Here is a 72,089-nt window from a genome sequence, read left to right on the forward strand (position 1 = left end):
TAGAGTAATTTTCTCAGCTTCCGGTGTGCCAAATTTGCTGGAAATAGGTTCAAAACCGATAGTTTTTTTTTCGTTTTTTTTTCTTCGGGTCACTCATGCTACCAAAACAGTAAATTTTAAAAGCGCGGTTGTAAGATCTTAAAGATCTTCTTGTTGATTGTCTATCGATGTAAGATATTTCAGTAACAGTAAAACGAGGCATTTGCACGGAATTGCATCATTCCTCAGGCATTGTAAATCTCGAAAGGATAAATTTGTTACCTCGGAGGCTGAGAAAAAAAATGAAATACTTTTCCATATGTTCCTTCAAACAGTGAAAACGACAATGATATTAGTAAATTTTGCTTTGCGTTTGGAATAGCTCAAGAACGTTAGTTATATACCTTGACGTAGACTGTATCTGCGAGAACTTCAAGCTCGATATAGTTGGGCCGCTCCTGTTCATCTTGGAAGTTTACACCGTGCTTTGTTCTAAGATTCTCTTCTATGAAGTCCATGTGAGCAACCCGGCCCACCACTCGGTAACGTTCTGTTGGCAAATTACATAACGTGGCGAATTAGTGATTAGTCATGTGGAGGCGAAAAATATCTCTGCATTTCGGAAAGTAACAACAACAACAGAAAACAGAAACTTTAGAGAGCAGCATATGTCTGTCTGTCCTCGCTCAGTGCTAATCGAAGAACTACTCTTTCTAATCTGGAGGACTTCCAAAAGCTAGGTACACTTTTTGGGTTTGAAGTTTCATACATGTTGTTGAATAATTTATGTTCAAAGTGAAGTTATGACCACGTGTGAGCTAATGTTCAAACTTATTTATGTATTCTTGTATGCCATGTCGCCTGCGTTAAGACTATTGCTTTATTTAGAATCTACACAACCAGCAATTTCTATCCTGAAGAGGCAATATATTTATAATTACAATAAACTATGGAAAAAAAAAAAATGAAATGTTAGAATTCAATACAACATAATTTTGAAGGAAGTAAAGTAGGTAAATAACTTTATTAAAGTGTCAGGCTAAAATAGCAGTAATAAAACCATTAAATGGGGACACTTTAGCATAAAAGATTGATATAACAAGATCTAATATTATGTTTAAAAAGCTAATCAAAGATAAGGTTGAAGTTAGTTCCAAATTTAAAATATCCAGGGTTAAGTTTATTCAAAACCTTGTTCGTCTATATAAGTGTATAATAGAGTGCTGGAACCTGTCGAAAAATACTCCAATGAGTGTCTGTTACAAATACATGAGAGATTTCCGGTCCGTACTGCGCAGTCTCAGCACTCTAACGTTTTTATACAAGTCTCACTTGATGGAATGCGAATTGATGTTACTCGTTAAGGGCCGCATACCTATCTTTTAGGCCTTTCAAACTCTTTTTCCAGCAGCTTCAATGATTTTTACAGTTGCGAAGTTGTTTTATCAAGTGACAAAGAACGAAGCGCGAAGCCTCGCATCCATAATGGAAGTTGACATGAAACTTTGAATTTACCTCATTTAAGTGGTTGCGAAATGTTTACATTTTGTGATGTCTTACATGTACATGAAGCGAAATAAAAAACGTAAACAAACTCTCGTGAGTGCGCAGTACGGCCTGAAAATCATCTTTAAGGCTGTTGTGAACTAAACCAAACTTGAGATTATTTCTTACCTGATAGAACGCAACCGTAAAACTCAGCTCTCATGGAGATATGGTCATTCCAAGTCTTCGGTATTATTTTCACATATCGAGCTGTAATTGGCTGTAAAAGGCTGTGGGTTACTTTGCCATTCTGATCAATATTTCCAGTAAAAACCTGCGATGCACAGACATTTCATGAGATAACTTGTTTTAATTATAGACAAGTTTGTTGAGGAGGGAGGGTGCTTAACGGCAACGGTTTCATTTTTTTCTTTTTGTTTGTTGTTTGCTTGTTTTATTGATTTAATAGGCGCCTACTAATTCAATGAGCGGCCCCTTCCAAAAAGCATAGAAAGAGTGAATCGTGTGGTCCACTCAATCTCTCATCAAAACATAACATTCACCATCTTCACTTAGAATAATTATAGAAAACAGTGGTGTGGTGGTGACGAAGAGATCCCCAGTTCCGATATTTCCTTACTTACGCATCTTTCGTTTTTCATGAAATTGCTCTATCGCATTCTGATGTTTATGCCAAAAAAAAAAACAACAAACAAACAAAAACAAAAACAAAAACAAAACAAAATAAAACAAATAAGCGCCCTAAAAAGCGCAGGCAATCCTCAACCTTCACTGTTGTGGCTCCACAGGCTCACACCTCAGTGTTCTAATTGCTCTCACTGTTGAGTTTCAGTGCTTCAACTCCAGTTACCACCGATAGTTAGCGCTTTAATAGTGTTTTATTAACTGCCAGAAGGCATTTGACCTCGATGTAGGCCCCAGGTACGATGCTGCATGACTTAAAAGTCATGGGACGAAAATTGGAGCTAATTAATGAATAGAAACGCTGCATCTGAATTTTGTGGTGCACAAGCTGCCCGTCTCAACGGGATGTTACCCTAAAGGTACCATAAGGAACGTGCCCTTAAAAAGTAGAGCCCTGCAAGATATATTTTCATTTTTCATTGATGAAGCCTAAAACTAATAGTCTAGTTTCGCTAAACATAACGATAAAAGTGCATTGAATCTAATAAAGAAGTGTTAGAATAAGTTACAAGCAATAGTTTTGGTTTGAAAATTGAAAAAAAGTCTGATCAAACGTACGCTTTTCAAGTTCTGTCATCGCGTCCTCGAAAAATCGCTAAGTACTCATTAACATTTGTTCTTCTGTCAACTTTTCATTTAATATGTTATGTTTGTGTACGACTAAAGACAACTCATTCGTGATTTTTGCCCTGTTTTGACCAAAAGTCCAGACAAATTGCCGTGATCGCATGCAACCACATCAAACATGTCCATTTGATACTCCCGAATTTTTAGCTGTGACAAAACTTGTGTTGTGAGGAACCGAACTCCTTTTAACTAAAAACGGTACGATGAAATGCCCGATTTTTCTCGTTTGTGACCCATTTCAGAGAAGGTTTAATTGCAGTGGCCTTCAAGGAGCTACGTCACGGGTTGCGCATTTTGAAAAGTTCAGCCCAAATTTTTCAAGTTCTTCGTCTGTAATCTGTGTCAATCTACTTTGTGTTACCTTATCTTGACCGTTCTCTTGATATGTCTGAAAAACCGGTTCCTTTTCGGTACTGAAGGAAAGAGTGTAGCTTTTGACCCATTGCTTATAGTCTTGCCTTCCTTGGGTGACAAACTTTGTGATCTTAACATCTCGTCCAAAATCCACTTGAAGCCATTGGTTAAGATCATTCGTCTTCGCTGACCAGGCGCCCATTTTCCTTCCATCAGCAACACGGTTTAGCCTGGCATTTTCTGGACCATGATTTTCACTGTATTGTGAATATGCTGTTATCTGTTGGTTTTTTACAGCACCACTTTCCATGCCCAATGCCTCTTCTCCGGTGCACTCTAGTTTTAAATACAAATTTCGAGTTAAAAGTTAACAAGAAGCCTAAACAGTAGGGTTTACGTTATCGCGATACGTTTTAATTATAACACGGCCGCTATGATGCTTAGGGGAGAACAACAACAACAACAACAATAACAATAACAACAACAACAACAGTAGGGGACTTAGGATTTGAGTACGAGTACGACTTTTCAATTATACTTTGCAGGCTTCACATCATCAAATCACGTACCCATCGCATACCATGAGCTACTCTCTCTACCTAAAGCCAACATGAAGAGCGACGGCTCTGGAAACGTTGCTGGTTTGAAATTCTAAAATCTTACTCGTACTCAATCTCGCACTCGTGGTCCAATCTAAAGTTCCCTAACAACAACAACAACAACAACGACTACAACGACAACAACAACATCGAGGCTGATTGATGAATAAATAATTTTTTCACTAAGTGAGAATTTTGACCTCTAGCTCGAAATTGCCCTATTATACCATGCAGGAGTGTGTAACGATCACTTCATATGGGGGTGGTTCTAAATCTTAGTTGTGGTCCCGAATTGAACATCTCGAGGTGTTACAAATAAAAAACTGGCCCGTTTTCAAACAGGTTAAATTTTTAACAAATTTTCGGTTTTATTTGCAATATTTGTTTCTAGAATGATATTGTCCCGAAATGGACAGCAGTGCTATCACGTAAATACCATGGCACTTGAATGAGGTGATTTATTCTTCTTTTATGTAATCGTTACAGTCTCTGAGCGCTTTCCATTCGACCAAAAATTTTGGTTTGGATTTCTGGAAATTTCTCGTGGCAAATGGAAACAGCATTTTTCAGAATTGTGGGAAAAGATTCAAAAAAACCTCACGAGGTAAACCCAATTTTCCACTATTTCTCAAATTAACCGGAATAATGCATTTTGGTACGGCTCGGTATTGGACTGGAACTAGCTCGAAACTGAGGACAACGCGGGGAGTTATTAATGGCACTAATAGACCCTTTGCACGATCCGGTTACATGGTTCGGAATTAATTATGCTGGGACGCAAGTTACGCAGTGGGACTTCCAAAACAAAGGAACTCGTACCAGTCCAGCCCGACTTTCCTTTGTTTTGGAAGTCCCACTGCGTAACTTGCGTCCCAGCATAATTAATTCCGTACCATGTGACCGGATCCTGCAAAGGGTCTATTAATCTCTTTGTAATGATTTTCCTCCGAATGAGCCTCCATTGCAAGCTAGTCCAATACCGAGAATACGAAAATGTCCCATTTCTTTTACAATTGATTTTTCTCCAGGAGTTTCTTTTGATATTCATTCGAATGGTTCGCACTTCTGAAATCAACAATTTTTGAAATTTCTGGAACCTTTCTGTGGACATTCCTTTATGATGGAAAGCGCCCTCCTACAGCACCTTTGGAGAATTACCTGCCCCATATCGAACAACCGAAGGCGTTTCGAACCACTTCATGGCACGGATAGGGATATTCTTGTTGTACGAAGGGTCTGTATCTGTCCAAGTCTCACAATTGTCTAGAAGAAAAACAAAGATCTGTGTTATGGATTGGGGCATGATATATTGAAGTGATTTTGGAGGGAAATTTTCCGCCGTAGCGAGTTTGCGAAACCAATGTTTCAGGGCAGACCCTTCTCTCTGACGGAGGGATAACACTCAAAACATCAGCTTCACTAACTGGCCACGGCGGATAACGTCAAGATGATAAATAGGTTGTTGCTACATTTGCTCGCCGACACCGAGTCCAAAACTCTAACTAGCTTGAACTAGCCCTCTAACAAGGGCATCTAATTAGCTTGCTATATTTTTGCCCTTTTCCATTTCTCCTCTTACTTGTCTACTTTATATTTATCTTTGTAATTTTAGAATGGAATAAAAAAAAAAAAAGTCTCTTCCCAAACTAATACCCTTGTTTAAGTACTGAAGTGATTTTCCTTCTTTCTCTTCGTAGCAAACCCTCAGTTTTTAACCGTGGATGTGACGCATTTAAAATCAAGCCTTTTTGTAATCTGAAACATGATCGTGTGAGATGAACAGTCTCATCAACAACAGGCTAGGCACTGGTAAGCTTATGTCAATTCGCAATTTTGCTTGTCAGATCAGTGGGACCGAAATATTAGTCCTTAAACCTCCGGGAAATTTTTTGTTTCATGTTATGTCATATAATTAGCCTGAAATAACGTCTTCACGGCTAAACCACAAATTCCGGTGGGGGGAGACACTTCCATATGAAATAGTCGGGGATGCTCGTCAGAAAATTTAAATTAAATCTTTTAAGCAGTGCAGAACATTTTTGACGAAATTCTTGGTATTTATAAATGCATTTACTATGAAATCGAACATATTCGGTGGCGATAAGAGTGAGCACTTGCTGTTTCGTCCATGCATTCTTTGAAGAATTTTAATGATGCACAGTAGCCTTTTGTTTCCCTCGTGAAGTTTGACAAAATAATAGACAGAGGATTAAATTGACTTTCAGTGCACAATACTACACAGATAATAGTGTCCATTGCCGGTAGATTTTGTTTTTTAAGGTGGCCCAAATCTATCAATTTTTTACGTTAGTCTTACTTTTGAGAGGCGCCGTTTTTGGCATGAAAGATCACTCAAGCCATTTCAACCAGCATCGTGATGTGATCTGTGCCATACAGATCCTGATTTTTATACACATCCCGACATTTCTTTCAACGTATCGCTGAACATAGATATTCTGTTTAACACCTGAAAGATAACTACAAGCCGCATGCAACTAATTTAAAAGGGCAGTTTGCAGTTGTAGCGAAACGTTGCAGATAGCTGGACTGTTTGAAGTTTTTGACCCGAGAGATGCTGTTCACCAGGAACAGGAGACGAACGCTCAAATGCAGGGACTGCATTGTCAGATTCTGTTCACGCCAAACTCCTCACATAACAATCAAGAAAACTTAGACACCTTCGAATAGTTTCATGCTGTTCTTTCCTGTAGTAAATAAATAATGAGTTCTATTATGCACTGACATGGAGTCCTCGAAACGTTGTTCAGTTGTACTATCGCTGATTTTTATCCTCGGGGCGTTAGTAACGTTTGATAAATCAGCATAGTTTTGACAAGAAGTGACCATAATTTTGAAAAACCACGACAGATGTTCCCTTACCCCGTCAAACAAGTGTCAGACCTCTCATATTTTGCTTTAGGAAGTCCAATGTCAATCATGGCTAGATTGTAGAATGCCAAGCAATTCACTTCCATCTCATTGAATTTGAATGGTTGCTTTTGTTTCTATGTGCGTCGTTCTTGGAAGCTTTGTAAAATTGCTTTTCAATCATGACAATACAGCTCGCAAAACAAAATGCTGGTTAAATTTAGTCAGGAAATGGTGTACTGATGTGTTTGACTAATGGAAATCATAGTGCTTGATGACATATTCAAGATCTCTGGCTTTCTGCCAGATTTCTGTCAACTTCTATTTGCCACATGGGAATAACTTGTTTTTAAATATCAAGGCTTGTTGTCCCCAAGGGGCAAACTGTCCGCGAGGAATGACAGAAAGGCCAGAGATCTTGAAGTAATAGGTCAAAAACGAGTGCGAGTTTTTCATCAGGGGTTCCAAACACGGCACGAAAAATTGGATTTACTCTAAATTTGATCCTGATCAAAGTCGAAGTCAAATATGATCATAGCTTTGATCCAAACTTTGACGCGCGTCAAATGTGTGTCAAAAGTGTCATGGCTTTGCCGATACATTTGATCCATGACAAAGAGGAGGGCAAATGTGATTTTAACTTCGACTCCACCTTTGACCCACGTGAAAGGGGGAATCAAATATCTTATGGATTTGCCATACATTTGATCCCTGCCAAAGGCGAGGTCAAACATGTCAATAACTTTGACTACAGTTTTGACGTGCGTTAAAGGCGTTCAAAGACACCACGGCTTTGCATACCTTTGATCTCTTATGTCAAAGGCGTTCAAAGGCGGCATGGCTTTGTACAACTTTGATCCTACGTCATGTCATGTCAAAGGCGAGGTCAAATATGGCCATATCTTGCGACTCCGCTTTTAACGCCCTAATAACCTGCGTTTTCGTATTTTTTTTTCTGTTTTAACGATAAAATGAAAGCTTGCTTTTTTGCCAATGTGTATTCTTTTAATAAAAAAGTTTTCACTTGACCTGGAGGTGGCACAACGAAACAACTCGAAAACAGCGGGAAAACGCGGCTGCCAGCGGCTTCCCGCATTTTCTGGCCAATCAGAATAAAGGGAATAAAGGTCAACGAAGTCGGCTGTGAGGAAAGCAGACATTTTTCTTCATTTGGCTTCATTATGGCGGCTTTGGTGAAATTTTCGTTATGTTTTGGAACAGGAAAAGGTAAGTCTTTGAATTTCGTTCATTTTTTTTCAATGTTCAGAGAATAACGGAGTTTAAAAAGAAAAGTAAAGGCAGCAATGGCTACATAAAGAGCTGTGAATTGCGTATATTTATGGCAAGACAGATCCTCGGCAGTGAAAACAATTTGGTCGAAGATTAATTGCACTTGACTGAATCACAGTTGATCGGCAAAGCTCTTCGTTAAGAAAGACCAAACTTTATTTTCAATTCACATATACTTATTTACAAAAGTTGACAAAGATAATTTTTTTTCCTCACTCAGTCAAGTCTTGTGCATTAAATTGAAGTGTCTGTCATAGCATAGATTTTAGCATGATCAGTGCTTGAAATAAACGTAACTTAAGAATTAAGCTTAAACTTAACTCTATTTACGTATAAATTGTTGTGCATAATGCCTCTGGTAATTTCTGAGCTTAAACAATTCCCTTGAAAGAAAGCTCATGTCAATATAAAGGAAATTTGTATTGAAGGAAAAACTCAGTCAGCCATGCATGACAGTCCATCACTACCTGACTTAATTATCATATTCATTATACCATTAAAAGAGTTGTTGACTCTGAAAATTTAATCTATGGATAAGTTTCTGCTTTTGTCTCTAGTTACCATTCTATTGAAAAAAAGCTCTGTTTGTTGCCACAGTTGAAATTATGATGATATTTGTTCATTAATGTTGATAAATGACTTCACTGCGTTGAATTTAACAAATTACATGTGGTTTAGTGTGGTCTGTACTCTTATCGACAATGATATGCATCATCACAGTGGTCAAAATGTTGTGGAGTAAAAATATGTTTTGATATTTGTTGTATCAGGCTTATGGATCAATCATTTGGAACTCCACTATCTCCTGCCCAACCACCCCCCCCCCCCCCCCACCCCAAACCTGCCAGGCATTTGACATTTTGAACTGTCTCCAGGGCTAAGAATGGTGTCATACCAGGTGATCAAGCGCACCTACCCTGTGTTATTTGCAAAACTGAGTAATAGATATGTAGATTGAGTGTCAACCGAGGTGTTGATGGAGTGTTGATTGAATATCGATCGGGTGTTGATAGAGTGTCAATTTAGAGGATCGATCAAGGGTATCGATTGACACTCGACCACTGATGCCTTTAGTACATGTAGTCCAGCTTATCTTTAGTAGGTGAAATTGTTACAATGTTTGATAAAAAATCAAACTTGCCATTAGTTGCAAATTAAAAAGCTGACCCCATAATAATATTATTATGTGACCTCTCTGGACAATACCAGTAGTTTTAGAGTTTCATGTCTTGGTCTTTTGAGCAGTAGACAATTAAATGCCAATAAATATGTGACTAGTGGAAATTTGCTAATGAATGTTGTTTTTATCCTTCAGCTAGCCACTCTAGAAGAACTGAAGAAATTAACAATAAATTCTGGGAGAGGATACAATATACAACTCTGTAGTTCATAGTCAACTCAGATGCAGTTAAATCATGCAATGCTCCAAAGTGTGCAAACATCAGAACATTTTGGTAAGTAAAAGGCTGGAATATTCATTTGTTATTTCTATAGACCATCTTATAATTTCTTCAGCCACAACTTTTAATATCTTTTTCCAGCAAAGAAAGGATATAAATAGATTTTAAAAACCTGGCTATAGCTTATTAACATTATTTTAATTGATCATTTTTATTACAGTCTCACTCTGTGAAAAAAAAAGTTGTTTCTTTTTGGTTCATTTAAGGACAAGTGAGGAAATGCTGTCTTTCTTAAGGGACAAATATATCAACTGGCTCACCTGGATGAAAATTAAGTAATTAAAATGTTATTGAAAACATGCAAGGGGTGGGAATCTTTTTGGTAAATGAATCAAAGTTGCAGAATGTTGCAAACCAGTCTCAGGAAATGTTGGTTTTTGACTGGTAAAAGCTGAGTTTTGAATCTAAATTTTGAGTGGTTGTCTGCAATATTGACTGTTTTGGTTTGGCCATCAGGTTTCCAAACCAAATTTTTCCAAGCAAAATTAATAATATGGTTAATTCATAACTATTGATGGGATCAGTAGAGAATTTAAGGTGTAGAGGGTTTGATAATAACTTAGTAAAAGTAAATTGACAAAGACATTTATTTGCTTTTACTCAATTAAAAATTTTGTTGGCAAATTTGACTGGATAATAGCCATTTCTCTCTATGAGATGCGGCTGAATTGGGAATCATAGTGGTTGTATTCATCATCTTGGACTGGATTTTTGTTTCAATGAATGAGCCATGCGATTCCATGCAGGCATGTCTCATGTTAAATTATTTAATTTCAGGAATTTTTTTCATTGGAAAAATGTGTACAAGTAGTTGCTAACTGTTTACTAATCAAATGTGCAATTATTTTGATATGTTTATATGCTCCTTTTCACATATGATCTACAATGAAAATAAGGAAAAAGATTACACTACTGAACATGAAGAGATCTGTGGAAATTACACAGGAACAGCAATATTCCCAAAGGTGTGTGTATTCCTCATTTCTTGTCACAGTTTATGTCAGATTTGTTGATTTTTAGATTGCTATTCTGCAACCATAAAAGATCTTTGTTGTAAGAGGTCTGTAAGATGTCTTTAAGAGACAGGCAGACAGATGGACTGGTAAACTGGCTCTAGGCTTTTTGTTTATTTGTGCCAAGCTGTACACTTTTAAAATGACCCCAAGTCTTTGTTCTCTTATGAAATTCTAGCTGGGGATAACCCTTGTTCAGCTGGTGAAATTAGCTTGTTAAACTGGCTCTTAATGACATACCTGTGTGACCAAATCTCTGAGTAGAGTGGAGAGAAATACAAAAAAAAGGCTACTATTGACAGAAGCACAAACTATTCGGAGGAGGAGTAATGATCTGATTGGTCACGTTTTATTAATGTGATATTAGCAAAAACTATAGGCAAACTTTAAGGGATAGAATGCCAAGATTCACCCTTAATATTCATTTCCAACGTTTTTGTCTGTTTACTTCTGTTTAGACAAATGCGGACAAGCCGTGGTCGACAGGATGGACTTATCCAGTGAAGATGCATTGATTAATTTCGTCAACGCCTTAGACTTTGTCAAAATGTGTCTTCCCTAGAAATCATGGGTATTTAGTTGGCATTGACCCCCAACAAGGCAGTTTAACCACTTTGATGAGAAAGAAGTGGAAAACACTGTGTTCCATTCCACTTATAATGCAAGAATGAGCAAGTGCAAGAAGCAGAAAAGGAGAACTGCCAAAACATAAGGAGTTCCATGCAACGGACTGTACGTGCCATCTGGAAAGGACGCTTATACACTAGTTGACTTTTGTGCGAAGTTTGCTATATCTTTCCCGAAATTTTGCGGTTGTCTTCCCTATTGTCTAGTCTGGTCTAGTAAATTTAAGGAACTGAGAATTTAGCCATAGTACTTCAATGTTAGATAAATGCAGTTTGTACCATGGAAGATTTGTTGACTGTTGTTTTCACGATAGACAGAACAATGTTTTCCTTATGATCAGTCTCATTACGTGTAGTTTGAAACCAAGCCTGTAACGTGGCTTTTTGAAACCTGAAGCCCAAAACATTTATGTAAGGTACTTGAAGGTATTTACTCTTGATAAAAACGGGGAAAAAAATTGAAACTGAGATGAAATTGAACATATTTATTTTCTTAAAATTAGGCGCAATGATCTTTCCGGGCCGCTTTTCCGTTAACATTTGTCAATAGTTTGGTACAAAATAACCTTATTAAAGCTGATATATTCTTCAAAACTTGTCAGACATAAATCAAGAGTACGGATCTAATTGCATCTTTCGTATGCGGAGCTACAAAGTTAGTGTAGCAAGCAGAAAAAAGCGTATACGATGTGGATCGCGCGAAACGTGATCAACGGTCGCGCAGCGCGAAAGAGGAGCGCGAGCGAGAAGTTCGGGCGAGACGCGCGAGCGCGGAACGCGCAGAGTACCTTTGACAAACCTTTGGCCTGCGTCACAGGCATCTTCGACCACGTCTTTAGCAAACCTTTGACTCGAATCGCAGACAAATTTGATTACACTTTTGACCCGCCTTTGACAGTGCGCAAAGGCGTATCAAAGGATCACCTTTAACCCTAAAAACACAGGCGTTCAAAGGTGAGTAAAAACGGCCTTTCACGCCTTTGATTTGGTGGTAAAGGTTTATTCACAGATGATCTTTGATTCGCGTCACAGATCGTCAAAAGCGTGCAAAGGCGACCTTTACAAAACCTTTAACAACACATTTGACGCGCGGTAAAGGCGATTTTTCGTTAAACACCGAGAAATTGATATGAAAGCACGACGCCGATGGCGGAGTGCTTTTATTGTTTCGAGGTGTTTGGAACCCCTGATGAAAAACGAAGCACGAGTTTTTGAGCTGGCTTCTCAAGCTAGTGTGAAAATTTAGTAGAATTATTTCCAAAGAATAGGTAATTAGAACGCGTGTTCGTTAAGCTATTGTTTGTTTCTTATTCGTGGTAAATGAAATGAATATTTAATATGCGGCGATGCGGGCGGGTTTTTTGGTAGATTAACATTACGCCGCGTGATGGAGGTCGAGTCCGGATCAGAACGATTTCGCGTTCCTAAAACGTCTTCTCAAGAAAATGTTCTGGTGAATGACGCCGTTCCAACTTCAACTAAGTATAAAAACAAGTGGGCTGTGAGCATTTTTGCCGAATGGCAGAGGTTAAGAGAGGTTAAAATTCCGGTATTAGATTGTGGTGGTCTCTTCAAGGACTACGATTTACACGAGGTTACCGCTCTGAGCGCAGATATTGCCGGAATGGACGCTCTGTCGCTGAACTATTGGTTGTCAAAAGTCGTGATGGAGGTAGCTAAAAAGTCCGGTGGAAGATACCCTCCAAGACTGTTTATTGTATCATTTGTACCCTCAAGCGTTATTTGGAGGAGAAAGATGGATCCGAAGCTTTGAATCCTCTGGACGCTAGTGACAAAAGGTAATTGTTGAGGGGAGGGGTATCAGAAAATTGACGCTAGATGCAAATAAAATTGAATAAGAGGCTGAATATCGAAAAGTGTCATTTTCTAAGTGTCTCAATTACCTTTGTCGCTCATTGTAGTTCCAATCCAATACGGAGAATACGAATATGGTGTATTTGCAATTGCTTAAATTGCGATTTCATGGGTTACACTTTATAAGTTTCGTGTTTATCTCTGCTGTCTAACTACACAAGCCAAGCAAAGTTCGATCATAAACTTAGTTGATTAGTGACAATACAGCACTCGTCAATTTAGGTTAATAAGTTCCACATTTGTCGGAGAACAACAACCTCGCAAATCCAAAAGCTTTCGTCGCGGCTGTTGGGCGAGTAAATATTTAGATTAGTGTTCTTGGTTCCAAATAGACGCACAGAATTATGCGTCTAATTACAAACCTTCTCATGTTACTCACATGTCAGAAGCAAGGGCTTTGATCCCAGATACTACAGACGTTACTACTTAACCCATTAAGTCATTTTAAAACCAGAATGCCCTTTGCAGTCTTCCTTTCACCTCCAAAACAACAAGGAGTGTAACAACATTGAAACACGCATTTGCTTGTTGAACTATCATAACAAAAATCATGTTTAGGGCGTACGAAGACGCTGTGTTTCACTCGAAAATTTAAGGGGTGAGCTGATACATGTACATGTATGTTGTTTGATGCCCCATACTTAAAAAAGGTCTGACTTGACTTTCGATAAAATTAAAAGAGCTGACTGATCATCTCGTATCTTGGTTCAACTGAGACTTGAACAGGCAGGTCCTCTTTGAGCTTAAAACAACTAAGTCATTTTTTTCAAGAAACTGAAATTTTAAAAGATAAAAAGTACATGGCCAAGAAAAGTACATAGTCAAAAGCCATTGTAACCTGGAGTGTACATAATGTTTGAAATTTAGGCACGTGGTCAAAAGCTTGTATATTCGTTGTAATTTTGTAAGGCGACTGACAGGTGAACTTGCCAAACAACATCAATTGTAAGTGGCTCTTTCAGTTTCAGTGAAATAATGCTTAGACTGATGAAGCTGTATCTAAAATGTTATTTACGTGCAATGTGTTACTTGTGCTAGTTTCAAAAGTTGCCTTTAGCCAAACTACACTAGTATGAAAGAGACAAAGGAAAACTTGGTAAACTACCTGAAAAAAAAACCTACCTTGTGCGGATACCAAAACCATCATTGCCAAGAAAAGAAACGCTGATAAAGTTAGGCAAAGATTCATTGTCTACCTTCAAGCAGAGCCGGAAAAATAATTGTGTTTGAAGAAGTAAATACGATTTAAAGCAATTTCCACCACGCTGCCTGTTTTTATCAAATACGTCTAACAAACATAAATGGAATGGTGGCGGAATTATTGCGTGGAAGAACTGTTTTTCGAGAAAGGAAGTGCTTGACATCTTCGGGGAACAATTCCTTAGTTAATGTTTAGCCACCAGTAACCTTTGACACATACAATGATTTGGGTTTCCTGGTTATTGGTTCGTTGTTTGATAGATTGTTTGGATGATCACGTTTGGATACAAATCGCTAAATTTGAATCAGTTTACCCACGGTTTCGATAAACAAATGAAAACCGTTAACACGCCAGCAAATCATAAGATAAGAGCTTTAAAATACTCTATACAGGGGTCATGGACGTATTTGACAAAATTAGCACAACAGTTAAACTTATCTTACTATAAGTTTAAGGGTAAGGTAAATATGCATACGAACCAAGTGGCCCATCAGGCTGGAACATACCCCGGTTTCTCTAGCATGAAGCGACTAGGAGTATTTCTATTCCCCTAGGATGGGATGTTAGTCATCGCAAGGTTTATGCCCCAGGATTAAATTCGCCAGTACTCTTTTGTAGACCTGGGTGGAGAAAGGCACTTTGAGAGTGAGCTGTCTTGCCCAAGAACACAACACAACGTCCTCGGCTAAGGCTCGAACCCGGATCACTCGATCCGGAGACGACGAGCGCGCTAACCATGAGGCCACCGCACCTCCATTTTATTGTGGTGTAGATATATTACCAAAACAGCATTTCAAACGTGTCTTGTCTTTATTACTGGTTGTTATCTTTAATTTTAGTTTTAGACAATTGAATGATGCTATCATTTCACCAATGAACATTCTGGTTGATATTCCTGCTACTCCACACCTTCTAATAGCCCTTACTCACGATGTACGCCATCTTTTTGGGCGCTTTGGTGTTGATGGGAAAACAGTTACGTGGATCCACTTCGTCCTCATCGCTTCGTGCATCTTTATGGGTTTTTCGAATGCTAATATTTACGAAACCTGGGGGTACATATGGAAAAAGGTGACCGTTGCGCCGTTTTCGAGGTGCCTACAAAAAAATTCGTCAAAAAATAAGGAAAGCGAATCTGCCAAAATCAGATGATAAAGGCCATTTTCGTTCACTGCATACGTTTCTTGACTTTTGCAGAAAAAATGAGGGCAGTTTATTTTCAACGAATATTTGAGTGGTCGGTTCTTACACGGACACGTTCTGAAAGGACTCTAGTCAGCCTCCGCCATTTTCGATACCATCGAAATTATTGATATTGCACGGTGAAGCGAAATCTTTTTACTTTACTGTAAGTTGTATTCCTGAAAGTACATCATGTTTAATTATCTTAAGTAGTTTCGAAGTGATTTCCTTCATTTTGACACGCTCTAAATAAAATATAAAAGCCAAACTCTCGCGGGTAAACAAAAAATAAAGGTGTGGCTGACTAGGGCCCTTGAAGGTTTATCCGGCTAAATGATGAGAACTAACCGCCAGGGATACATTTTAAAGGGATTGCCACAACCCTCTCTCTTAATTTTGTTTCAAGGAGGCTTGAGTTATTTTAGCGGCGTTATACCATTGACGAGGAGTGTATTGATAAAGGATACAATATTGGTCACGCTTGTCATCTCTTGCAAATGATTGCCGCTTAGGACGTCCTACAGGTACCTGTACCCCGTGAAGATTTTTTGGTGTTTTCATACGGTTTTTTCCGATTTTTTCCGATTGTTATTTTATCGGATTATTTAGAGAAAAGCAACTTGAAACTGAATCAAAGCTGAAAAAGCTTGCTGAAGGAAGGAATTTTAACTTAATCACACACCATCAAAATGAGAAACTCACGAATGCATTCAGTAGTATGGGAAATGGGGTGGGGGGTGGGGGAAGGAGGAGGTTACACACAAATTCGACAGAACGATTAAGACTATTTTATGTGTTAAATTTTAGCATCTCGAAAGAATTATCGCGCTCAAACTGTATTTCATTTCCGGATCAAGGCTTTTTTCATCAACTATTTCATTACCTTATTTCTTTTCGTTGTTTTAGATTTTAGGACTATACATATTTCCATCAGTAATTCAAAGATCGTTTTCATCTATATAAATAACAATTAGCTGATTCGCTCTCGATTTCTATGAGGTGAAAGTTGATGATACTTAAAGGTCTTATCAACCTTTCACCACATAGAAATTAACTTCAACTAACGGTCTCCAAGTATTTCTCGAAGTATTTTTAAAGTTAGTGCCTTGGAAATATCGCACGGATTGAATTGTCTTTAAAAATTCAATAATTTCAATTTTTTTAAAGTCAAGAAACTGAGAATGTCCATTGACATCAAAATTTTTCACCAAAACTTTGGAAAAACGAATAAAATGTCACCATTTCATAGACGACCTCCAGCCACTGCACATTAATGGCTGATAGCGCGCGATAACTCAGGCAATCAGATTGCAGTATTTGCATAAGTGTTCGAGTAGAATTCTACTAATTAGAGATATTGATACATAATGGAGGTTTATTAAAACAGGTGTATGTAAAGTAAATTTGTCACATTTTTGGTCTCTACAAGTGAATATATGAGAGATCATATTATTTGAACTGCAGAGAAAGATTTGAAGACATGATTGATCATCGGAGTTATATACACAACTTAAGCAGTTGTGAAATTAAAGTCTGAAAAAATTCAGGCTTGAAAGGGATTCGAACTAATGACCTCTGCAATACCGGTGCAGTGCTCCACCAACTGTACTGTAAAGCCATCTGGGAGCTGGTCACGTTGTGAGCTCGTAACATACCCGTAGATGGTAAAGAATACAATTGGATATATGAAAGATCATGTATTTAAACTGCAGGGAAACGTGTGAAGACGTGATTGAGCGACGATTTGAGCAGCTGTGAAATTAAAGCCTGAAAAAAAAAAAAAAAAAAAAAAAAAAGGCTTGAAAGAGATTAGAGCCTATGACCTCTTCTATACAGGTACAGTGCTCTACCAACTGAACCGTAAAGCCATCTGGGAGCTGGTCACGTTGTGAACTCGTAACATACCCGTAGATAATAAAGAATACAAGTGAATATATGAAAGATCGTATTATAAACTGCGGGGAAAGATATGAAGACATAACTGAAGTTACAGTTTCATAATACTAAATATAAATAGATATAAATATATAAAATAAATAATGGTAATTGAACTGAGTGGAGTGCAATTTGGTCTGAAATCATACGCGTGATTTGAAATCACAAGTATGATTTCAGACCAAAATTGTACGACACTAAGTTCAATTGCCACTTTATTAGATCCATTTTGAAATCGCACAATTTGATCGCCTTAAATTTTAGATTTTTGGTGTATTGTTCCAGTACCCGGTTTGTTAAAAAAAGAGGAACCGGAAACGCCTTTACGTCTCATTTAGTATGCAAAACGATGTCATGTGACGAAAACTCATTCGATCATGACAAAGAAACGAGCAGTTCTACTTCAGGTATAAAAATTCAATTCTCGTCGCCTGAATCAATTATGGAAGGCCTTCGTTTCTTCTGTGGTTGAGGCTGAGACTTTTTATTGTCATTGGAGAAGGAATTTGAAGGTGCATATCCTGTATAATTCTGCGATCGATTTCTTTTGAGTTGTCAAACTCCCTCAAGTGCACGATGCCCAGTGGATAGTACGTTTTTTTTTTCTTTTAAATACCGTTGAATGGCATGATTTTAAGGGAGTCCAGCTCGTTGTCATCTCTGTTTCTTTTTGTGACCTCGGCGTATGACTCAATACTCGGGACCTTGTCAAGTTCTTGCGTTCATTCACTATTTTGTGCAGTGTAGCGTATTTTGACTATGTTTATTCACAGCGACAGAGTTGAGGTCTTTTTTTGCTTCGTTTGAAACTGCCAGAAACCTGGAAACATCTACCTTCTTGAGATGGCTCTGAATTTGTTGTTGTGTGGTTTTCGTTTGTTTATGTTTTACTGGACTCGGTATCATACGGATCTTGAGTAGATGTTGAACAAAAATCGCCAAAATATTCGTCATAATGGACACTGAAAGTTGGAAACTGCCATTAAAGTAGGTCTTCAGCCTGAAGGAGCTCATAAGCGTCATTCAGAAACTGTAATTAGTTAAATTCGTCAATTTTTTTTGGAAGAAAAAACTACAATAACAACAAAGTTTTGGCAATAGTAGTTGCAAAATTCTCCACACAAGGGCTTTTTGCCTTTCATTTTCCTGAAATTTCATTGATTACTTTAAACTAATCTTGAAATCTGATTGGTTATTTTGTTTTACTGTCCCATTCTCACTGGCTGAGAAAAAGATGCGATTTAGAGCAAAAAAGTAGTGCGATTCGAGAATAAATCGCACCACTGAGAGCCAATCAGATTGCAAGGAAAACCAGTGATTTCAAAATGGATTTAATAAAGTTTCTAATTACCGTTGTTGTCTAATCACTCTGCAGTGAAACGAAAACAAAATAATCTCTAACTTAGTACAAGTAAGAAAACACCAATCCTATAGGAGGTGGCATCTCGTTTATTGATCAGACATGAACATTAAACATAAAAGGAAGTTTTACTAAAAAAAAATGCAACAGACAAACTCCTTAAATATCAACTTCTTAGCAAAATTACGTAGTCTGCATATATACAGGTACCAACGAATCTACATACCGGCACACAACTATATTATAATAAAAACGGGAAAAATTATATTTAGAAGCAAGGGTTCTCGTCTTAGTAAACACTGCGGAATTCAAGTATTTTAACACATTTCACCCGAACACCAACTACGCCCAAACGAACAGGGTTTGTAAGAGCATTGAAATGACATTTTGACCGCATGAGTTGTGCACGTGTTCTGCCCAAGAATTATGTAGCGAATTGTTTGTACGCGCAACAAACATTTTCCACGTGTGAAGACATGGTGTTTCATTTGAAGGTCTGAGAAGTTATCTAGTGTATGGCTAGATTCGATGATAACAAAAACGAAGTGATCATTGTATGCCTTAGTTAAACTGAGGCTTAACTTGAAGGTTCTGCTTGAGGGTTTTAGAGGTGTACATCGTATAAAGGTTAACAGCTGTTTGGCATCTGCTTTTTTTTTAATACGACACAACCAAAGCTACATCAACTTTACTTAATATTTGTATTTTAATTTTGAAATGACGAGTAAATTAATGAATTCATCCTTTACACCTTTTTAGTTTATTTTGTAAGCTAAGTGACAGGTTAACTTACAAAATGAAATTAACTGTAATTAGCCTGTTACAGTTTTTTGGTCTAAGTCCATGCAAGAATGTTTAGACTGAGCCTATTCCCAAGACTTTGTAACTCAAAATGTAGTACATGAGTAAAATTTAAAAAATAGCTTTTTTTCCTAAAACTGCAGTAGCTTCAAATAGACAAAAGAAATCTGGTGAACAACACGGAACTGAGAAATGAAAAGAGCCTACCTTGCCCGTATCCCAAAACCATCATTGTCACGAAAAGAAACGTTGATAAAATCAGGCAAGGATTTATCACCAAACACGTTAGCTGCAAAATTGTGTTCTAACTGAATATGATTTGACGCAGTTTTCACGATGCTACCTGTTCTTTGGGGAAGAGAGTAGCGTTTTACCGCATTTACAATAGTGGCGGAATTATTTCGTGGAAAATGAATTTTTCGAGAAAGGAAAGTTTAACTGACATTTAAGCACCAGCAACCTGTGACACTTTTGTTTATTTAACTTTGCTGGTCTATTAGTTCCTTTTGTTGTCTAGATGTTTCCGTGAAAATCACATTTATATCACTTTCGACAAATTAACACTAATTTAAAAAAACAGAAAGCTCCAATCAAACACTATAATGCCATCAGATAATTTCTCGAAATTAAAAGACTCTTTAGGCTGGGGATGGATGTATTTGACATAATCAATAGGAGGTTTTCCACCTGGTAACTTATTCTTGGTGGGGCAGATCGCTCACCTCAGTTTTAGTGACATGAAATGATTCTATCATTTCACTAATGAACACTATGTTTCCGCTCGCGTCCACATTACGTCGGAGAAATTTAAAAACGCAGCTTTATTTCTACGGTCAGGCCTACCGTCCACACTTATTCGTTATGAAAACGGAGCTTTTTGAAAACGCTCTTCACACCGGAGGAATTTGAGAACGTCGCATCGTCTGGAATGCCGCGACACATCTGGGACTTTTATTGAGCTGCCGGCGCTAAATTTGAAAGCTCATCAGAGGAATGTGCGCCAGAAAATAGAAAAAAAAAAATAGCCGAAAAGGCCAAGAAGGGGTTGCGTTTTGCCCAGTAGCTCATAAACTAGCTTACAAAAGCTACTTGTACCATATGGCTTTTATAGAAGAAAGATAGACTAAACTGTGAATACTGTGATCTGATTTCTTGCGCTTCTTTAACTAGTGTCAAATTTAACATGAAAATTCGCTTTGTCAGTTTCTTGTTTGTATGAGAGATGGCTTTTGGCGCACTTCGGAGAGTACTTTCTCTTTAAATATTTGCGCGATTGCTATTGTACCATATGGTTATGTTAACTTGACTTTTCACAAAGCTTCATGGAAGTTTTCGAGGGATTGCAATGGGTACAAGTCCTGTGAAACACAAATATCCAGAACTTTAGCCTGCGAGCAGGCTCACTTGTTGTTTGGGTAACGTATCGCGGGCAAGGACGGCGGAGCCGCAACCGCGAGCCGGCGAAGCTGGCGAGAAGAATGGGGCGAGGAAAAGTGAACCTGCACGCGAGCTATTTCTTTTTTAATTCCGCCCGTCGCGAGGGGACAAGTCGGCATTTCACATTTGTCAGATAACTATCTAATAGGAGCGAAGCAAAATATAAACAAACATGACAGCGCATTGCACGTGGAGACTTTCGCGGAGGATGGTCAAACTTCTTCATGGACGGCGCAGAAACCCCGAAGAAAGCTGTGAAGAAAAACGTGAATCGAGCAAACGATTGTTGCCGAATGTGCAACTGTTCTTTTAATGTTAAGTATGGAACAGGGAAATTTGGTCGTATGTCCACACAAAATTTATACATAGCCTCAAATCACGATGGCAACCGTGGTGAAGTTTTGGCCTCGATGTCCGAGAACATATTGGTGTTGTATTCGTCACATCCCCGAGTTTGTCCGAGCGAATTCGAATGCAAGTAAGCAAACATGTTTATGGTAAATTTCATATTTTGTCCCTCGAAAGCAAATACGTGGAGACTTAAAAGCATATCTTACAATAGAAATAAGCCTAAACAATACATAAACACATGGCAAACTACAGAGGTGTCAAACTCTACGAAGCGAAACGCAGATAACAACGGAAATCATTCAGACCTATGACCTCTAAAAATTTGCCACAGCACGGTCTAACGGCTCAACTCTACTTTAAGTTCCTCCTTATAACACAACATGAAGTGCCCTTCATAAACACGAGTGAAGCAACAAAAAGGTCGAGTGTCCGAACAAAGAACGGCAAATGTACAAATATCACGAACCGTCGTGTAGGCTAGTCAACCCCATTTTAGACTAAAGGCAAAGAATACACATTTGCGTGCAACAGGAGTTGTGCAGGCCTGTCACAACTTTTTAATTACCAAGAGATTGTCCTTCCTTAATCTGGTCTTCAATCAGGCCTAACAACGGGCAAGTAACTGAAATTACACTGTTCGGATGCTTTCCTTCCGAAATCATCTTCTGTTCGATCGCTGTGAAAAATAAAACTCTTACCGAAACCGGTCGGCATCACAGCGAAAACATCCCTCCTTCCCATTAAACAATTCACAGCTATTCTCTGCTCTTGTTTTAGTTCAAAACTTAAGTCAGAATTAACCGAAAGCTTGAGGAACGCGCCTTGAACAAAGTCCACAGACGCCATGTTGGAAGTGTAAAGTGAAATGCGCTAAGGTTGCACTGGATTCTGTAGCCTGCCATTTTTAACCAATTGGAACGCTGCGTTCGTCAGCGAACGCGGAGAATTCAAAAATTAATAGCTGGCGTGCAGGCTCACTTTTCCTCGCCCTATTCTTCTCGCCGGCTTCGCCGGCTCGCGGTTGCGGCTCCGTCGCCCTTGCCCCCGACACGCTACCCAAACAACAAGTGAGCCTACTCGCAGGCTACCAATACTTCTGCCTAGCAACTCAGCTTTCTTCCAAATTTGTCTTTTTGAGACTCTCATGGGACCTTTTTGAATCTCCCGCGAGTACCTTACTATATTCTAAGCTCCGCCTCCGCAGACAATAGTGCGCACGCCACAGCAATTACAACTGAAATCGAAGTGCCTGGTATACCGATTCACAGCAACGCAATAAACAGTGAATAAAGGAAAATTGAAAGTTCGGTAATTGGACTCAATCCCTTGATTAAGGTTCATCCAAACTAACAACTTTCAGTTTTTGCGAGTTTGATTACGGAACTTATAGAAGTGAATCACACTGAAGCAAAATTACAAATGACAAGTCGTGCGCTGTCCTCGACACGATATTGCTAATAAACGGTAAAAGAACTGTTTGACGCGTAACTATTGACAACGATTGTTCTTTTAGTTGCTACTACTGTTTCTACAAAACGATATGTTTCGGAAGAACTGTTATAATCAGCAAACACTTTTCCATTTCGCTGTCGCGACTACGTCTCTATGTAGTCTCAATGTTTCAAAGACTCGAAATGTGTTCCGTGCAAGCGAAGCAGCGGGTTGATTGGGAACTCTCTTTGGAGCTCATAGAATCCTCGATCAACCCTGCTTTCTTGAATATCTCTTCGCCGCTGGTAGGAGGCTACGATCCGCTATTTTATGTTCAGATAAATGGCGAGGCCCATTGGCAATGGCGCAACCTGCAAAGCCACGACGTGATGTTCAATAACCTTCAGGACGGCTTGATGAAGTTTGGTTACAAATTGTCGTCTTCTTTTTGCCCTCGAGTTGGGACGCTGTTTATCGAAGAGTGCAGTATATTGCAACGAAAGCACGCAACGTAAAGAACAGTGACACTCGCAAAGCCATGCGATCACAATACTGGTGTAAGGTTGCTCTGCACCCTGACGAAATGGTTCAAGGACCTGATGAGATCATTCGCCAGCTGCAACAGAAAGAAGAAGAAAATGTAAGGTTACTAAATGAACTAGAAGGTAAGAAAGTGTATTGTGGCTCTTCTTTAATTTACAGCGCAGCAGGAGAACATCGTCCAAATAATAGAGAGATTCAAGCACTTGTTTATTTGACAGAAAAGGCACCAGAGCTGTACATGGCCTGAGCCAATTAAGTGGCAGCCCCGCTAAAAGCGGTCCACCCGACTTCGGGACCAAAAATAATTTTCCTTTATTTTTTGTCAGTGAAAAGGGTCTGACACATATATAGAAAAAAGCAATTTATTATTTTCCAATTCCTTATTTTTGCTTTGCTACGAGCCAAAATTGAATTTTGGCCGAACTGAGGTTGCCGACCGTGATCAGAAAGGTAAAATTCACCGATTTTGTGAAGCGTGCTACGTCGCCTAAAATGCAGCTCACGGAATTTCGTTTTCATACGAATTTTAAGGTACATTCATTACTTTGACTGACGAAATATGGAAACTTTTCGAAAAATTCTAAGCTTACCAGCGACGCTGGAAGACACCCTACTCCGAGGTCTTTGATCACCTACTAAAATTTAGCCAAATTTGAAGGAGAAAATCTCAAAAGTTGGGTCTAAATGAAGCCTACAAAGCACATCACAGTAAATTTCATACCTTAATCAACCGTTCTATAAGTTCAAACCGGTGGGTATCTCCTTCGCGCAGAATTCTATTGTCTTTCGCGACATATACTTGCAGTGCTCAGTTTTTCAATGCGCGGAATAATAATTACAAATATTAGCTGTCGGAATTCCGACTGCTCTCGTCAATGAATCGGCGGCTGTCAATCAAACGGTCTGATGTGTGAAGTAAATCCCAAGGTGTAATAAGCTAACAAAAGCGCTCTAATTTAAAGGCGGCCTGCGCTCTTCACAAAGACTTTTGTCAACAAAGTCGTGTGCAGCGACATTCTCACTTTTTTTGTTGACATGTCACACTCGAAATGGTTTGAGCGCGGGAGCCAAAAGTTCTCCCACAAAAAATTCTTCTTCCAAAGCGTTGCCAAATTGAAAGAACGGTGCGCATAAAACTTTCTTCTGCTTTATCGTTGTCCTCTTTTACTCGACCGGTCAAAGCAGTTCACCAGACGTAGTCTTTTACTCGATCGGTTTACGTAGTCTGTCGTTGATCGAGGACTTAAAAGACAACACAGGTCTTTATGTATTCGAAAGATGAAGGGGAAAATAAATGACATTTCTGTTTGAAATCCAGAGCCGAACAAAAAAGCAAAGGCACGCAGCGCGTCTTACGCCTGAGTGAGCATTGTTGTCCACTGCATGTGTGAGATAATTATTCAAAATTGGAACCGTTTTAATTGATCAAAACATTTAAAAGGCCCAGGTTCGAGTATTCAGTTATTAGAATCCTCTTTGGAGTAACATGTCAAAGCGTACGAGACAGCTCGGCTTTTACGCATCACTATTTGATGACGTTTATGATCGTGGCCTCAGTTATAAGTACCGACCCAAGCAAAAGCCCGTTGTTATGGGTATTTATAAAGTTGAGCGCATAGTCTCTCAACGAAATCAAGGGGGCAAGGCTGAGTATTTTATTCAGTGGAAGAATTATCCTTTAACTGAAAACACATGGGAGCCGTCCGAACACTTCTTATGTTGATGAAATTACATGTAAAATGATGTAAAAACGACGTTCAGAACACTCTGAGATCCTTTTTTCAACGAAAATCAAACATGATCTCTTTGAGACCGGCTGAGGATGAAGTACTCTGCTTCGCTTCCTTTAACTCTTTTATCTCTCTGAGATCATTTTTGCCTTGACAACGCACCACTGCCAGAGAGCCTCGCCGTTTATTTGAAGATAAAACATTGGGTCGTAGCCTTTCAGTGGAGTGGACATGTGCAAGAAAGCGGGATTGACCGGAGATTCAATGAGCTCTAAAAAGAGCTCCCGATCAGCGCGCTGCATTTCTTGCACAGATGACATGCTGAAAATTCGTTTATTGCAACTCGCGCAAAGCGTTACTTTAAATATGATGGTTAAGTGATACATTTTATCACCTCTCAATTTCAATGCCTTATAGCGTCGGCGTGTGTCCCATTGTTTGTGGAGGCGGAGCTTGGCATATATTAATATTCTGCCGGGAAATTCAAAAGAGTTTCGCTCTATTGTTCTTCTAGTCTCCGAGGCGAACGAAGGCTGAAGGATCGTTACGAGTGTTCGAAAGTTGGCAGAACGACCACTTCGAAACATTATTTTCCGTTAAAACTTGGCATAAAGCTTTCTTTAACAACATACATTCAAAGCCGTATGATAACCGTTAAGAAGGGCACTTTGAAGGAGTAAAATTCTTCCTCCAAATACTTCCTCATATAATATTTTCCCTCAAATGGACCAAATTCAGGAAAAGAAAACGACTAAATCCACTTTTCGTAACATTTCAAAAAATGTCTCCTTTATTCCATCAATGTCTCATCTACAAAAGCCATATGATAACCACTACGAAACACAAGTATGAAGCACGTAAACTCTAAACAAGTATGCGTAGTCGGCCATTTTCTGGTCATTTTCTTTGTTGCTTAGCCATCGGCAGCCTAATTAATAATTAAATTTCGCGCGCACTCTACATTTAAGTCCCGGATATGTCGCGGCATTCTGCGCGATGGTTGAAGTTGCACGCGAGAACAGATTAAAATCTGCCACAGTCAGTGTGTTTACATAGCCATCGCTCGTGTCAAAGCTCATTTGTAGAACCCTAGCACCCGGTGAAAATACATCTTCTTCCGTTCAGGTTCGTTTGTTGACCTTCTGAGTAGTGGCAAAAAGCTTCCTTTAATACTTGTGTACACTCTAGATCCAGTTTTGAGGTGAAGGTTGCGTTAAAGTTGATCAATTCTCAAGACTTGTGAGACTCCAAAAGTAAATAATGGCAGAAATTAACCGTAGCCGTCGTCCTGACCCTTCAACAAATTCTGCCGCAGAGGTGGCACTAGGAGAAGAAGTAAATCGTAAGTTTTCATTTACCGTTTGATGGCAACTGAATCCTGTACTACTGCCAAGACTACTGGGAGCTTGAGGGCTATATGCTCGAATTTGAAAACCAACAACAACGAACACTTGCCGGTTGCATCGCTGGGAAATGAACCTGAATGAACACGACACGCTTGAATGGAACTATGTTTTGCGATGAATGATGGGCTTTACTTCTGTTTTATGCTTGATGCTTGTCTTTTAGTATCTTGCACAGCGTATAAAATAAACTTCGGGATCCGTTTATCGGGCCGTTTGTACAACGAAAGCTGCAGCGGCTTCGTCAAAATGTCACACAAGTTGTAACGTGACCAATTACCCGGGAAGGGGATACGCCCTTATACGGGCTATATAGGTATCTGTATGTGAGGCCCCAAAGGGTAGGGTTTTTCAGCCGTTTGGGTCATAAATAGGGTATCGATTTTGGCCATTTTGGTTATGAATTAAGTATGTTTTTAGCACTCTAGTCTTGAATTGGGTATGTTTCTTAGCAAAAGCTATTTTTTCATCATTATCAATAGTACCTTCAACAAAAACCATTCATAACGTATGTTTAGGGCAACTGTGTTAGCCGCAACGGTCATAAATAGGCTATCGAATTTTAAGTCAGGTCATAAATAGAGTAGCAAAAACGCAGATTTTGGTCACAAAGAGGGTAAGGGTTTTGGGGAGAGGGTCGCACACCCCCTCTCAACTTTTCTGGAAGTACCCCCCCCCCTGGACCAATTACCAGGGGCCGAGGGCAAATCCCCTACCCCGCGCGCGCCGATTATTAGAAAAAACATTCTTACTCTGTGCTAGCGTGCAGCTGTTGAGAGACCGATTTCTCACTTTGTGTTTATAGGACTACTACCCTTCCCATTTTTTCTGACGACACCAGAATTATTGGCCATAAAAATAGTTTGTCTTTGATTTCTCCGCCTCGCGAAACACATGGTTAAGTGATGGGACATGCACTCTTACTGGTATGGGACTCAAGTGAGGGTGTGGACTTTGAACGTAATGGACTTTGAACGTAATGGACTTTGAACGTCCTAAAATGCGATAGGCTTTTTATTAAAGGTGTTATATCGCATCCGGCGTACATCAGTGTTACATCCTCATCGTGTCTGTGAAAATCATAATAGCCGAGAGAAAATACATATTTGATAACATTTCTACATATATCATGTATCGCGACCATTAACATACCTGAATCAAAAGTATTGTTAATACAGACTTATATTCATAACCATCACTGAATAGGACCTAGCAGCAATTAAACAAAAAGATGCAATTTAACCCTTTCGCCCGTAGTTCAGCCCACAAGCATTTTTGTTTTCAATTTTTTTTGCTTGAAATTTGGGTGGATAAAGCCCCCTCCAGCTCCCCCGGTACCGTCGTCCCTGCTGCTGTTGAAAGAAGTTGATAATTATACCCCATTTATGACCAAAACGGCTAAAAAACCAGACCCTTTGGGACCGCCCATACCTACATAGCCCATATAAGGGAGTATTTCCCGGGCACCAACGCTTGAGTCCCATACCAATGAGAGTGCATGTCCCATCACTTAACCATGTGTTTCGCGAGGCGGAGAAATCAAAGACAAACTATTTTTATGGCCAATAATTCTGGTGTCGTCAGAAAAAATGGGAAGGGTAGTAGTCCTATAACCACAAAGTGAGAAATCGGCCTCTCAACAGCTGCACGCGCTTTGATATGGACGTTTTTTGGAAGGTTTCTTGGTCCCATCTTTTGATTTTCTTCCATTGTGTTTTCTATGAAAAACGAACGGCTGATAACGGGAAAGGAAAAGTGAATTTTAGGTCCATGTCTGCTTCCTCCGCCCTCATGTATTAGCAACTCCTTATATTTTCCGAGGAAAGGTAGATAAAAATTGAAAAGGTGCAATGATTGTCGTCGTTCCGTCATACTGAAAAGATTAAACTAGTCCAAAAAATTAATGGGCGGCTTTTTCATTATCAATATTGAAATGAGAAAATCTTGCCAAATCTAATGATCGGCGCGCGCTGGGTAGGGGATTTGCCCTCGGCCCCTGGTAATTGGCCCAGGGGGGGTACTTCCAGAAAAGTTGAGAGGGGGTGTGCGACCGTCTCCCCAAAACCTTTACCCTCTTTATGACCAAAATCTGCGTTTTTGCTACTCTATTTACTTGAAACCTGACACAGCTATACGCACAAAAGGTTCATTTCTGCCCAACTTGCCGCGTTTGCGCTGGTCAATTTATGAGGTCACGTAAGAATTGAAATCCCGTATCCCGCTCTGTTCCCCTTCTGAATCCCGCATCCCAAGCCCATAGAAACACTAAATCCCACTCCCGGTCGTAATTGTAATTCCCGCCTCCCGCCCCTGTTTTCAGCTCAAATCCCGAATATCACGGCAAAAAAAAAGCCAAATCCCGCATCCCGCCAAACCTATTGGGGAACCTCAAGAAAAAAAGATATATATATACCTGGGATATATAACAATTAAAGGTGAAAATGGTATGTGGTTTGTGCATGGAGGCTAATAGGACCGCGAGGTTATCGAGTTAGGGGCTCCATCTCGTTTGAGTGAATATATATATATATATATATATATATATATATATATATATATATATATATATATATATATATAAACGTTTGATAAAGCAAGGACGGACAACTTCTGACGGTAAAAAAAGTTAAAAATTTAAAAATTTAATAGAAAAACGTTTCGGTCTTAGACCTTCATCAGTTACAAGAGAAAAAGGACGAAAACTAAGTTTATATACGGTTACAGTGTGGGAGATTACGTAACGAAATGAAAAATACAATATTGTGCTATTAATACATCGTGATTAATACAATACAGGAAGAAAATGCAAAACGAGAAATACAATGCTGTACTATAAATTGCGTCATACAGGGTGATAATTAATAGACCAAACGAAAAGAATACAATACTGTGCATAAATTACATTATAGAGCGTGATAATTACAGAACTAGGTTAAATTCAACCTAAAAACTAAAAGAGTTAAAATAGATAAAACGGACTCTTGCAATGCGGTAAATATAACAGGAAAAATAGGTTGCAAAGATAAGCAGTTGAAAAGAAAGAAACCTACGTTTACGCTGGACAGGGTAAATAACAAAATCCCAAATCGAGGCCTTTGGAGCATTAAAGGGTTGACAAACAACAAAATCCCTGGAGGGGCCCTTAAACAACAAGCTGTAATAAGATCCCAGGCAGGGCCTTTGAGCATACCTAACACCTAAAAAGCTGACAAAATCCAAGGAAGGGCCTTTGAACTGCCTTATGGCGCGAACGCAGATTTACACAAGAGAAAGTTAATTATAACAAATTCTGTTTTTGGAGTGAAATTCTTTTCTTTTATTTAAGCCATGGGGAGCCAAAGAGAACAGTTGAGCACTCCAATAAGCCTCTTTCGTAATTAAAAACCTATCGATCTCGTCTGAGTCATTAGGGGCCTGCACCTGATCAATGCATTGGAATTCAAAATCATCCAAGGAGTGTGGAATTTTATTGAAATGTACTGCTACCTCACAAGTGGTTTTGTTTGTGAGCATAGCAGACTTGTGGTTACGAAACCTAACCCGAAAATCGGTGGTAGTTGATCCTATGTACTGTAAACGACATTTCTTGCAGGAAACTAAATAGATCACGTTTTTAGAATCACAAGAAAGCCTTGAATGAGTGGTGTATTTTCTGCCCGTTTTAAAACTTAGAAATGATTTAGATTCAACAAAGAAATTTCGACAGAGATCGCATCTATTTCTTTCACATTTAAAGCAGCCATTGTTTGGCTGAATTGTTTGTCCCTCATCGGCGGTTTTAAAACGAGATGGTGCTAATAATTCTTTCAGGTTGTTTGTTCTACGAAAAGATGGTATGATAGAGCCTTGAGGGAAAAGTTCTTTCAATTTGGGGTTGGATTGCAAAATCAACAAATGCTTTCTAATTATGCTACTCACATTAGGCAAATTAGGATTAAATGTGAGAACAAATGGAAATAATTTCTTCGATTGTTTTCCGCGTTGCCGTAGTAAATCATTCCTAGAAATGGTGGAGGCTTTGGAGAATTGATCGTCAACTAATTTGGAGGGATAACCCTGATTAACAAGATAGCCCTTGTACTCAACTGTTCTCTCGGCAAGGAAAGTTTCTTCAGAGCAATTTCTCTTCAATCTAGTCGCTACTCCAAAAGGAATAGCCTTGAAGACATGCTTGGGATGGCAGCTAGAAGGTGGAAGATATAAATGACTATCTGTAGGTTTAAAATAAACATCAGTTCTAATAAACCCATCCACAAGATGTAAAGTAAGATCAAGTACGTGAAGCTCACGTTCAGAAAAAACTAACTCGAATTTAATAGTAGGGTATAGAGAATTAATGTAATCAGTAAATTGATGTAAGGCAGGAAGGCCTTGCTGCCAAAGATCAAAGACATCGTCACGATAACGCCACCACAAGGACGGCTTTATCGGACCGGAAAACTTAGCTTTAAGATCAATTTCACCCATGGCTAGATCGGCATAACTACATGCATTTTTTGGACCCATGGCCGTGCCATGAATCTGAAGAAAGAAATTCTCCTTAAAAACAGAATGGTTGCTTTTTAAACAGATTTTTACGGCTTCTAATATGCAAGATGTAGACGGAATTTTGTTTTCCCTAGCATTCAAAGCTTTCCTAACTGCAGTAAGACCAAGTTTGTTATCGATGTTGGGGAACATTGAAACCACATCCCACGAAACCAGTAAGGTGCCAGTTGGAAAAGGGCCACTCGTGTTAAGATCTCCTATTTTGCCAAACCCCGTCAATATAGAGCATCTACACCAGCTAGACCCCGTTAACCTTTCTAGTCTGCCTATTGGAGCAGATCAGGTTAACTTGCTCCGGAAGGGACCTTCCTTTTGCCCCACGCCCAAAGATATCAACTGGCAGAGCGTGTATGACGATTTGGAGATCTTTGAAGCCCGATTACGGACGGCAGCTTTCTTTATGGATACCAATCCTGATGACGACCTTCCAACCCCTAGCCATCTACCTCGTGTTCCGAAAGAAAAGAAATGGGGACCTCCTACGTCCAGGTACCCTGAACTTGAACTTTTTTTTAGCTAATGTAAGGCGTGATCTTATCAATCCTGAGAACATTAAGCAACCTAGAGATAATCTTTCACGAAAAGAACGTGTTGCCCTCAAGGAACTTAGAAACTCTAATGTAGTGATTCGGATACAGGACAAAGGTTCCCGTTTTGTTTTAATTGATGATAAAGAGTACGAAGAAAAAATGCTTGGTCAGCTCAACAATCAGCTGCACTACAAATCTTTGCAATCAGATCCTACCTCGAAGCATTTAGCGTTAGTAAGTAGTTGGTGTTCCAAATGGCTTGGAAAGGGTGAGATTTCCCCCGAAATAGCTAAGTGGGTTTTAAATAAGGAAGCGAAACCAGGAGTTGCCTTTGGGAACATTAAAACGCACAAAACGGGCAACCCGTTAAGACTCATTACCTCTTGTTGTGGTACGGCAATTGAGAACTTGTCGGCCTTTACCGAATTCTATTTGCAACCACTTGCTCGTAAATTACCATCATTTATTACGGACACCACGGATTTGCTTAACAAAATAGGAGATCTTAACACGAGTGGCCCTTTTCCAACTGGCACCTTACTGGTTTCGTGGGATGTGGTTTCAATGTTCCCCAACATCGATAACAAACTTGGTCTTACTGCAGTTAGGAAAGCTTTGAATGCTAGGGAAAACAAAATTCCGTCTACATCTTGCATATTAGAAGCCGTAAAAATCTGTTTAAAAAGCAACCATTCTGTTTTTAAGGAGAATTTCTTTCTTCAGATTCATGGCACGGCCATGGGTCCAAAAAATGCATGTAGTTATGCCGATCTAGCCATGGGTGAAATTGATCTTAAAGCTAAGTTTTCCGGTCCGATAAAGCCGTCCTTGTGGTGGCGTTATCGTGACGATGTCTTTGATCTTTGGCAGCAAGGCCTTCCTGCCTTACATCAATTTACTGATTACATTAATTCTCTATACCCTACTATTAAATTCGAGTTAGTTTTTTCTGAACGTGAGCTTCACGTACTTGATCTTACTTTACATCTTGTGGATGGGTTTATTAGAACTGATGTTTATTTTAAACCTACAGATAGTCATTTATATCTTCCACCTTCTAGCTGCCATCCCAAGCATGTCTTCAAGGCTATTCCTTTTGGAGTAGCGACTAGATTGAAGAGAAATTGCTCTGAAGAAACTTTCCTTGCCGAGAGAACAGTTGAGTACAAGGGCTATCTTGTTAATCAGGGTTATCCCTCCAAATTAGTTGACGATCAATTCTCCAAAGCCTCCACCATTTCTAGGAATGATTTACTACGGCAACGCGGAAAACAATCGAAGAAATTATTTCCATTTGTTCTCACATTTAATCCTAATTTGCCTAATGTGAGTAGCATAATTAGAAAGCATTTGTTGATTTTGCAATCCAACCCCAAATTGAAAGAACTTTTCCCTCAAGGCTCTATCATACCATCTTTTCGTAGAACAAACAACCTGAAAGAATTATTAGCACCATCTCGTTTTAAAACCGCCGATGAGGGACAAACAATTCAGCCAAACAATGGCTGCTTTAAATGTGAAAGAAATAGATGCGATCTCTGTCGAAATTTCTTTGTTGAATCTAAATCATTTCTAAGTTTTAAAACGGGCAGAAAATACACCACTCATTCAAGGCTTTCTTGTGATTCTAAAAACGTGATCTATTTAGTTTCCTGCAAGAAATGTCGTTTACAGTACATAGGATCAACTACCACCGATTTTCGGGTTAGGTTTCGTAACCACAAGTCTGCTATGCTCACAAACAAAACCACTTGTGAGGTAGCAGTACATTTCAATAAAATTCCACACTCCTTGGATGATTTTGAATTCCAATGCATTGATCAGGTGCAGGCCCCTAATGACTCAGACGAGATCGATAGGTTTTTAATTACGAAAGAGGCTTATTGGAGTGCTCAACTGTTCTCTTTGGCTCCCCATGGCTTAAATAAAAGAAAAGAATTTCACTCCAAAAACAGAATTTGTTATAATTAACTTTCTCTTGTGTAAATCTGCGTTCGCGCCATAAGGCAGTTCAAAGGCCCTTCCTTGGATTTTGTCAGCTTTTTAGGTGTTAGGTATGCTCAAAGGCCCTGCCTGGGATCTTATTACAGCTTGTTGTTTAAGGGCCCCTCCAGGGATTTTGTTGTTTGTCAACCCTTTAATGCTCCAAAGGCCTCGATTTGGGATTTTGTTATTTACCCTGTCCAGCGTAAACGTAGGTTTCTTTCTTTTCAACTGCTTATCTTTGCAACCTATTTTTCCTGTTATATTTACCGCATTGCAAGAGTCCGTTTTATCTATTTTAACTCTTTTAGTTTTTAGGTTGAATTTAACCTAGTTCTGTAATTATCACGCTCTATAATGTAATTTATGCACAGTATTGTATTCTTTTCGTTTGGTCTATTAATTATCACCCTGTATGACGCAATTTATAGTACAGCATTGTATTTCTCGTTTTGCATTTTCTTCCTGTATTGTATTAATCACGATGTATTAATAGCACAATATTGTATTTTTCATTTCGTTACGTAATCTCCCACACTGTAACCGTATATAAACTTAGTTTTCGTCCTTTTTCTCTTGTAACTGATGAAGGTCTAAGACCGAAACGTTTTTCTATTAAATTTTTAAATTTTTAACTTTTTTTACCGTCAGAAGTTGTCCGTCCTTGCTTTATCAAACGTTTTTAAATTCATTTTCGCGGTGAGGCTTGGACTGTGAATCTTCATTGATCCTCCTGACGCAGTGGCATTCTTTGTTGGCTTGAGGCATTTTATAAACTTTATATATATATATATATGTCTGGATTTATGAAAACGGTGTTAAAGACTGAATCAGGTGTTTTTGGATTTTTTTTTTTTTTTTTCATTTCTTTGTTTTTGTTTTCTGCTTTCGCTATGACAGCAGCTTGTAAATCTTACCTAGCATGAAATGTAGGAACTCCTTGCCGCATGTTTCATTTATTTAGGTATTTTTTTCATTATTCATCGACCCTCCCCCCCCCCCCCTTTTTCAATTTGCGTTAAGTGTAGCCCAGGCTACACTCGTCTGAATTCAGTTCGCGCGGTGACTCTGACAAGGAGCGACCGATTAGCGTTCTGTATTTGCTGTCTAAAGGAAGTCTGCCCGAGGACATCATTAAGTCCAATGAAGGCCCAAGTCTAACGATTTGCTAGTAAGCGTCGTCCATTATCGTACCTGAGGCGGGCCTGAGGACATGTGTAAACTGTACGGGTCACATTTAGTCCCGTAACAGAAGGCCGTTTGCCCTGTGGCGATAATGTTGTGCTTGCTTTAGACAGCAAAAATCTTTCGCCACATCAATTTAGGGCTTAGACGTGCAATGGACTGGACATTTCTAGCTGCTGTTGGCGTCATTTGCTTTGAACTTTGATGTAGCTAAAGACTTAGAAAAAAAATCTGTTGAAATCTGGATGTGCCATTCCGCGCTCGACAAAATTGAAGTACATCCGGGACATTGCTATTTGCGAGCAAAACATGGCCACGAGGAGAGAGAAGAACATGAGTTCAAGCGCTGATCGTGAGTAGAATTTCCTTGTTTTATCAATTTTAGGCGTTCTCGGCTTAGCTAAGTATCAGAACTGTCTGTGATTCGCTAGTGCGGAAGAAATTTATTTGCGTGGCTTCCGGGCGATAATTGACGTAACGACAACATGTTGAGTGTTCGCTTACTGCTAACTATGGCCTAGTTTGTCTGAAGTTCAATCGATTCTCGATGTAGGAAGCTCTTGTTCACTCCATTTAGGACGATGCAGGCCTTTAGAAAGCGATAGATTAGCTCTCCGCCGCGGTTTTGATATCTGTACGTTCGTGTTGATTTAGACTCCAATTTCATGTTAAAAGCACTCTTAATTAAATTGTACAATTCATGATTCAACGAAAAGACGGTGAATTTAGTCTTCCTGGCTTCAAAAGGCATACAGGAGAGTTATTTGCTGTTATTTGAGCTACGATAAGCCTCGTGGAAAGCTAGCTCTAGGACAGAATTGTAGCAAGTTAGATTATCAGTGACAAGTCAAATTCTATGGCTATGTTTTTGCGAATCCGGTCAGATATTGAAATGAAATGTCACGTAACGGCTACTTTTTGGCTGAAATATAGAGGTAAATAACCGATTCCACTGCTTACCATGCTCTTGTTAGCGTGACTGGCTAATTTAACCCACAGTAAAGACATAGTGAGGTCATTTAGGTGAAATCGCAGAGGTTAAGCCTGTCTAAATTAGTGCCGCGGCGAACCAAATGATCAATTTAAGCTCTAATTTAGTTTGGTTTGGCTCGTTCGACTCATTTTGCAGCGACTTTAAAAGCTTGTATAGGCATGGTATGGACTCTATTAAGAGTACACGAGGTAGATAGCACTCTCGGTGCGACATGGCCATATTTATGTACATTTTCTAACCGTTTTTTCAAAAACATGCCCGCTATTTTGGTGCAAAGTCTTTAACACGGTTTTCATAAATTCAGACATATATATAGATATATATATATAAAACATTGGAGTGAAAGAAGGAGTGATGGAGTGAAATCGTTCCCCTACTACAACTTAGAAAACAATATATTCCAAGTTGAAAACTTTTTTTTTTTGATATTTGAAACCATATTTTGCAGGTGTTGTTCCGCTTGAGTGCTAAACTACGAGCGAACGTCTGCAGAACACATGATACATTTACATATGTACATGCATTGCCCCCTGTAATACTCATATTACAACTTCGATGGCAATAAGAATTTATCTAATAGAACTTGTTGTTTTTAACTAAGAAGTTCATTCCACATTGACAGCTAATCATAACACAAATATTAACTCCTAAAATTAATTGATACCGAGAATGAACAATCAGCCAAGGCAATAGTGTACAAATTAAAAAGCATACTTTAAAAACGATGATTCTTATGGTTATACTTTCTATATTATTCACATGCAAACTACTTGAAAATAAGGCCTAAAGGCCGAAAGTTTCTTCGGTATCAGTCTTAAAATAGTCATATTGACATGAACATTGCCGTTTCAAAATCCTCTTTCGTTCTATTCCGAGCTCCAAGCAATGATTTCTCGCTCAAAGTTTATCTTTTGAAAGTCTCGCAATTGCAACTCAATTACGTCATGCAGGACTATTGATGTTCAACGAACCGGACTGCAGACAGGTCAGATCACGAGAGTAACATGATAATAACGTACTAAAGCAAAGTAACATCAAGTCACAAAGACTCATGGTCAGTATTAAGTGTTCTTTTAGGATTCGGGCCAAGAGTGAGTTTATATATGTAGACTGGATATGATCCTTCCAAGTTGGAGTATAGAGTAAAAGTCATCATAACGGTTACAAGCATTACGTGATTGCCAACTCGAAGCTCTCTTCATTCACATTTTGTAACATCACTTCATCGACATCTACCCCACTGTTTTCCTGTCCTTGGTTAACTGCGGAAATTCCTTCAATGTACTCCTGGACAATTAAGGGAATCTTCTCGTCAGCAATCATAACTTCAATGTTTTTCTGCCTTCTTCCATCCATGTAAATGGCAACGATCTTAGGTAAAGATCCGGATAGAAATGTCAACAAAGCTCTCATGACAGGGGTAGCACTAACATTGTGCAGCATTATCAATGAGAAAACAAACAACACAAAAGACACAATTATAGTGACCTTCAAAAGCAGTACACAGACACTTTCTCTGATAGGCATTAGTTCTTCGCATGCCATGTGGAAAAGCTCCTTGGGGATTTTCATCACATTGTCTTGGTTGCCAACAGCATTTTGTGTGGAATCTGTGTTTGAAGTCATGTCTGCGACTTGGATATCTTGCGATTTCTTGTAATACTTGTAATGTTTAAAGATAGCAAAGCCAAGATCCTGGTATTTGTTGGTAAAAGAGCTGTAGCTACTCCAAAAATAATACAAAACAAGAACAAAGCAAGCCACAAACGGAAGAATTTCTTCAGAGAGCAGAAGTACAAAAGCTAATGAAATGGCAATAGCAACACCAAAACCAGCAAACGTCAAAAACAACATTGATCCCAGACTTGCTAACATAGCGATCATAAAAAACACAGAATTTGACAACAACAATAAACAACGATTATGTCGGAAGTAGACATTAACCCCACATTTTCTATTGCTAGCCAAGATTGTTACGGGAATTGTTCTCATTAGAGAAAGGCTAATTAATAGCAGTATGGTTATTACAAGTATAATAGTTATTGCAGGGCTGGCGGATAACAAAACAATGAACAAAAATAAGCGGAGAAAGAAAGAGGAAGAAAATTCAAAAGTATAAGGAATCAGAAGAAAGCACTTCTTAAAATAAGTCAAGAGATATCGAATAAACAGCCTTGAACATTTCACCAAAATCAATGGCTGGATACGTAGATGATTTCTTATACGCTTGGGGAGATTCCCTTGACAGATGATGGTCTTAGATTTAATGCGCTTGCAAACAGTGCAAGGATCACTCCCTCCGGAGGACCCCGCGGAAGTAAATGACGTGCGATAAGCCGTAATGTAATAACACACATAGGACACTATCATAAATAGATGCAAAAAATGCGACATGCCGAAAACATTGAAAGTTGGATTCATGTTCTGCTGCCTGTATTTGGCAAATATTGCAGGACCGACGTATAGTAAAGGAAGCACAACAGCTCGTAGAAAAAACATTCTTACTCTGTGCCAGATGGTATCTTCCTTTGAGAAGAAATAGTTCCCAATCAGACTTCGAAGGCTGACTGGGCTTGCTCCATCCAGAACGATCTGATGAACATTGTCTTCTGTGATCTCTGTCGGCGAGAAAAGACAAAGGAAAGCAGGGGAAAAATAAGTGAAAACCGTCAAGAATCCTGTATTTAACAAAACTAAAACTTTCTCCGGCCATCCATCGCGTTTTAATGGACCTTTGAAAGTACTGTTATTATTGCCAGTTGATTTGATGATGTTGATACAAGGTTGTGAATTCTCTGTTGTTTCTGTATTACAGTCGATGCTATTAAATTTGACTCCAAGATCAGCAAGATGACTTCGAGAGAATATGGGAGAAGAACCATTGTAATCAGTAGGCTCTGTAGCTGTCGTGTTTACAGGTGTTAAGGTACATATGGCTGTGATTTCTTTGTGTTCTTCAACTGAATCGGTACGAGACATTAAATTTACGACGCTTTCCAATGCCTTCGTAAAAATTGATGGCTGTTTATTCGCGCGCCATAATTGCAAGTGTTCAATGTAGTTGCCAGATGTTTGGTCTACGCATTTGTCCATCACTTCGTACTTGACAGCAAGTCGAATAATTTTGTTCTTGGCGATTATCTTCTTCATTTCTTCCCTCAAATAAGAATCAATGTCTGTACAATTCCAGCTACATCGAGTTTCATCGTTGAGACCATCGACGGTCGTGTTGTAATGATGCGATGGCTTGAGAGTCTCTGTGTGACAGAAAACCGACAACAACAAAGCTAAATATACATATGGTCGGAAATTTACCGACGCCATTTTCATAGATAGCATAGGACACAGAGCGAGGTGATCTTCGGCTTGTTCGAAGTAAATCAGAAGCTTTTATCTGTACTTGAACTAGCAAAAGTACATGCCAAGTAAGCAATATGGAAATTGAAAATGAAAGTGAGGTGTGATAGGGAGGATATTTGGTTACAGACATTACAAACACTACAAAGAACTCTTTGTTTCAGCAGCAAACAGTTTTATGCAATAGTAGGTGACGTCACCGATATCTTCGCTAAACCTGGAAGTTGTGGTAGTGGGGGTAGGGATCTACAAGGGAAGGATTAGGTGTAGGGTACCCAACATGGCTGTTAATGTTTCGTGTAACTACAGACTGCTCGTTAGAGAAAGCGACATTTTGTATATTTGAAACGTTATTTTGCAAGCATTAAGTGTTGTTTTCGCTTGAGTGCTAACCTACGACAGAACGTCTGCAGAATACATTATAGATTTACATTTACCGTAAAATCTCGAATTAGCGCCCCCTCCCCCCCCCCTCGAATAAGCGCCCCGTTCGAATAAGCGCCCCTCCTATTGGCCGAAATATAAAATAAGCGTCCCCCATCGAAGAAGCGTCCCCTCCCCTTCCCCCCGTATCAAGAAATGGTCTATTGTTCCGGCTCAACATCACACTTTCAGCAAAAATGAATAGCCTTTTGTTCTTGGTAGTCCTGAGGGACTTCGTCCGAAGCCAAGCCAAAATTGTCGCCGTTATTCGCAAAACTTTCGGCATAACAATTAAGCTGCACTTGGGGGTGGGCAGCGTAATTTTTTCTCTCGTAAAGTCAATTCTCACCGGTGTACCCCAAGGCAAAATTGACCGCCGCTGTGCGCATCGAGATGATCACAATTCAAAAACTAATTATCCACATGTGTCGCATTCGGACCACGTCTCTCTAAATACAACCCCCGGTTTAAATCCCTTTTTATTCTAATTCCGACTCGTTTTAATAGGTATGCTGCTGAAAACATTCTTTGTCTGTCATTCGTGCGGCGTTATAACTTTTCTGCTTTTTATTAAGTCGACCGGGCGGTGGTTAGAGTGAGGAGCGTGTGACCGCGCGGCACTTTATAAAAGAGGTGTGACTTTTTAGTTTTGAAAGAGCGCCGTTGTTTTCAATCAAGCTCGCAGCAAACGAAGGTGTGATCATACATGCTAATAAAAGAACACTTAACCTGATGAATGAAGAGCGGCATTTGAATGAACTCAATTTTAGTAAACAAATCTAGAACGGTGGAGTCGTGATTCACAAAAAAATACGTTGAGAGTAAAGCGAAAGTTATTAAAGAACAGAGAAACGCTACCCAAAACATCGCGTCTGTAATTTTAATTATTTTTTCCCTGATTTCTTTCCGCTGGAAATCGCTGTGGACATCAATCGGTCGGCGAGGAAAGATGCGCGAGCTTCGAAGCGCTGTTAAGAGCTATTAATCTCTGGCCGAATGCTCCCCTGAAAGCAGTCTCTCCTCCTGCTTTTCAATCCGTAGGTCGAACGCGGAAACAGCGGGAGCACGAAACGAGCGGCTTTGCCGCTCGATTATCGCGCTCGCTATTTTCGCGTTCATCCTACACTGATCTTATGGGTTTTCGAGCGAAAGAGAGCCCGTTCGCAATCTAGCCAAATGCGAACTTCGCTTTCACTTCCACGCGTGGTGAGTTTACCAGGTTAGAGCAGTTTTAAAGCAAAAAGATGCCTTACTTGTCGGCAGCTTTTACTTTCACTTTTAAATACATGTGTACAACCGCCACCCCACCAGCCACCCCAGCGCAGCTATTTGCACCGACAGGATTATACCAATACCATCTCCCCTGAGGAGAATTTGTCTTTCGTTCAGTCTTTCCGATCGTTTAAATTTCGCGCTCGTATGGTAATCGGAAATTTCAAAAACTCCCGCGGGCATTTAGAAGCTTATACCGCCATTGTTCAAAATGACCATATAAGCCCAATTTTAGGTCTTATAACAATACCTATTGTTATCAATGTTGAGCCGGTTTTCTTGATACGCCATTTTGTGGATGAGTAATGAGACAACAAAGGATCAAAGGATGTGTAGTTTTCGTCATGTAGTATTAGATTTGTACATTGTTTCAGTTTGTGAACACGTTTAGGGAACACGTTTAGTGAACAGGTTGAACACGTCAAGTACTAACTTACTAACAATTCAATAAAGTACTAACAAATTTAAACTTAAGGATCAGCTTTTTATGTCAATAGACAGCTTATGTTAGTGTTTACGCGCAGATGATGTGTTAAAAAAATGATCATGTCAGGCCACGATTTGGGAAAAATGAAATAAGCGCCTCCCCCCCCCCCCCCCCCTCGAATAGGCGCCCCCGTCTTCTCCTAAATTTGAAATAAGCGCCCCGGGCGCTAATTCGAGGATTTACGGTATACTTGCATGAAAACTTCGCCTTGTTAAAATGAAAATGCGTTTGAAAGCAGGCTGAGATCTCGAGGGGATTTCCCATTTAAAAAGAACGGAGGTGGTTGACGTGCCTTTTAGGGTTAAAATACCTCTTCAATTTATAGCGTGTTCAAACTCAAAGGATCCCTAACGGGATCGTTTGCAGTACCTTTTAGGGTATCCAGCTGAAAAAATTTGACTGTGTTGCTTTGGAATTGGTACCTTATGGCTGAAAAACATTTCAAGCCACGTCAACAAAACATGATTTTGGCACGTCTTTGAGGCTCTTTTTAAAATTTCCGACGAACATCTCCGTATCTTTTATTTGGGAGTCCAACGCCTGGGTGTCTAGCCTCCTACGAAGACATTCTTTGGGCGGTCTTCCTTACGGATTTTGGAGGAAAAGAGACCGTTCGCAGAGACTGCTCTAATGTGTGACCTGTGTCGTCTGACTCTCTTCTATCACCTCCTCTTCTCATCTTTCATATCACGTCACGCTTTTATCTCTTGCACTATTACGTGCTGAACATTTATTTATCATTTATTACATTAACAGCAACCTTAGGAGGTCATCGCACTTGTGTAACGACGTTACACATACACGCGACTCCAACGGTTCTTGATGTTTGTGCATTTGCCGTTCTCTTTAAATTCCCGGTATTTATAATGACTCTGTACGGTTGCAGTGCTCGCGCAACTCGTGCGTATATGAGAATGTTAGACAATCTGCGGCTTAGCACAAAATTCTCGTGGCGTGTACCTTTGTGCTGGGTCGAAATTCTGACAGCGACATGGGAACCTTCGGAAATTGCGACGCTCAGAACCAAAACTGCTCAAATTAAATGAGTCGAAAACTATTTCCTTTGCGTGCAGTAGAAACAAAATCGATACATAGATCACAAGGCAATACAGAGACAAGAATTGTTGTAAATAGTTGTACCAAAAAGGAAATACCTCATATGTATTATGTACGGCTAAGTATAGTAACAACTTTTAAAAGATTGTAGTACGCTGGACAAAACCGTTCTGGATCGACGTTTACGAAAAAAAAGTTAAAGCAAGCAAAGCGATGCAGATAATTTGGTGACTATCTTAAACCTCATTGAATTCCACACATGGAAAGTTATTTTCATATTACAGACCGCGCAAGGAAGACTTACGTTACATCGTTTCTAAATTTGCAGACTGAATCACAGAAGTACGGAAAACGGATATGTGAGCCTCCCCCCCCCCCTCCCTCGGGGTTCCAATTGTCTAACTGGAAGTGACGGAGCGAACTTCAACTTCAACTTCACTTTATTTTGCACTTACATTTTGAAATTACAATATAAGCATAAAAAAGAAAAAAAAGGATACGTATATATACCTGGGATATATAACAATTAAAGGTGACAATGGTATGTAGTTTGTGCATGGAGGCTAATAGAACCGCGAGGTTATCGAGTTAGCGGCTCCATCTTGTTTGAGCACAGTTAGTAGGGGGGAATGGTTATGAAAGCCGGCAAACTTCAAAGGTATATCTTTTTGTTATGGTTTTCGCGTAGCCACGTGACAATAACCGTGTACACACAAATTTCCAAGATGGCGTCCCGAGTGACATGAACGCGGAGCGTGTAGAATCTACGTGATATTTTCCTTGTTTTCGTTTTAAATAAGTGAACAGTCATAAGTGTAGTAAGGGACAAGATCATAGACTGCCATGCCGGGCGATAACTGCGCTGTCTTTGGCTGTGGATCGTGCCGAAGGACAAAAGGAAGCGGTACATGGAAGCTTCCCGCGTCCAAAGACGACGCAAATAAGAAATGAAGGAAAGACTGGTTGAACGAAATAACCAAAACAAGGGAGATGGATCAGGATTTGAGGGAAAGGATCGAGAACGATAGGGTGTATACCTGTGAGAAACATTTTGAAGCTGAAGACATAGAAATATGTAAGTTGTGTTTGATTTCGTGTTTACCTAGAAGCTTATCTTAAATAAACTTAATAGCTTCATCTTACGGTGTGTCTTATATCTGATCTCTTACAAATTTAGACGTAACGATTATTTCCTTTAGTTTATTTCTTTCCTTTAATATTAACTGACATTATTTTAATCATCTTTCTTTTATTTTGCACTGTAGTTCAAACCGAGAAAATGACTAAAAGGAAGCCAAGATTCGGCGCCATACCAAAGCTAAACATGCCTAAGAAACGTCACGAAAGTATCAAGCTCTCGCCGAGACCCGGCTGATCTATAGTTAAAGAAGCAGACGAGCAGCCAACAGTATGCTAGAAAACTTTTGCCGATCTGTACCAGCGAGTAAAGGGACTGAAATGCCTTAGCAAATGGAGTGTCAAAAAACTGTCTGACAGACTTGTGTTGAAGAAGATGGTGGACCCCTACCTCCTTCCTGAGACAGAAATAATAGTAGACGACAGCCTCTGATGATCCCCTACCATGCCGAAAGAAAGTGTTGTTTTCCGCTGGTTGAAGTCTTTTCCCCTCACTCTGTCACATTAATCTAGGAGCTACGGTGGTGGGGGATGGGGAAGTAATGTGGGTACATAGGTCACAGGCTTTGTTAAAGTTTTCCAGTGACCTTGTTGCCATTTACTACTGCATAACCTATTTCCCACCCACCCTTACAAGTTAGTAAGTTGCATTTTAGGGACGATTCACTATTCATTGGGATTACCAGGTCAGATAAAATGTGAGAGAGCCATAACAAATTTTTTCCTGAAATGACAGCGTATTAGGGTTTTGGAAGTCCAAATGACTGAGTTCTAAAAAATAATATGTCCATATTTATGGAAACAATATGCCATTTCAATACTGGTAATAATAATAATAATAATAATCACTTCAAGCTTTGATTTCAAGTTGACAAAGCTACCATACATTTCACGTAGTTACATATTGACAAATCTACTGCCATTTAAATTTTATATTTTAGTATTATTGAAAATGTTCAGGATGTAAATATTGGCAAACAATTTTCCAATATTCAGGTTTACAACTGAGTTGGAAGGTGAGGGGAATGGGTTGAATATAAAACTACAGAGTAAACATCATCTTTGCAGACCTTTTTTAAGCTTAGGAGAGGTACACTGTAGTAATAGCTGGCTGTCATCTGTTAAGCTTATCCCACTGATCAACTGACGGGTAAAATGTTCATTGTGTAATAACACCAAAACTGAATATATTCAGAGAAATTAAAATAACAAGGAAGATAATTTAAGTTTCGTAATACATGACACACATGTACATGTAACTCTGTAGTATTTACACGAAATTGTTCTGTTGTACAATATATTATTAAGAAATGACAGTCTCATTCCTGTCTCTGTTGTTCTTCATCTTGACAACTTCTGCTAATTTCTTTGCGAAGCGATTTTGTCTGGGTTTGCTTTGCCATGATCTTATAGCGCTGAATAATTTCTCTAGTGAAAGAAAATGAACGCACTGTCACGTACAACCTTACAATGCTATATAAAACATCCTTGCCAACATGACTGTCTGGTTCAAGTTCTACATACGAGATCATCAGTTTGTGGTTACCAAGGATGACACTATTACTGATTGCCTTGCAACCCGGCCTTGCAAGTTATATTTGCAATGTCTAACCTTCGAAAATCACTTTTTGATGCCAAGTGTCTAAAATAACATTCTGCCTTGAAGAATATCTGTTGCACAGGCTGAGTTACTGCCCAAAGTCCCCCACGAGTCAACGCTGACACAAGCTTTTGCTCAAAGTTAGTCATGCTTTCCAGTTTTCCAGCCTTCAGTATTGTCATACCTTGTTGACTTTCAACTGAGTTACTTCTTGCATGTTTTTGATCAGATAAAGATCAGATAAATCGTTTATTAAACTCACAACTTGCAGCTATAAGCTGAATTACTTGTGTTATATACTACATGTATATATTTTTTGTGTAAGTTATGCAAAACATATACATGTATTGCAGGGCAGCCTTTTCCCTATCTGACAAGACAGTTCTTACGGTGTTACTGCTTTCGGAAGAGTGCTGTTTCTGCTTACAATATGCCAGCAAACAGTCGGCAACTTTGGCTCCCAATAATTTTGCAGCATTCCTAGAGAGTCCAGTGAAGAATTGGGTAGACTTAACAGCAACTGTTGCATAATATTTGCTATAAAACTTCTCTCTGTCTCCATTCCTTGCATATCCTTCATATATTGTTTTGACAACAGAGAATTCATCACTCTCTTCTAGCTGTTGGTATGAATATCTGCTGAGCTCATTCCTCAAGTCTACTGCAAACATTTTATTTTCTATTACATTGCAAACAGCATTGACAACCATTTCTGCAAGGAGGCTAGGGCTTAACTGTTGGAATCCTTCCTGGTTGTTGTTGTGTTTTGAAGCGCTGTGTCTCTCATAACCTCCTCTTGTTTTCTATTTTTTGCCGCAGTCATCACAAACAATTTCTTGACGCTGGGCCTACAACGATATGACCAAAAACGAAGGGTTTAAACATAAAGTTCGGTAGTCAAATTGTATGCCGGGTAAGCTTTTCGTGACTTACAAATCGATGCAAATGTACTGAAATCGCAAAGCACAAATACCTAGGTTTAACACTCAAAATAAATAGATTCAACCTATTCTTGATCATTTAGCATTAACCTTTTTACGTATTTCTTGATTCACGGGATACCAGAGGAGATCGATATACATCGAAGGAAAAGCAATATATTAATGTAAGCTTAGTGTTTTGGCTAGAGTTTGTTGGATTCCATTATTGACACGATGAGCAGCCAATTTACGTAAATTTAAGCTTCGTACTGCTAAATTACAATTCTAAATCACCAGCAGTTATACTTACATTAGTAACTTCGACCGAAAATTGCTCCTCTACGTCTTAATCGCCTTCCAAAATGCCTAATATTTCCTCAAAATCATCTCCCCACAAGAACAGATCGTCCACACTGTCTGCAACTTGAATGAACTTGAGCACGGTCAGAGTCACGTGACAGACCTGTTCAACATCAGAGACCGCTCTATTGTTTTGCCCTTTGAAGTTTGCCAGCTTTCATAACCAGTCCCCTCTACTAACTATAGTTTGAGTGAAGATAAAAAAACATGGGAGTGAAAGAAGGAGTGATGGAGTGATGGAGTGAAATCGTTCCCCCAGTACAACTTGGAAAACAATATATTTCAAGTTAAAAACGTTCTTTTTTGGATATTTGAAATCATATTTGGCAGGTATTAATGTTGTTTCCGCTTGAGTGCTAAACTACGACCGAAGATCTGCAGAATACATTATACATTTACATATGTATATACAGGGCCCTCTGTAATACTCATATTACAACTTCGATGGCAATAAGAATTAATTTTAATAGAGCCTGTTGTTTAGAACTAAGAAGTTCACTCCACACTGACAGCTAATCACAACACAAATATTAACTCCTAAAATTAATTGATAACGAGAATAAACAATCAGGGCAATAGTCTACATATTAAAAAGCATACTTAAAGAAAAAAAATGATTCTAAAGGTTATATTTCTATAATATTCACAAACAAACTACTTAAAAATAAGGCCTAAAGGCCTAAAGTTTCTTCGGGATCAGTCTTAAAATAGTCATATTGACATGAACATTGTCTTTTCAAAATCCTCTTTAGTTTGATTCCGAGCTCCAAGCAATGATTTCTAGCTCAAAGTTCATCTTTTGAAAGCCTTGCAATTGCACTCAATTACGTCATCGAGGACTATTGATGTTCAACGAACCGGACAGCAGACAGGTCAGATCACGAGAGTAACATGATAATAACGTGCTCAAGCAAAGTAAACATCTAGTAACAAATGTTGCGGTCAGATTAGCGCTAGAGCTTACAAACTAGCGTGCTTGCTTTTGACGTCACTGTAGCACGTGTTGGAATGTGAGAATTCATGTTGGGGTCAAACTGCAAATTCGCTGCTTGCTTGTTAGAAAGTGTTGACATACGACTGTCAGTTTTCGCGCCAGTTTGTAGTGAGTCGCGATGGATGTACATTTGGCTTCGTTGCTTATTTTTTTCTTGCTGTACCGATTGCGTTGCATAAGAAGAAACACTGCTATAAGACGAACAAGGAGAAAGTTGTTTTTATTCCTTCAACGTGGTTTATAGACACATTCCCTGCCAACAGCGACATCAACCACATTAACGCTTTTAAACGTTGCACATATGCACTTGCAAAGCATGCAAACTGAACGGCCTTGGACACTTCGTCGTCCACGCTTTGGCTGGTTCGAGTTGATACTTGAAGACGAGAGCCAGTCCGGCTATTGGAAGGAACACTTCAGGATGCGTAAGGACACGTTTCTTCGGTTAGTTAACCTTGTTTCTCCGGAAATTTCAAGGAGAAACACGAGGTTACGAAAAGCCATTCCTCCAGCTAAGCGAGTGACAATTGCTTTGTGGAGGTTGGCTGGAGGTGGAAGCTTTCGCGAAGTTGCTACACACTTTGATGTGGGCAAGTCATCATGTGTCACAATCACCAAAGAATTTTGCCGCGCGCTGAACAGATTTTCAAGGCGTTTTATCAAATTGCCAGTCAACCACCATGACACGACAAGAGCCATTGCACTGTTTCAAGATGAATGTAAAATTCCCCAAGCAGTTGGAGCAATAGATGGGACTCACATCGAAATAGTGGCCCCAAAGAATCCTTTCGATTATTTTGATCGACAATACCGCTATAGCGTGATCATGCAAGCTGTTGTTGGAGAGAATCTAATGTTCTTGGAGACCGCAATTGGTTATCCAGGTAGTATGCACGATGCTCGAGTCCTACGGAATTCCGAGCTGTACAGGAAAGTAGTGAATGGAAATATTCTGAGGGAACCCGTGGTAAATATAAACGGAAACGATATTCGACCTCTGCTGCTCGGGGATGGGGCATACCCTCTCTTTCCATGGCTATTAAAGCCTTATCCTAACAATATCGTTTTAAACCCGACTCAACGACGATTCAACAAAGTGCTCTCCTCAGCAAGAGTCACTGTTGAACGGGCTTTTGGTGTTCTCAAAGGAAGATGGAGAATTTTGCTAAAGAGAATGGATAACAGGTTTATCAATATACCGGAAGTAATCCTCACATGCTGCATTCTACACAATTTTTGTCAAGAAGCAGGAGAAGAATTTGACGACCCTGAGATTTTGAGAAGAGTCGTTACCATTGAGAGAGAATATTTGCAGTCCAGACGTCTACATCACGCTGTACGGAATCCGGGAGCTCAAGCCGTTCGTCAAGCAATAGAAAATAACTTATAATGACTTGACAACTTGTAGGTTATCCTAGAAACACAACTGTTTATTGTTTTGTTTTGTTACATAAGCATATGCACGTTTAAAGCTTTTTTAATTTCAATGAAAAGTGAACAGTTCATGAATTGAATAAAAAAATAAGGAGATTTATAACATACATCTCACAATACATTGATATAATGGAATTGTATTTTATCTATTACCAATGTAACGAAACTGTCACGCAATTAGTGTAAACAGCAAAAGCCATGTCCCCATCCTTTTCTAGCACTCGTTATATTCCATATTTTTTGTTTCATGATCAAGTAAGTTTTCACTTATTTTTTCAAAAGTTCTGCCATGCGAAGGAAAAATTCCTGATCCTTTCTTCTGATTTCTTCATCGATTTTCCTCTGCTCGATTTCCATCTTGAGCATAAGCTCCTCTGCTCTTGCTTGTGATTGCTCAATCGCTTCCACTTGAGCGTTCTGCATTTCGAGTATTTTGGAAGACAATTCAATGAAAGCATTTTGATTGCTTTCTTTGCTTTTTCTTGCTTTCTTTTGAGCAGGCTGGTCGGCCTTGGCCTTCTTTCTTTTGTTTTTTCCTTCCTTTGGCGAGGAATCTGCGTTGCCATTGGAGTCGCTTGAATCAGCATGCGAAGATTTGATTGAGGAAGGCGAATTACTTGTAGTGGATTCGCTGCATGACTGAAGCACCCCGGGCATTTTCACAACTGGTCTTGAGCCCAAAACCTCTTCAAAGGCATCAAAGAATGGACTGGTTTTTGCTGCACGTCCGGTCTGCGAATTGTTGGTCTTCGCATCTTTGTAAGCCTGCTTCAAGTTTCGTAGTTTGTCTTTACATTGCTTCATTGTTTTAAAAGGGCCTGCCTTGTTGACCGCTTGAACAATCTTCTGCCAGGCCTCCAAACTTCTACTACTTTCCACTTCTTCCACCCTTTCCTTCCATTCCTCGACAAGCACCGAAGTCTGAGCGTCAAACCACTTGGTTTGGCTTGCTTTTGGGCCATTTTCGTCGCTTTGACTGCTTGACTCTGTTTCAGGTCTACACTTTTCTGATGAGGAGGAAAACATCTCTTCAGCGCTGTCTGCATCCCGTATAGGTCTTGGAAAATGTGCAGTGTAAAAAGGCTGAAAAGGGGCAGCTGAAGGAAAAGTGGCTGCTGAACGCTCGATAGCCGAGCCCGGGAATTGTGAAACAGCGCCATAGTTGTTCCTCTCGGTTGCATCGTCCGTCTGCCGAAAAGGTCTAACATTGCCTTGAAGTGGAAATTGGACTGGATAGCCATGGTCATAAGTTGAATCAAAGAAGGGATTCGGTGAAGTGCGATCCCGAGACATGCTTTTTCTACGAATTTTTGCCGCCTGTTTGCAGTACGGGAAACTCTGATGCTCTGAATAGAATTGACAAAGGTCACCAATGAAGCAATCAAAAGTGCTGCTTCCCCATTGGACAAATCGCGTAAGAAAAACATATCTTATTTATTTAGCACAGCTCAAGAGCAGGACACACCGCTCTTGAGTTGAGCTTCGGATCCTTTGTACTTTTAGTTACTCTGGGGTTAGATTTCAAACAAGCACATGGTCATACTCGTGATCGGTCACACCGAATATCGTGCTTGGAATTTGCTATGTAAACAAAAATGACATGTCAAGCAAGGTTCTAGCGCGAATCTGACCGCAGCAAAAGACTCATGGTCAATATAAAGAGTTCTTTTTGGATTCGGGCCAAGAGTGAGTTTATATATGTAGACTGGACCCTTCCAAGTTGGAGTACAGAGTAAAAGTCATCATAACTGTTATAAGCATTACGTAATTGCCAGCTCGATGCTCTCTTCATTCTCATTTTGTAACATCACTTCATCGACATCTACCCCACTGTTTTCCTGTCCTTGGTTAACTGCGGAAATTCCTTCAATGTACTCCTGGACAATTAAGGGAATCTTCTCGTCAGCAGTCATAGCTTCAATGTTTTTCTGCCTTCTTCCATCCATGTAAATGGCAACGATCTTAGGTAAAGATCCGGATAGAAATGTCAACAAAGCTCTCATGACAGGGGTGGCACTAACATTGCGCAGCATTATCAATGAGAAAACAAAGAACACAAAGGACAAAATGAAAGTGACCTTTAAAATCAGTACACAGACACTTTCTCTGATAGGCATTAGTTCTTCGTAAGCTTTGCGGAAGAGCTCTTTGGGGATTTTCATCACGTTATCTTTGTTGCCAACAGCATTTTGTGTGTTTCCCAGCAGTGGATCTGTGTTTAGATTCACGTCTGTGACTGGGCCATGTCGTGATGTCTTGTAAGACTTGTAATGTTTAAAAAGCGCAAGGCCAAGATCCTCGTACTTGTTGGTAAAAGAACTGTAGCTACTCCAAATATAATACAAGACAAGACCAAAACAAGCTAGAAACGGAAGACTTTCTTCAAAGAGCAGAAGTAAAAAGGCTGATATAATGGCTATAGAAACACCAAAACTAGCAAACATCAACAACCATGTTGCTCCAAGAAATGCTGTTATATCGATGAGAGACACAGAAAATAGCAACAACAACAGTAAATAACGATTATGTCGGAAGTAGACATTAAGCACATGTGCTACAGTGCCACCCAAGATACTGAATGCGGGAGATGCAAATAAAAGAGCACTGAAAGTTACCAGCAGTATGTGTATTAGTAGTATAATAGTTACTGCAGGGCTGGCGGACAAAAGGACAATGAACGAAAGCAAGCGGAGAAAGAAAGAAGATGAAAATTCGAAATTAGAAGGAATCAGAAGAAAGCAACTCTTAAAGTAAGTCAAGAGACGTCGAATTAAAAGCCTTGGACGTTCCACCAAAATTAATGGCTGGATACGTAGATGATTTCTCATCCGCTTTGGAAGATTCTCTTGACAGATAAGGGTCTTAGATTTAATATCCTCGCAAACGATGCAAGGTTGATTCCCTCTAGAGGACCCCACAGAGGAAAATGATATGTAACAAGCCATAATATAATAACACACATAGGACACTCACAAATGGATGCAAAGGGTGGAAAATGCCGAAAAAATTGAAAGTCAGATGCACATATTCGATGAATATTACAGGACCGAGGAATGGGAAAGGAAGCACAACAGCTCGCAGAATAAACGTTCTTACTCTGTGCCATATGGTATCTTCCTTTGAAAAGAAATAGTTCCCTATCAAACTTCGAAGGCTGACTGGGCTTGCTCCATCCAGAACAATCTGGTGAACGCCGTCTTCTGTGACCTCTGTCGACGAGAACAGACAAAGGAAAGCAGGAGAATAAAAAGTGAAAACGTACGCGAATACCGTCTGTATGGAAAGTAAAACTCTCAGCGGCCATCCAAAGCGTTTTAATAGATCTTCGAAAGTATCCCAAGTTGATTTGGTGATGTTGATACAAAATTGTGAGTTGTCTGTCGTCTCTGTATTACAGTCGATGCTATCAAATTTAGCGAGATGACTTAATCGGGAGAATATAGGAGAAGAACCATTGTAATCAGTCGGCTTTGTAGCTGTCGAGTTCACAGGTCTTAAGGTACATATGGCTGTGATTTCTCTGTGTTCTGCAACTGAATCGGTACAAGATATCAAATTTGCGACGCTTTCCAAAGCCTTCCTGAAAACTGATGGTTGTTTATTTGCGCGCCATATTTGCAAGTGTTCAATGTATCCGCTTGAGTTGCCAGATGTTTGGTCTGCGCATTTTTCCATCACCTCGTACTTGACAGCAAGTCGAATAATTTTGTTCTTGGCGATTATCGTCTTGATTTCTTCCATTAAATAAGAAACAATGCCTGTACAATTCCAGCTACATCGAGTTTCATCGTGGAGACCATGGACAGTCGTGTTGCAATGATGCGATGGCTTCAGAGTCTCTGCGCGAGAAAAAACCGATAGCAGCAAAGCTAAAGATATATATTGTCGGAAATTTACCAACGGCATTTTCATAGATTGCAATGGACACAGAGCGAGATACTTTGTTCGAAGTAAATCAGAAACTTTTATCTGTACTTTGAACTAGCAAAAGTATGTGCCAAGTAAGCAATATGGAAATTGAAAATGAAAGTGAGGCGCAATAGGGAGGATATTTGTTTACAAACATTTCAAAGAACTCTTTGTTTTAGCAGCAAATAGTTTCATGCAATAATAGGTGATGATGTCACCGATATCTACGCTATACCCGGAAGTTGTGGGAGTGGGGGTAGGGATGTACAGGTAAAGGGTTAGGAGTAGGGTACCCAACATGGCCCGTTAATGTTTCTTGTGACTAGAGACTGCTCGTTACAGAAAGTTATATTTTGTATATTTGAAACGTTATAGCTGGTTTTCACATGACATCACTAAAATTCGAACTACAAAACTATTGATCTTCCTGAGATTTTACTTAAATGATGTATAAGAGCAGCTGAAAACTAATATTCATACAAATTTTCGTTCCGAATGGGTTCTTGGTTTTGTGATGCACAACGCTTCAATTTCTAAGCTTTTACGTGATGCGGCATTTGCATGACGGCCTAGAGAGCTATCATGATGGTTGAAAAAGTGACTTATTTCGGGGAACAGTTTATGTCTTAGAAAAAGTATTCTTTTAATGTTTTAGAGTTCCTCGAGGGATAAATTCACACTTTTGTAGCAAAACTCAGTGACAGATGTTTCTGTTGGTTTCCGGCCGCCATGTTGGTGCCCATACGGATGGGCACCAGCATGGCGTCGCCATACAAATCTCTATGAATTTGGGCAAGAAATTTCTCCGCATATCTCGCATAAGAAAAATTGCTGTGACCAGAATTTTGGCGATAGTCTTTGCTTATTTACTTTCTTTCATTTCCCAGATTCTGAACTTATCTATTGACTTATCTATTGACCGGTTTTGATTTTTATTTTGATCTATTTTGAATGGCGTGACATTGAAAACCAGGAAGTATTAATGTTGTTTTCGCTCGAGTGCTAACCTACGACGGAACGTCTGCAGAATAAATTACAGATTTACATGTATACGTGCGTGAAAACTTCGTCTTGTTAAAATGAAATACGTTCGAAAGCAGGGTGAGATCCCGAGGGGGAAGCTCCCATATAAAAAGAACGGGGATTGTTGACGTGCCTTGTAGGGGTTAAAAACTCGGATTTGGTACCTCTTTATAGCGTGTTCAACCTTAAAAGGTCCCTAGTGGGAACGTTTGCAGTACCTTTTAGGGCATCGAGCCGAAAACAATATGACTGGAGATAATGTGTTGTTTTAGAATTTGTACCTTAGGGGTAAAAAACATTTCAAGCCACGCCAACAAAACAGGATTTTGGCACGTCTTTGGGGCTCATTTTTTAAACTTTCCAACGAACACCTCCGTATTTTTTATTTGGGAGTCCCCCCAGCCCGGTTGTCTAGCCTCCTACGCTCGGACTAACTGGTAATTGAAACGGAAAGTCATGTGCAGTAGGAAAGATATTTATTCAAATTTTCGGGCTATGAAACAAACAAAAAAAACCCTTTGTCTATATTGTCAACAAGTTGACATGAATAACAAGAGGTGACGACACCGATTTCATCGTTACACCCGTAAGTGGTGGGAATGAGGGTTGGGGAATTAGAGATGAAGAGGGATTACAAGTAGGATATTCCGTATGGTTGTTTGTCGCACGTCACGCTCAAAGTCACGCTCGCACGCTTACTTGTTTTGCGGTCTTCCCTACGGATTTTGGAGGAAAAGAGACCGCTCGCAGAGACTGCTCTACTGTGTGACCTGTGTTGTCTGACTCTCTTCTATCACCTCCTCTTCTCATCTTTCATATCGCGTCACGCTTTTATCTCCTGTATTATTACGTGCTGGCCATTTGTTTATCGTTTATTAAATTAACAGCAACCTTAGGAGGTCATCGCACTTCGGTAAAGACGTTACACCTACGCGACTCCAGCGGACGTTTGTGTATTTACCGTTCCTTTTTAATTGCCGGTAATCACTCTGTACAGTTGCAGTTGATAACGCAACTCGTGTGTACGTATGAGAACGTTAGACATTAGCTTAGCACAAAATTTTCGTGGTGTGTACCCCTGTGCTGGATCGAAATTCCAACAGCGACATGCGAACCTTCCGAAATTGTGACGTTCCGTTTAATGTTGAAAGCTGCTCAAATGATTCGAAAACTATTTTCTTTGCGTGCAGCAGAAGCAAAAACGATACCTAGATCACAATGCAAAAGAGATCACGATGCAAATAATTTTGTGAATTCCACACATGGAAAGTTATTTTCATATTATAGATCATGCAAGGAAGACGCGTTACAGCGAATCTAAATTTGCGGACTGAATCACACAAGTACGGAAAATTGCGTGATTTCTGAGAAAAAAAAAAAAAAATATATATATATATATGTATATATATATATGATTTACATCGACATCGTAGTGTTAGCCCACTGTTGTTGTGCAAAGAACATCGTCACGTGCTTGTGGATTTTTTTTGTTCCATGAATTCGACGAGATGGCATGAGTAACAAGCGATAATCATCTAAAAAACGCTAAAAACCTGTGATAGATGAGTGGTTTGGAGAATCAATTATTCAAGTTATGATGCTACCACTGATTAGGCAAACTGAAAGTTATTTCAAGCTGTTATGCATGAAAGAGTGAGAAAATGGCAAGCTCCTGGTAGATGAGCCCAGAAACAGGTCTGGAAACTTTAAAAGCACAAATAGCAGTGTCTGAGGCTCTTCCCCGACAATGCTTTAACACAGCAGTATCTTGTGCAATTGTGGCTTGTATAAACTGCGAGCTAAAGGCAGCCATCTTTAAAACAGGCGGAGGACCGATCTAGTGACAAGAACAGTTTTAACTGTCTTTAAAAAGACTCCAAAGATGATCAATTTCTGAAGACAGTATCGTATTTTAGTGGTCAAATAAGTTGTAAGTCTTTCTTATGCTTTTTTTGTCAAGATCTTGACAAAAAAATCAACCAGCACGAAATTAAAGAATTTCTTCGCAAACTGAGCACTTCAAATGTGATTCTTTTTTCTCAGAATTACGTGATTTTGCTATGCTTTTGTGACTCACTCACCAAATTTGGACAAAATGTAACGCAAGCCTTGCTTGTGTGATCCATATAAAAATAAGTTTCCATGTGGAATTTGGTAAAGTTTAAGACAATCACATTTTTTGTGTGTATGTCACGTTGTTGTTTTAATTTTTCGTTGTAAAACGTCGATACAGAACAGTTTTGTCTGGCGCACTATGTTACTGACGTATCTGAAAACAGAACCGCGGTAAGCTTTGATGTCAAGACTGAAATTGAACGATTGCTAACCCAGGGAAACCTGGACCTTTGCATTTCACCCCTTTACAAAATCAGTTAGTCTCTGTTTATGTTTTCTCAGTGCAAGATCCCTTCATAGGTATATTGAAGATGTACCAGTTCCCATCGCATGTAGTGAGAATCGCAGGCCCTAAACCTCATTATTTCTGATAAGTTCTTACCTACAAATCTAGCAAATATCGAAATTGACACATCTCGCGTTATTAATTAAAGTATCGTTAAAACAAGTAAGTCAACATACATTTTCTTTTTACTAGAAATATTTAATTACAATAAAAATCAAGCCGATTATAGAGAAACTGGGTTTTCAAAACTAAGGAACAGTAGTGATATAATGATACAATATACCAAAACACATTCTATCTTTAGCATCTTTGTCGATTTCCATTGTTTTGACAAAACAATTTAAAACAATTGAACAACAAAAAAAAATTTTCTTACAATACACTGATAGTCATTATCAAGGCACTAATATTGTCAAAAAATGAAGTCATCGTCATCTGTTCTGATTTCGCCATGAGAGACATAAGGTCTTAAAGATGTGTATAATAAATAAATTATGAACTCCTAAATAAATCAATACTAAGAATGAACTATCACAGGAAACAACCTTCTATGTATATAGGCAAAGATGAAAAAAATACCCAGAGTCTTGGTTACAAATATTTCTTAAGTTTTATATATATTCCTGAGTTATGCTTTTGACGAGCGAACTAATAAACTATGTAAATAAACTAAGACTTGTTGTGAGCCTGCAGGCTCAACATTTCTTTTAGATTATTATTAACATGGCCATATTGACAAAGAAGTTGTTTTTTCTTTGTCTTATCTACCTTAATTCTGAACTCTAAATAATGATTTCTTGGTAAAAGATCATGTCTAGTTGGAAGGCACACAAGACTATTGAAGAAAGTAACGTTAACCAGATACAGACATGTCGCTACGCCGAAACCGAACAACAGAAGCAAGGTAAACTTCATGTCACAGTACATCATGTGTCTTCAGGGGTGTTACAAAGACTTGTGATGAGAGTTAAGTTTCTTATTACATTAGGCTCCGGAGTAAGTTTGGCACTGTTCTTCTAGAGCAAAGGATCACAATTGAAATTAGCATTACATGATTACCAGCTCGATGTTCTCTTCATTCATATTTTGTGGTAACGTTTCGTTGACATCTGCGCCATAGTTATCACACCCTTGGCAAGACCTTGACGCTTTCTTGAAGTATTCTCGCAAAATCTTAGGAATCTTCTGATGAGTAATCATAGCTTCAATTTTTCTCTGCCTGCCTCCATCAATGTAAATGGCGACGATCTTAGGAACGATTCCAGTGAGAAAAGTTAACAAAGCTTTCATGACAGGAGTTGCTCCAACTTTGATCAGCATTGCGGTTAAAAAAGCAAGGAAAACAAACGACACAATTATAGTGACCCTCAAAATCAATACGCAGACATTGTTTCTGATAGGCATTAATTCTTCACACGCCATACGGAAAAGTTCCTTGGGAATTTTCATTGAAATGTCTTCGTACTCGGCACCAATGTTTCCTTGTACTTGATCTGAACTGTTTAACGCCGTGGCGTCGAACTTTTGGTCTTGGGATTTCTTGTAATGATTAAAGAGTGTAAATGCGAGATCCTGGTATTTGTTAGTAAAAGAGCTGTAGCTGCTCCACGCATAATACAAGACGAGAACAAAACATGCCACATACGGAAGGCTGTCCTCTGAGAACAAAAGTTGGAAGCCTACTAGTAAGGCGAGTGTAGTGCCAATGCCTGCAAATACTAACAAATATAGTGCGCCAAAAGCCCCTGAAAAAGTCCAGCAGTAGCGTACGGCGAAGTCTATAAAAGATGGCACATTGATTGCGGAATTTCGAGTCAAGGATAGGATTACGACAGGCGAGGAAAGTATAATACCACCAAAAGCTAATAGTATTATCGCAATGAGCAAAATCATAGTTACAGCAGGGATGGTGGACAAAAAAATCATATAAATAGGAACGCAGAAAATGTTCACAAAAGAAACTTTGCACGTCGGAAGCACAGCTAGAGACATCTTACAATAGCGTAAGATATATTGAATAAAAAGCCTCCAAGATTGAACTAGAATAAATGGCTGGACGCGTAGATGACCTACAATTAGTTGAGGAATTTCATCTTGGCAGCTAAAGGTCTTAGGTTTAATCAACTTGCAAACTATGCAAGGCTTCGCTTGGACCGACCTTGCCGTGAAAAAAGATATGTAAAAAGCCTGAATGAAATAACAACCATAACATATCATCACAAATCGCTGGAAGAAATACAATCTAAGGAAGCCCAACACCATAAAATCAGCAAAAATTGCAGGACCTAGGAAAGGAAGAGGCATAACCACAACTCGAACACAAAATTTTCTCGCCTTGTGCCAAATTGTGCCGTCATCTTCAGGGAAAAAATAGTTCCCCATCAGGCTTCGAACACTTACTGGGCTGGCTCCTTCTAGAATAATCTGACGAACGCCATCCTCTGTGACCTCTGTCGGCGAGAAAAGACAAAGAAAGGCAGGGGAATAATGTACGAAAACTGCCACAAATACAAAACAGAAGAAAGACAAAACATCTGATGGCCATCCACCGCGTTCGAATGGGCTTTTGGAATTAGTGCTCCTGTTTCCAGTTGATTTGGTTATGTTGATACAAGGTTCTAAATTGTCTGTCGTCTCTGTGTTGCAGTCGATGCTATCAAATTTGACTCCAAGATCAGCGAGATGACTTCGAGAGAATATGGGAAACGAACCGCTGTAATAAGTCGGATCTGTACCTGTCATGTTCAGAGGTCTTAAGGTACACGTGGCTCTGATTTCTTCGCGGTCCCCATTTGAATCTGTACAAAACATCAAATTTGCGACGTTTTCCAATGCCTTCGCGAAAACTGAAAGTTGTTTACTTGGCAACCATATTTGCCAGTGTTCAGTGATGTTTCCGCTCGAGTTGTGAGATGTTTGGTTTACACATTTTTCGGTCACTCCTTTCTCGTACTTGACAACAAGGCCAATCATTTTTTTCTTGGCGATGGTGGTCTTCATTTCCTCCGAAAAATCAGAATCCGTAACAGTACAATTCCAGCTACAACGAGTTTCATCATTAAGACCATCGACAGGCTTGTTGTTATGAAGCGGCGGCTCTACAGCCTGTGCGTGACAAAACACTGCTAATAACACAGCTAAAGATAGCCGGGAATTTGCCGACAGCATTCTCACAGATTGCGATGGAAACAGAGCGAGATGATCTTCGGCTTGCTCGAAGTAAACCCGAGACTTTTATCTTCACTTCCAGCTAGGAAATGTACTATGCTAAGTAAGCAACTGTCGGACTAAATGTGGAAATATTGAAACCGAAAGTTTTCTTTAGTTAACAATAGGTGATGTCACCGATATCTTTGGTATACCCGGAAGTGATGGGGGTGGGGGTAGGGGACCTAGAGGTGAAAGATTAGGAGTAGGGTACCCCTACATGGCTGTTAATGTTCTTTTTTCCTTCCATATCTGAAAGATATGAGCGACTCCCCTTGACTTAAAGACAAACTCTGTGTTAAACTCTATCTACTCTGCCTTCAGGGATTTATACTTAAATTATGCTTGAAATTGGGAGGAGAAAACTTGTCCTCGCCATGAACTCCCTTCATCAGCACCTTTTCGTTCCCTGACCAGCTTCTGATCGGAAGTCTCATTGAAATGTGACAACTAATCACAACGCAAATATAAATTCTTAAAATGAATTGATACCAAAAATAAACAACCCTGGGCAATACTGCAAACCGGACAAGAGGATGACAGGGGTATGAAGGGGCTTTTATACGGAAAACCGCTCCCCCAGGGGCTTGGGGTTGACGTACACTTTAATTTTGCCGGACAGGTCGGGTATTTTTAAAGACTATAAAATGTTTAAGCAAGCAACCGGAACGATGATCCTGTTGGTATACTTTGGATCAATAGTGATCTAATCGGCTTCACATGTAAAAAGCAGAAACCTACACAAAGTAGGATTATTTTTTTGAAGGTGTACTATATTTCGGCTGGCCAAACCAGCCTTCTTCAGGTACAGTGAGAATTTTACATTGGGACGTGTTTTTATGTAGCATATTTTCGCACGTAGGGGCCAAACCACCCCCCTAATGTTTCATGAAGGCTATATTTGCTTGGTTTATATATTTCTGAACCAAGTTTGGCAGATGAGCTTTCTTTGTTCTCCAGTTTATTTTAATTTAGAAGATTTGACAAAATGTCAGATTATGACGTCCTAATTGATGACGTCACCAAAACGTGCTATAATTTTTTGTAAAATCTGATGTAAAGATTATGTCATTGGAAAGGCCTTGACTTGAGGAGTAAAATGCCAGAAACCGTTTTTTGCCATGATGATTATTTTTCGAGATATGGTAAATTAACTATTTTTTTGTTGTCCCCCCCGGAATTTTCTTAACCATACTTTCCTTCTTAAGTCAGTCTCTCTGGTTTATTTTTTTCAGTTTTTTTCTAGGAAGGCTAATAATCTAGAAAAATAGAAAGCTTGATGCTGTCAAAAATCGTATGGTTTTAGAAATTTGATTTTCGGCTTTGTTAGGATAGTATTAACAGTAAAAAAACGGGTGACGTCCCAGGTTATGACGTAACAAAACTAATTTTAACCGGGAGCCATAATCGGGAACTGAGACCGTAAGTCTCGGGATTTACGCGCACCTATGATATGGGACAATTTTTCTATTTTTAGAACAAATTGCGCCATCCTGACGTCATATATCCGCGCGGATTCCCGCACATGGCAGGAGCTCTCGCGTGGATGTGGTCACATTGCGTGATCAAATGGTTAGAGTTGAGAGATTCTCTTGCGTATTTTTCACAGCGATGGCAGGGAATAAGGCGGGGAATACGAACCAGGGCGCTTATAATTATGTAGTTTTATGCTCTGAGCTAACGTAAAAGGTGGGTTTTTCAGGGTCGAAAACAAGACTTCAATCTCGCGCTGGGAATGAATAATAAGATCTGCTCACGCTAGTTGTAAGCTTACGCGTATGTTTTTGCGTTTGTTCTGACTTAAGAATATAGCAAGAAAACTCTCTACTCTGGTATCGAGTTAATTTGTGAGTTTCTCAGACAATGGTTAATCATAACCAAAACCTCCTTTGATGGTTTCTTATTGTTGCTGCTTGTTTGTGAGTTTGCAAAAGTTTTAGAAAGGAAAGTCTGACGCGTACAATTAGCTCATTTGCATAGTGCACTTTCGTGTAGTGTAGTGTAGTGCTCGTGCACTTTCAAGTCCGAGTCGGTGTTTTCAATTGTCAACAAATCTTGACAAAGATTTCTTTCGTTATCTTTTGTGCTGAGATGCTGCTACAAATTTCACGAACGCAAAAAAGGCTACTAACATCATGTGTGTTTCTTCAACATAACCATAGTGAAGTTTTACACTGCGAAAATGAAAATAGACAAGGAGTTTTGATAACTCGATCAACAAAATCGAAATCGTTGTTCCAAGTTGATTAAAGAAAGCGTCATCGTAACTTTGCTGATTATTTCTGCTTTATTCACATATTTTCAGCTTAGCTTTTAATATGTTCTCAAACATTTATCAATCTTATGCATATTTAAAAACTATAGAGCTATTGTTTGAGTTTGATGTACGCTTTCACACGAAAGTGTACAATTTGCCATGTTTACTGACTGTACAAAACACGCATCGGCGGGCGCTCTCATTCATCGACAACAGAGAATTTATTGGATTTTTACACGAATAAAACTGAGTAGTATCTACCGACGTAAAGTTATTAAGCCTTGATGAAACATCAAGCGTTGCTTACAATTCATGCGAAACTCAAACTAACAATTATTTTGTTTTACTTTTCGGTCGCGAGAGACTGACAAATTCCTCGCAAGCGTGTGGCAAGAGGAGCTAGGAAACTATGAAGTTCTGAAGCTCTGCTATATCTAAATATATCCAGCTAGTTTTTGCTGTGTAATGGAAAAGCTGTTAATCTTCAACATATGTGAAATTTAAAGTGGAGTAATGTACAGCTCATGTAAAAGAAGCATCCGTGGGAACACAACTTGGTCAGCGATATATATAAGCTTACAGCGGAACATACCTAAATTCGACACTGTCTTACTTCACTCAAACTGGAGCAGTTTACGACGAAAATACTTGAGCAAAATTCCAACAGACGTAAACGCGTTGAGTTGTGGGCCAAAAACATGAAACATTTCGGGAATTTCGGACGCCATTTTCCCCGCGCGACATCCGCAAAAATCCTCGCAGGATGTACGCGCGTGTGCCGCAGGTGATGGCGCAATTTGTTCTAAAAATAGAATTATTGTCCCATATCATGGGGACAACCCCAATACTTGAAATGGCGCGCGCTTACGGTCTCTGTCCCCGATTATGGCTCCTGTTTTAACGCAATAACACTGGAGGGATAATTTTTTATTCCCGTTTTCTTCTTTATTTTTGCTTTAGTCATCTGGCACATCACATGTGGAACATAGCTACATTTGCTGGAACAAAACTACGGCTCCAATTTGGAGATTTCTCTCAAGGGGGGGACCCCATATTTTGCAGAGTTATTTTTCATATTTAAAAATGCCATATTTCCTTTAATTTTTGTGATATGGACAAAATTTTTTCAGGTCTCAACTCCCTTTGATGTGCTCTTTTGAACACATTGTAAAAATTATGCATGTTAAAAACTTCAAAAGTGGGAAAAACATGACGTCATCACTGTGACGTCACAACATTGACATTTACTGACATTTTTCACGTAAATATAATTGGCAATAGGTCTCTTGCTCATCTGCCAAGTTTGGTGTAGAAAGAGTCAATACTTTTTAAGTAATGCGAAATAATGTGAAATACCCAAGACCGACGAAACATTTGGGTGGTGGTTTGGCCCCTACGTGTCGTTATACCGCAAATACGTAAAACTAATTGACAGTGTAACTTAAAGATAAGCATACAGTAAAATAAAATGATAAAATGACATAATAAAAGAACATAATAAAAGGAAACAAGTTTAATTGCCCGATGAACATCCGTGAAGAAACATATTAAAATATGTTTCTTCACGGATGGTCAGACCATCGGGATCACCCCTTCATTCCTACTTCTGCATACTTTTCATCCTTCTTAAGTATTAATTTTCGATGAGTAAAAATTATATATTTTGACAAAATTTACCTACCCACCCCTCCCAAAAAGAAAAAAAACTACCTACCCCCTTCCTACCTACACCTCCCTGAGGAAGAACATATGATAAACCACCCCCCTGACTACCTACCCACCCCTTAAAAAATAGTCCAAAATTTAGTCCAAGTAATAGTCTAAAAAATAGTCTAAAAATAGTCCAAAGGTCCAAAGGTCCAATGGTCTAGTCCACGTTTTATCCTATGCCTGAGGAGAATAATTGTTTTAGTATGATTTTCAGAGGTGAATATCAAGGACTACAAAATAACGGACTAAAACATAAAAACACAGACGTAATTGTCTGCGTGCATACACCATATGCAGTCGTATAGTTTTGATAATAAGCTTACATGTACATCGATTGTCAATCAATATACTCATCGAGTTCGGCAGTAAAACAAACGAGCGAAACACTACGAAAAATAAATTCATGCGGTACCTTGATGAGTAGCTTTAGTTTGAAGAAAAATAAATTTCGTTTAATCGATCTGACCTGCTGGCGATCGACGCAACCACTGCGTTTACGATTCTTAAAAGCCTTGAATACGAGTTCTTGAAAAGATTTTTGGTCCAAGGGCGACATATTGTATGGACATATTGTACGTATTGTATGGAGTAAATCGTAATAAATAAATAAATAAATAAATAAATAAATAAATAAAGCAGTCATTTTGAAAATTCTCCATCCTTTCAAAAATCCTGGACTTCGAGTGATGTCTTTCGAATATGAAAACTTCATTCAGCAACTATCCGCCAAAACTTCTCCCCCAGGGGCATGGGCTGACGTACAGTTTAATTCTTACCTGGCCGGACAGGTCGGGTATTTTTAAAGAACTGTGTAAACTTTGTTAGTAACAATGAATTAATTGTATTCCATGGCATCAGACTGTGATGCCTTTGGCAGCATTGTTTATCTAGGTGGCTATTAATTTACTAATTATTAAAAACTTGGTCATCGGATAATGCAAATCAATTCATAGTCAGTGTTACCGCTGACTGGAACATTCCTCTCTTACATAACCGTAATGACGGTTAGTAGTAGTATTTTTAGTCCTAGCTCTAGTTTTATGTCTTAGTTTTAGTCTCACGTTTTTTAAAAGCTTTTATTACTTCTGTATTTTAGACATTTAATGTACATTTTAGACTTTTTTAGAGGACCCTCCTGAAAACCACCTCTAGGTGATTGGAAGCCTCCTCTTAAAATACTAATTTATTATTATTATATTAATGACGTAAACAAAAAAAAACCTTGCATGTACATTTTTTTTTCCTAAGATCGTTACAATATTTCAGGTAACAAATGCGATCTGTATAATTAAGCTGTTTTTGTTGCTGTTGTTTTGATTGGCATTGATGCAATGCTGTTATGCAGCTGGTGCCAGTTTTTTTCCTGTAATATCAGTTCCTTGAATGCATGTAAGATAACTTCAGTATGCTTTATCTAAAAGCACCACAAGGAGCGCAAAAAACTACCAACTGAGTGATGACAAAATCTACATACTTTAACAAATACAATATATCTTCTTCGCAGGACTCGGTTGGTGACAGCTCTCTGTTCACACGGTTTTGTACTGTTAATGTACTCTTTGGCAATTCGTTGAGCATCAGTAAGCACAAGTTTTAAATTCCACTCTCTCCTTCCATCAAGGTAAATAGTTACGTTCTTGGGGGCTAATCCAACAGCGAAAGTCAAGAAAGCTATTGTCAAGGAAGAAACATTCAGCAGAATTACAAATGACCAAACTGAGAAGACCAAGAAAACGCTCAGAGCGGCTTCCAAAAACACTTTGGGAACACTTCCTCAATAGGCATTAGTTCTTCATCATATTCTCGCATGTTCTTCGCATGCCATATCAAAACGTTTTCTAAAATTCTCTTAACATTCTCCATGGTACGGCCATAGTCAGGTGTGAGTCTTGCATGTTCAAACCAGTTTTACGTCTTTTGTCCTTTAGTTGGTCCTTCTGTTCAAAAAGTGCTGCGGCCAGATCTTGGTATTTCTGAGTAAAGGATCTGTAACCATTCCACAAGTAACCATAGACCAGAACACAGCAGGCAACCTCGGGAAGAATTTGGGAAGAAAATACAAGCTGGATGGCTAGTATAATTGGAGGAATATCAAGACACCAACAACAGCATATACTGCAATACAAAAAGTACACCAGGACTAAAAATCTCGGACATCAGTGATTTGACCTGCCACTCACAGAAGTTGGATTCGTGCACGCCATTGGCTGGCAAGAAACACACAATTAAGCGTGACACCTGAACAACATGGCGTCAACTCGAGCAATGCCTACTCGTGGGAAAAGATCGATCGGGTTTTTCGCTGATTTAAAGTTTTGGCAGTGGGGCATTTCTATAAAGTAATTTATTTGAGTGTTTGCCAAACGGCTAAACAGATAATTTTCTGGTTGACTATGTTCAGTTCTGATTCTTTACGGCACAGAAGGTATTCAAAGTGAAAAGCTGGAACCGGAAATGGCAGGGGCAAGATAACAACTCGCAAAATGAACTTTCGTGCCATGTGCCACATGGTGCAATCCGAGGAAAAAAAATTAGACCTCGAAAGCCGACAGACTGGGTCCTTCTACAGTTATTTGACTGAACCCTTCATGCGTGTCCTCTGTGGCAGCACTGAGAGACAAACAACTGTTGAGCCAATAAAAGCGAACAGTGTCATGAATACGAAACAACCAAGATCAGTAAGAATTGTTCATCAATTGTTCGTCCTGTTGACTTCACTTATCTTGATACACGTTTGTTGACTATTTCGCTTTACCTCGGTATTGCACAGTTCGCCAAGCGACGCAGCCGACGAGCAAAGAACTCTCTCCAAATAAACACGAGAGGTGAGCTCGCCGCTAAGCTGCCGCCTCTTAGCTGACGTAGCTTTAAAGTTACAGCTAACTGACACAAACATCAACATGAGCTCCTATCCAAGTCGAAAACTTTCCTATAGTGTTTTTAACATAACTTAAAAGTTTTTTGTCTATTACTAGAAACATCTGCCATGCATAACAGGTAAAACCCCGGCAATCCGTTAAGATGACAAGCCTGACTGATAAAAAAGCACTGCTTTCTTCGCTGTATAAGAGGCCTCCCGACTTATGCTTAGCCCTTCATAACTTAAGTTTAGGGCAACTGCGCAGGCCGCAACGGTCATAAATAGGGTATCGAATTTTTGGCCAGGTCATAAATAGGGTAGGGAAAATCGTAGATTTTGGTCATAAATAGGGTAAGGGTTTTGGGAAATGGGCCCCACACCGCCACCCAACATATCTGGGAGTCCCCCCCACCCCGGGACGTAAATGCAATATATTGAACGTTTGTTGCGCAAATAAGTGACACACAAATATAATGCTACGCCACCACTTGTTATCTGACTAAGGCCCGATCCACTTTAATCTGAAGAAATTTGAAATGAAATTTTTGTGGCGTCGCAAAAGGAGTTTTTCGCAAACGGTTTCATGAATGTCTGAAGAAATTCGAAAGCGCTGTTGGGTATCGTGGGGTTTACCGCAGAAAGAGATCTTTCTGAAAACGTTGACGGCGTCGACGTCACAGCGGCCTAATTTAAAGCGGGCGGAAATGTCACGAATCCATCTGGAGTGGTTGTAGCAGGGCGGAAAAGGTTTCAAGGGCTCTGGTTGTGGTGTATGCAATGGAAGGCTCTATGCAACTGAGGAAAAAAAAGTTGCATTTTTACATTTATCTAGATTGGTGTAGACGAAAAGCATTCTATCCATTGTCCGAGATAAGCACATGTTGATGGAAACTGGCCACATAAGCCCTTGGAGAACAATAGTTTGTTGACGCAGCCTGACAAAGCGAGCTGAGATAACAAAACCGCAGTATGGTGATTAAAGTTTGCGCAGTGTTTGACGTTAGCAACTGTGGTTTGAGTGTCATCAGGTGAAGGTAATATATTTACATTCATTCAAAAGGCACCCCGAACCGGAAAAGACTTTTTGGAGAGGACAGATTTATTTCAAGTCATTCAAACAGTGTAAGAGACCGTACAATAAAATTTTAAGGGTCTGTAAATCATATGCCATGGCAATTTGTGGCAAGTTTCTTTTGAATTTCTCTAAGCATTAAAAAAAAGTTACAGTTTAAAAGTCATATTAAACAAAGGGCTGCAGCGATTGGACAAATTAATTTTTATTATCTGGTTAGAAAATCAACGTTCCTTTTCCTAACACCCCTAAGATGTTGTAAAGGTAAATTACATTCTTTCTGTGTATTTATGTTCATAAGAAACTTTCAGTCACTTGATCTGTTTACAGTAAATAACTTTCCCCTGAAATGTATACTTGCCTAGTCATTGAAGTACTGCTGTAAACGACAGTACATATAAAGTACAAAAACTATCGTTAACTTGCTTGCATAAAACCCTTACATCTTTATTTTTTGAGCGGGAACATCCATGATTAGATTTATAATTGTTTACCTCTGAGCGATTTCACAAAACATACCCGCTAGGTTTTCGCCTGGACTCGGGCGCAGACTGTAAACCCAGGGGGGACTTCGTCAAGGCCAGGCTGGGCACATGGTCAAGGCAATTCCAGGCATCTCCCGTTCCCTCTACCCACACGCATCTACATAAAAGGTCGTAAAATTTCTTTGGACAAGTTCTGATCAAGGTCAGTGATAACCAACAGTCCAGTTCTCTTGTTGGTCGTATATTCCTTTCGCTAATGTTTGTGTTGAAAAAATACCAAAACCCCGAAAATTACAACATGTCCACTAATTGTCGCATTGGGAAACTTGTGCCAGAACTGAGGGTAAGGCTTTGATGTACCTTACAAAACAGTCTGAGGATTATCTCCCTAAAACCTTAATAAGCCATGGAGGCAAACTGGCTGAAGCATTTCGGATTGGCTTACTATCTCTGCAGTTGCCCACACCGTTGCAATGGGAAATGACATTAATATTAAAAATTTAAACCAAAGGAAGCCATAAACAATTGCGATTGGAATTAATACTAGGGAAAACGTTGCATACAAAAAGCGAACGATGATAGAAGAGGAAGAACGACCTCGCCAAATATCTTTAAACAAATTGACGCAAAGGGAACATAGAAGCATTAAAGTAGAGCCGACTATGCGGAGATGTCTTAGCATTCGCTGTGGAAGTTCCACAACTTCATTACACGGTCTCTCATTACCTGGTGGTTTCCCACGGAGAATATGTAAATAAAAAGCATTAAAATAGAAACAGCCATAACATAAAATACGAAATGGTGGAACAATTAGGCTAATTCCTAGCATATTTTGGTCAGGCAATAAATTCTGATACAAGAAATATTCGACAAAAATCGCCGGAGCTAAAAATGGTATCGGTAAGAGAACAACACGCATAATGAACTTCCTTGCTCTGTGCCATATGGTGTACTCCGTGGAACTGGGTCTTTCTACATTTATTTGACAGATTCCATCACATGAGTCCTCTGTGGCGGAATAAAGGCAAACGACAGCAGGGCCAATATAAGTGAAAGCAATGACAAAAGCGATGTTTAAGCCGTGCAGAACTAAGTCCTTCCAATGAGCATTATGGATAAATTCACTGATTTGGATACAAGTTTGCACATCAGTCTCTGATTGTACATCACACACTTCTCCAAGTGACCTAACAGTCGAGCGAAGAATATTTTCCAATTGTTCACTTGGAGAAGAAAGTTCACCGTAAAGTGTCCCTTCTCTAGGAGAATTGGTCTTTCTGAATCGACACAAAACTTTGACCTGGTCCTCAAACGATGCTTGTATTAAAGCTGAAAAACCTCTTATGACGTTTCCACCAAAACTAGAAAGTGTGTTATTGACCAACCAGACTTGCCAATACTCCGTAAGGCTTCCATTTGAGTTGCGAGATGTTCTGGTCACGCAATCGTCTTCCACAATCTTCTCGTAGTGGAAAGCAAGCTTTAACGTTCTCCCCTCAGTTATGACGGTCAATTGAATTATGTTGCCAAGATCAGATTCGGCAATTTGACAATTCCACCTGCATTGGAATTGCCGCTTACCGGAGCCCTTCTGCGTCCCAAGGTTTTGTATCCTGTTTTGAAAGTATGAATCCACCATCGTTTCATTCGTTTCTGTCGGCACCTTTGGCGGTGCGCCCAAGACTACGTTCAATAGAAAAACAGTAATCTGAAAAGCCCACAGCATCCTCTTGGATCTGCTTACAGAGGAATGGAAGATAACTGCTGAAAATGTTTTTCGATCAAGGACTCGTCTTCATTATTGTGAAAGAAACAGGTACGCCAAACCCTTCTGAATAAACTGCCGCTCATTTATGTTTTTCTGTCTGAGTTGTTATATATGCAAGTAACGAAACAAATTAAAAAAAAAAAAAAAAGTAGGAATACTGTTACCCGGGAACCGGGGACAAAGGAAAACTAGAATAGAAAGAATAGAAAACAAGTACGACTTCTGCTATGAACAGTTGGCTTAAAGACGAACATAGCCATCGTGACTTCAGACAACAGAAATTTGTTAGGGAAATCGTCCTCCTTGTGCGCGAATGACAAGTTGGCAATTTCAATGTTCCAGGTTTTTAATATTCCGGTGTTTCGACATTCCACAAATTCAGTTTTAAAATTTGACGCATGAGCTACTTTTTTGAAGATGATTATGCATAACTTTCATTTTAAATTAGCTTGTTTTGTTAGTTGAAATGTTCAATTAATGTTCATGTTTTAATTCTCTTGAGTACTGGCTTTAGTTAATCTCCGACATATGGCGGGCACTTAAAGCAATTCTTCTGCGAATAAAGAGCTTCCAAAAACTCGTTTCAAAGGAAACAATTACATCATCGCAACATCTCGATATGCGCGGACGTGTCTTTATATTGGTATAAATAATTGTGTTCATGCAGTGCATGACGAGATTCATGAGGACCCCTACACGAAGCTTAACAGTGGGAATGGAATTCCTTGACGCCTCTTTAACTTTGCAAGAGACACGTTAATGTTAAGAAATCAATTTAATCAGACCGCGATCTGACAAGAGAAACACGAGCGCGTCAACTTGATCAAAAAAAACAAAACAAAACAAAACAAAACAAAACATAAACAAAAACAAAAAGGCAGGCTGAGAGCACAAGCAGACATTTTCAAAGTTACCCGGCGTATTTATCTACAGTTACAAGACACAAAGATTATTCAGCAGATAAATTGAAAAACCTGCCGCTTCAGATGATAAATGTATTTGTTAATAGAGTGAGCTTTCCTTCTTCGCTATAAACAAATCAAAACAACTTCTTTCGCTGAAAACGGTGTCTTTGGGTATCTAGCGACTAAATTCGTTGTTCAATTAATGTTTGATTGGTCAGGAAGTGAGCTGTTTTTCAATCGCTTCTTTCCATTTGAAACAACTCGAACAATATGGCACACGAACCCCTAGTAAGATGATATGAACAAGAATTTTAACAGCTAACTTTACCTAGTATAACGGTGTACTGTTCTATACATAAATTTAAAGATAGCCTTTGAATCTAGCCGCGACTCTGGATCGACTGATCACTTCAGGAACGGGACCCAAAAATGGACATTACAAACCTTTCCAAAGCGGTAAATATTGCTCTTACAGCTCTGTCCCCTTTTGTCTGGTGTGATGTACGAAAAAACTTAGCTTTGACAGCCAATAGATTTTCGTTTGGAGTAGTGAAGAAATCATAACCTTGGCTCTACGTTTTCTCAGCTTTTTCCGACATCTACGTGACATGTTGTCCCCTTTGTTAAAAGGAATCTAAAATAAGGAAGTCATTAGAGAAACATTTCGACACAAAGCACCCTGCAAAGGAACTATTGCTATTGCAGTAATGTTAAAATGATAATTACAATGACTTTATTAACGTGCCATGAAAACTAGCAGAGGAGAATCTCCCCTGCTAATAGGATGCATAGTGAGATATGAACAATATTAGCTAAAATACAAATGGGTCAAATTAAAATCGATTAAAAAAGCTAAAAGTAAAATTACATAATACTAATAACTCCATCTAATTAAAATAAACACTGGAAAAGTTGAAAATTTACATGGACATGTCAATTTTAATTTACAGTATGTAAATCTTGATTTACATTCTTTGTAAATTACAATTTACATGTTAGGGTTTTGTACAATAAAATTACAGGAAACTTACAGCTTTTAGTGCAGCATGTAAATGTTCTGTAAATAGTGATTTACATTGTCTTTGTCGACAATGATCATTTGAAGAACATGTAAAAACCCGTAAAATATTTTACGCACTTTTACAGCATCTGCCTTTGTAAAAAACATGTAAATTGCTTTGCTAAACCATGTGAGGAACGTGTAAATAATTCAAGCGAATGCTGTAAAAAGTCTGGAAATGTTATGTTTGTAACCCTGTAAAAAAACATGTAAATGAAAAAAGGGGGCCTGTAAGAAACATGTAAAAAGCATGTAAATGAAAAAAGGGGGGCTGTAAGAAACATGAAAAAAGCATGTAAATGAAACAAGGGGGCCTGTAAGAAACATGTAAAAAGCATGTAAATGAAAAAAGGGGGCCTGTAAGAAACATGTAAAAACAATGTAAATGAAAGAAAGGGAGCCTGTAAGAAACATGTAAAAACCATGTAAATGAAAAAAGGGGGGCTGTAAGAAACATGTAAAAAGCATGTAAATGAAACAAGGGGGCCTGTAAGAAACATGTAAAAAGCATGTAAATGAAAAAAGGGGGCCTGTAAGAAACATGTAAAAAGCATGTAAATGAAAAAAGGGGGCCTGTAAGAAACATGTAAAAACAATGTAAATGAAAGAAAGGGAGCCTGTAAGAAACATGTAAAAACCATGTAAATGAAAAAAGGGGGCCTGTAAGAAACATGTAAAAAGCATGTAAATGAAACAAGGGGGCCTGTAAGAAACATGTAAAAAGCATGTAAATGAAAAAAGGGGGCCTGTAAGAAACATGTAAAAACAATGTAAATGAAAGAAAGGGAGCCTGTAAGAAACATGTAAAAACCATGTAAATGAAAAAAGGGGGGCTGTAAGAAACATGTAAAAAGCATGTAAATGAAAAAAGGGGGCCTGTAAGAAACATGTAAAAAG

At 39.2% G+C, this 72,089-nt stretch overlaps 6 protein-coding genes and 1 long non-coding RNA gene across 7 annotated transcripts in view; 3 read left to right on the plus strand and 4 right to left on the minus strand.

Annotated features, from left to right (window-relative positions):
• Nucleotides 1-14,178, minus strand: part of LOC145491954 (coagulation factor V-like) — a 21,165-nt gene extending 6,987 nt beyond the window's left edge. The window contains exons 1-5 of the mRNA XM_081471256.1: nt 14,004-14,178; nt 4,908-5,012; nt 3,158-3,486; nt 1,654-1,798; nt 384-529 (exon numbers count right to left, since the gene is read on the minus strand). Coding sequence (XP_081327382.1) covers nt 384-529; nt 1,654-1,798; nt 3,158-3,486; nt 4,908-5,012; nt 14,004-14,070 — 792 coding nt within the window. The 5' untranslated portion in view covers nt 14,071-14,178. The remainder of the gene's footprint in view (nt 1-383; nt 530-1,653; nt 1,799-3,157; nt 3,487-4,907; nt 5,013-14,003) is intronic.
• On the plus strand, nt 8,998-12,110 carry LOC145493251 (uncharacterized). Its single transcript, XR_014050108.1, has 3 exons — nt 8,998-9,361; nt 10,264-10,332; nt 10,839-12,110. It is a non-coding gene; the product is annotated as an uncharacterized LOC145493251 (long non-coding RNA).
• Nucleotides 14,179-36,222: 22,044 nt separating the features above from the next.
• On the minus strand, nt 36,223-39,408 carry LOC145491998 (uncharacterized). The gene is made up of 2 exons (XM_081471307.1): nt 36,984-39,408; nt 36,223-36,866 (listed from the first exon to the last, which is right to left on the minus strand). Exons 1-2 carry the CDS (start codon nt 38,832-38,834, stop codon nt 36,666-36,668), a joined length of 2,052 nt encoding a protein of 683 aa, XP_081327433.1. The 5' UTR covers nt 38,835-39,408; the 3' UTR covers nt 36,223-36,665.
• Nucleotides 39,409-42,788: 3,380 nt separating this feature from the next.
• Nucleotides 42,789-43,747, plus strand: LOC145491798 (uncharacterized). The gene is made up of 2 exons (XM_081471062.1): nt 42,789-43,165; nt 43,356-43,747. The coding sequence occupies exons 1-2, from the start codon at nt 43,081-43,083 to the stop codon at nt 43,463-43,465; spliced, it is 195 nt and encodes a 64-aa protein (XP_081327188.1). The 5' UTR covers nt 42,789-43,080; the 3' UTR covers nt 43,466-43,747.
• Nucleotides 43,748-47,417: 3,670 nt separating this feature from the next.
• Nucleotides 47,418-48,491, plus strand: LOC145493581 (uncharacterized). Its single transcript, XM_081473074.1, has one exon. It carries the CDS (start codon nt 47,418-47,420, stop codon nt 48,489-48,491), a length of 1,074 nt encoding a protein of 357 aa, XP_081329200.1.
• Nucleotides 48,492-50,285: 1,794 nt separating this feature from the next.
• On the minus strand, nt 50,286-51,578 carry LOC145493232 (uncharacterized). The gene has a single exon (XM_081472651.1). It carries the CDS (start codon nt 51,478-51,480, stop codon nt 50,296-50,298), a length of 1,185 nt encoding a protein of 394 aa, XP_081328777.1. The 5' UTR covers nt 51,481-51,578; the 3' UTR covers nt 50,286-50,295.
• Nucleotides 51,579-55,665: 4,087 nt separating this feature from the next.
• Nucleotides 55,666-59,932, minus strand: LOC145493042 (uncharacterized). The gene has a single exon (XM_081472444.1). The coding sequence runs from the start codon at nt 59,034-59,036 to the stop codon at nt 56,916-56,918; it is 2,121 nt and encodes a 706-aa protein (XP_081328570.1). The 5' UTR covers nt 59,037-59,932; the 3' UTR covers nt 55,666-56,915.
• Nucleotides 59,933-72,089: the final 12,157 nt, after the last annotated feature.

Source organism: Orbicella franksi, chromosome 7, assembly GCF_964199315.1.
Source record: "Orbicella franksi chromosome 7, jaOrbFran1.1, whole genome shotgun sequence".
NCBI classification, from domain to species: Eukaryota; Metazoa; Cnidaria; class Anthozoa; order Scleractinia; family Merulinidae; genus Orbicella; species Orbicella franksi.

Bases quoted from the DNA above. Each gene is read 5' to 3' on its own strand.
- LOC145491798 (XM_081471062.1), top strand. From the start codon at position 43,081: ATGGATCAGGATTTGAGGGAAAGGATCGAGAACGATAGGGTGTATACC. The intron at 43,166-43,355 runs GTAAGTTGTGTT...TTTGCACTGTAG, and splicing joins AGCTGAAGACATAGAAATAT to TTCAAACCGAGAAAATGACT.
- LOC145493042 (XM_081472444.1), bottom strand. From the start codon at position 59,036: ATGCTGTCGGCAAATTCCCGGCTATCTTTAGCTGTGTTATTAGCAGTG.
- LOC145493581 (XM_081473074.1), top strand. From the start codon at position 47,418: ATGCAAACTGAACGGCCTTGGACACTTCGTCGTCCACGCTTTGGCTGG.
- LOC145491998 (XM_081471307.1), bottom strand. From the start codon at position 38,834: ATGCTATCTATGAAAATGGCGTCGGTAAATTTCCGACCATATGTATAT. The intron at 36,867-36,983 runs GTCACTATAATT...TCTTTACCTAAG, and splicing joins TCTGTGTACTGCTTTTGAAG to ATCGTTGCCATTTACATGGA.
- LOC145493232 (XM_081472651.1), bottom strand. From the start codon at position 51,480: ATGGCTTGTTACATATCATTTTCCTCTGTGGGGTCCTCTAGAGGGAAT.